The sequence below is a fragment of the Vicugna pacos genome, unplaced genomic scaffold (genome assembly GCF_048564905.1).
Source record: "Vicugna pacos unplaced genomic scaffold, VicPac4 scaffold_19, whole genome shotgun sequence".
NCBI classification, from domain to species: Eukaryota; Metazoa; Chordata; class Mammalia; order Artiodactyla; family Camelidae; genus Vicugna; species Vicugna pacos.
Window position 1 is genome coordinate 71112029 of NW_027328740.1, and position 72089 is coordinate 71184117.

The 72089-nt window shown below is 45.2% G+C and overlaps 2 protein-coding genes across 2 annotated transcripts in view; both read right to left on the reverse strand.

Annotated features, from left to right (window-relative positions):
• Positions 1–11071: 11071 nt before the first annotated feature.
• Positions 11072–25084, reverse strand: LOC140693526 (trafficking protein particle complex subunit 9-like). Its single transcript, XM_072957346.1, has 2 exons — positions 24763–25084; positions 11072–11593 (listed from the first exon to the last, which is right to left on the reverse strand). Exons 1-2 carry the CDS (start codon positions 24808–24810, stop codon positions 11345–11347), a joined length of 297 nt encoding a protein of 98 aa, XP_072813447.1. The 5' UTR covers positions 24811–25084; the 3' UTR covers positions 11072–11344.
• Positions 25085–71489: 46405 nt separating this feature from the next.
• The window catches only part of LOC140693519 (trafficking protein particle complex subunit 9-like), a 335939-nt gene continuing 335339 nt past the window's right edge, over positions 71490–72089 (reverse strand). Inside the window, exons 22-23 of the mRNA XM_072957339.1 lie at positions 71933–72019; positions 71490–71598 (exon numbers count right to left, since the gene is read on the reverse strand). The gene's annotated coding sequence lies outside the window, so the exon portion shown is untranslated. The remainder of the gene's footprint in view (positions 71599–71932; positions 72020–72089) is intronic.

Here is a 72089-nt window from a genome sequence, read left to right on the forward strand (position 1 = left end):
GTTGGAGCTTGTACCTCCCCATATATATGTATGGAGTGGAGTTGGCAACTGAAAAGAAACTTTGTGTTCCCTTCAAGCTAGGTGAAGGACGGCTTTCACACACACTTATCTCTCAGAACTGAGCATGTGGAGAGACGTTCGTTCATCCAGCACAAAGGGAACGGGTTGCAGGAGAAACCCTTACTCTGGTTTCTCAGTCTGTTTCCTAGTGCCGGTTTGAAGTGCCTGCCGTTTTCACTGTAAAACCGAGTTGGAGCTTGTACCTCCCCATATATATGTATGGAGTGGAGTTGGCAACTGAAAAGAAACTTTGTGTTCCCTTCAAGCTAGGTGAAGGACGGCTTTCACACACACTTATCTCTCAGAACTGAGCATGTGGAGAGACGTTCGTTCATCCAGCACAAAGGGAACGGGTTGCAGGAGAAACCCTTACTCTGGTTTCTCAGTCTGTTTCCTAGTGCCGGTTTGAAGTGCCTGCCGTTTTCACTGTAAAACCGAGTTGGAGCTTGTACCTCCCCATATATATGTATGGAGTGGAGTTTGCAACTGAAAAGAAAATTTGTGTTCCTTTCAAGCTAGGTGAAGGACGGCTTTCACACACACTTATCTCTCAGAACTGAGCATGTGGAGAGACGTTCGTTCATCCAGCACAAAGGGAACAGGTTGCAGGAGAAACCCTTACTCTGGTTTCTCAGTCTGTTTCCTAGTGCCGGTTTGAAGTGCCTGCCGTTTTCACTGTAAAACCGAGTTGGAGCTTGTACCTCCCCATATATATGTATGGAGTGGAGTTGGCAACTGAAAAGAAACTTTGTGTTCCCTTCAAGCTAGGTGAAGGACGGCTTTCACACACACTTATCTCTCAGAACTGAGCATGTGGAGAGACGTTCGTTCATCCAGCACAAAGGGAACGGGTTGCAGGAGAAACCCTTACTCTGGTTTCTCAGTCTGTTTCCTAGGGCCGGTTTGAAGTGCCTGCCGTTTTCACTGTAAAACCGAGTTGGAGCTTGTACCTCCCCATATATATGTATGGAGTGGGGTTGGCAACTGAAAAGAAACTTTGTGTTCCCTTCAAGCTAGGTGAAGGACGGCTTTCACACACAATTATCTCTCAGAACTGAGCATGTGGAGAGACGTTCGTTCATCCAGCACAAAGGGAACGGGTTGCAGGAGAAACCCTTACTCTGGTTTCTCAGTCTGTTTCCTAGTGCCGGTTTGAAGTGCCTGCCGTTTTCACTGTAAAACCGAGTTGGAGCTTGTACCTCCCCATATATATGTATGGAGTGGAGTTGGCAACTGAAAAGAAACTTTGTGTTCCCTTCAAGCTAGGTGAAGGACGGCTTTCACACACACTTATCTCTCAGAACTGAGCATGTGGAGAGACGTTCGTTCATCCAGCACAAAGGGAACGGGTTGCAGGAGAAACCCTTACTCTGGTTTCTCAGTCTGTTTCCTAGCGCCGGTTTGAAGTGCCTGCCTTTTTCACTGTAAAACCGAGTGGGAGCTTGTACCTCCCCATATATATGTATGGAGTGGAGTTTGCAACTGAAAAGAAACTTTGTGTTCCCTTCAAGCTAGGTGAACGACTTCTTTCACACACACTTATCTCTCAGAACTGAGCATGTGGAGAGACGTTCGTTCATCCAGCACAAAGGGAACGGGTTGCAGGAGAAACCCTTACTCTGGTTTCTCAGTCTGTTTCCTAGTGCCGGTTTGAAGTGCCTGCCGTTTTCACTGTAAAACCGAGTTGGAGCTTGTACCTCCCCATATATATGTATGGAGTGGAGTTGGCAACTGAAAAGAAACTTTGTGTTCCCTTCAAGCTAGGTGAAGGACGGCTTTCACACACACTTATCTCTCAGAACTGAGCATGTGGAGAGACGTTCGTTCATCCAGCACAAAGGGAACGGGTTGCAGGAGAAACCCTTACTCTGGTTTCTCAGTCTGTTTCCTAGTGCCGGTTTGAAGTGCCTGCCGTTTTCACTGTAAAACCGAGTTGGAGCTTGTACCTCCCCATATATATGTATGGAGTGGAGTTGGCAACTGAAAAGAAACTTTGTGTTCCCTTCAAGCTAGGTGAAGGACGGCTTTCACACACACTTATCTCTCAGAACTGAGCATGTGGAGAGACGTTCGTTCATCCAGCACAAAGGGAACGGGTTGCAGGAGAAACCCTTACTCTGGTTTCTCAGTCTGTTTCCTAGTGCCGGTTTGAAGTGCCTGCCGTTTTCACTGTAAACAGAGTTGGAGCTTGTACCTCACCATATATATATATGGAGTGGGGTTTGCAACTGAAAAGAAAATTTGTGTTCCCTTCAAGCTAGGTGAAGGTCGGCTTCACACTCATTTATCTCTCAGACCTGAGTATGTGGAGAAACCTTCGTTCATCCAGCACAAAGGCAACGGGATGCAGGAGAAACCCTTACTCTGGTTTCTCAGTCTGTTTCCTAGTGCCGGTTTGAAGTGCCTACCTTTTTCACTGTAAAACCGAGTTGGAGCTTTTACCTCCCCATATATATGTATGGAGTGAAGTTTGCAACTGAAAAGAAACTTTGTGTTCCCTTCAAGCTAGGTGAAGGACGGCTTTCACACACACTTATCTCTCAGAACTGAGCATGCGGAGAGACGTTCGTTCATCCAGCACAATGGGAACGGGTTGCAGGGGAAACCCTTACTCTGGTTTCTCAGTCTGTTTCCTAGTGCCGGTTTGAAGTGCCTGCCGTTTTCACTGTAAAACCGAGTTGGAGCTTGTACCTCCCCATATATATGTATGGAGTGGAGTTTGCAACTGAAAAGAAACTTTGTGTTACTTTCAAGCTAGGTGAAGGACGGATTTCACACACACTTATCTCTCAGAACTGAGCATGTGGAGAGACGTTCGTTCATCCAGCACAAAGGGAACGGTTTGCAGGAGAAACCCTTACTCTGGTTTCTCAGTCTGTTTCCTAGTGCCGGTTTGAAGTGCCTGCCGTTTTCACTGTAAAACCGAGTTGGAGCTTGTACCTCCCCATATATATGTATGGAGTGGAGTTGGCAACTGAAAAGAAACTTTGTGTTCCCTTCAAGCTAGGTGAAGGACGGCTTTCACACACACTTATCTCTCAGAACTGAGCATGTGGAGAGACGTTCGTTCATCCAGCACAAAGGGAACGGGTTGCAGGAGAAACCCTTACTCTGGTTTCTCAGTCTGTTTCCTAGTGCCGGTTTGAAGTGCCTGCCGTTTTCACTGTAAAACCGAGTTGGAGCTTGTACCTCCCCATATATATGTATGGAGTGGAGTTGGCAACTGAAAAGAAACTTTGTGTTCCCTTCAAGCTAGGTGAAGGACGGCTTTCACACACACTTATCTCTCAGAACTGAGCATGTGGAGAGACGTTCGTTCATCTAGCACAAAGGGAACGGGTTGCAGGAGAAACCCTTACTCTGGATTCTCAGTCGGTTTCTTAGTGCCGGTTTGAAGTGCCTGCCGTTTTCACTGTAAAACCGAGTTGGAGCTTGTACCTCCCCATATATATGTATGGAGTGGAGTTGGCAACTGAAAAGAAACTTTGTGTTCCCTTCAAGCTAGGTGAAGGACGGCTTTCAAACACACTTATCTCTCAGAACTGAGCATGTGGAGAGACGTTCGTTCATCCAGCACAAAGGGAACGGGTTGCAGGAGAAACCCTTACTCTGGATTCTCAGTCGGTTTCCTAGTGCCGGTTTGAAGTGCCTGCCGTTTTCACTGTAAAACCGAGTTGGAGCTTGTACCTCCCCATGTATATGTATGGAGTGGAGTTGGCAACTGAAAAGAAACTTTGTGTTCCCTTCAAGCTAGGTGAAGGACGGCTTTCACACACACTTATCTCTCAGAACTGAGCATGTGGAGAGACGTTCGTTCATCCAGCACAAAGGGAACGGGTTGCAGGAGAAACCCTTACTCTGGTTTCTCAGTCTGTTTCCTAGTGCCGGTTTGAAGTGCCTGCCGTTTTCACTGTAAAACCGAGTTGGAGCTTGTACCTCCCCATATATATGTATGGAGTGGAGTTGGCAACTGAAAAGAAACTTTGTGTTCCTTTCAAGCTATGTGAAGGACGGCTTTCACACACACTTATCTCTCAGAACTGAGCATGTGGAGAGACGTTTGTTCATCCAGCACAAAGGGAACGGGTTGCAGGAGAAACCCTTACTCTGGTTTCTCAGTCTGTTTCCTAGTGCCGGTTTGAAGTGCCTGCCGTTTTCACTGTAAAACCGAGTTGGAGCTTGTACCTCCCCATATATATGTATGGAGTGGAGTTGGCAACTGAAAAGAAACTTTGTGTTCCCTTCAAGCTAGGTGAAGGACGGCTTTCACACACACTTATCTCTCAGAACTGAGCATGTGGAGAGACGTTCGTTCATCCAGCACAAAGGGAACGGGTTGCAGGAGAAACCCTTACTCTGGTTTCTCAGTCTGTTTCCTAGTGCCGGTTTGAAGTGCCTGCCGTTTTCACTGTAAAACCGAGTTGGAGCTTGTACCTCCCCATATATATGTATGGAGTGGAGTTGGCAACTGAAAAGAAACTTTGTGTTCCCTTCAAGCTAGGTGAAGGACGGCTTTCACACACACTTATCTCTCAGAACTGAGCATGTGGAGAGACGTTCGTTCATCCAGCACAAAGGGAACGGGTTGCAGGAGAAACCCTTACTCTGGTTTCTCAGTCTGTTTCCTAGTGCCGGTTTGAAGTGCCTGCCGTTTTCACTGTAAAACCGAGTTGGAGCTTGTACCTCCCCATATATATGTATGGAGTGGAGTTTGCAACTGAAAAGAAAATTTGTGTTCCTTTCAAGCTAGGTGAAGGACGGCTTTCACACACACTTATCTCTCAGAACTGAGCATGTGGAGAGACGTTCGTTCATCCAGCACAAAGGGAACGGGTTGCAGGAGAAACCCTTACTCTGGTTTCTCAGTCTGTTTCCTAGGGCCGGTTTGAAGTGCCTGCCGTTTTCACTGTAAAACCGAGTTGGAGCTTGTACCTCCCCATATATATGTATGGAGTGGGGTTGGCAACTGAAAAGAAACTTTGTGTTCCCTTCAAGCTAGGTGAAGGACGGCTTTCACACACACTTATCTCTCAGAACTGAGCATGTGGAGAGACGTTCGTTCATCCAGCACAAAGGGAACGGGTTGCAGGAGAAACCCTTACTCTGGTTTCTCAGTCTGTTTCCTAGTGCCGGTTTGAAGTGCCTGCCGTTTTCACTGTAAAACCGAGTTGGAGCTTGTACCTCCCCATATATATGTATGGAGTGGAGTTGGCAACTGAAAAGAAACTTTGTGTTCCCTTCAAGCTAGGTGAAGGACGGCTTTCACACACACTTATCTCTCAGAACTGAGCATGTGGAGAGACGTTCGTTCATCCAGCACAAAGGGAACGGGTTGCAGGAGAAACCCTTACTCTGGTTTCTCAGTCTGTTTCCTAGCGCCGGTTTGAAGTGCCTGCCTTTTTCACTGTAAAACCGAGTGGGAGCTTGTACCTCCCCATATATATGTATGGAGTGGAGTTTGCAACTGAAAAGAAACTTTGTGTTCCCTTCAAGCTAGGTGAAGGACTTCTTTCACACACACTTATCTCTCAGAACTGAGCATGTGGAGAGACGTTCGTTCATCCAGCACAAAGGGAACGGGTTGCAGGAGAAACCCTTACTCTGGTTTCTCAGTCTGTTTCCTAGTGCCGGTTTGAAGTGCCTGCCGTTTTCACTGTAAAACAGAGTTGGAGCTTGTACCTCCCCATATATATATATGGAGTGGGGTTTGCAACTGAAAAGAAAATTTGTGTTCCCTTCAAGCTAGGTGAAGGTCGGCTTTCACACTCATTTATCTCTCAGACCTGAGTATGTGGAGAGACCTTCGTTCATCCAGCACAAAGGCAACGGGTTGCAGGAGAAACCCTTACTCTGGTTTCTCAGCCTGTTTCCTAGCGCCGGTTTGAAGTGCCTGCCTTTTTCACTGTAAAACCGAGTTGGAGCTTGTACCTCCCCATATATATGTATGGTGTGGAGTTGGCAACTGAAAAGAAACTTTGTGTTCCCTTCAAGCTAGGTGAAGGACGGCTTTCACACACACTTATCTCTCAGAACTGAGCATGTGGAGAGACGTTCGTTCATCCAGCACAAAGGGAACGGGTTGCAGGAGAAACCCTTACTCTGGTTTCTCAGTCTGTTTCCTAGTGCCGGTTTGAAGTGCCTGCCGTTTTCACTGTAAAACCGAGTTGGAGCTTGTACCTCCCCATATATATGTATGGAGTGGAGTTGGCAACTGAAAAGAAACTTTGTGTTCCCTTCAAGCTAGGTGAAGGACGGCTTTCACACACACTTATCTCTCAGAACTGAGCATGTGGAGAGACTTTCGTTCATCCAGCACAAAGGGAACGGGTTGCAGGAGAAACCCTTTCTCTGGTTTCTCAGTCTGTTTCCTAGTGCCGGTTTGAAGTGCCTGCCGTTTTCACTGTAAACAGAGTTGGAGCTTGTACCTCACCATATATATATATGGAGTGGGGTTTGCAACTGAAAAGAAAATTTGTGTTCCCTTCAAGCTAGGTGAAGGTCGGCTTCACACTCATTTATCTCTCAGACCTGAGTATGTGGAGAAACCTTCGTTCATCCAGCACAAAGGCAACGGGATGCAGGAGAAACCCTTACTCTGGTTTCTCAGTCTGTTTCCTAGTGCCGGTTTGAAGTGCCTACCTTTTTCACTGTAAAACCGAGTTGGAGCTTTTACCTCCCCATATATATGTATGGAGTGAAGTTTGCAACTGAAAAGAAACTTTGTGTTCCCTTCAAGCTAGGTGAAGGACGGCTTTCACACACACTTATCTCTCAGAACTGAGCATGCGGAGAGACGTTCGTTCATCCAGCACAATGGGAACGGGTTGCAGGGGAAACCCTTACTCTGGTTTCTCAGTCTGTTTCCTAGTGCCGTTTTGAAGTGCCTGCCGTTTTCACTGTAAAACCGAGTTGGAGCTTGTACCTCCCCATATATATGTATGGAGTGGAGTTTGCAACTGAAAAGAAACTTTGTGTTACTTTCAAGCTAGGTGAAGGACGGATTTCACACACACTTATCTCTCATAACTGAGCATGTGGAGAGACGTTCGTTCATCCAGCACAAAGGGAACGGTTTGCAGGAGAAACCCTTACTCTGGTTTCTCAGTCTGTTTCCTAGTGCCGGTTTGAAGTGCCTGCCGTTTTCACTGTAAAACCGAGTTGGAGCTTGTACCTCCCCATATATATGTATGGAGTGGAGTTGGCAACTGAAAAGAAACTTTGTGTTCCCTTCAAGCTAGGTGAAGGACGGCTTTCACACACACTTATCTCTCAGAACTGAGCATGTGGAGAGACGTTCGTTCATCCAGCACAAAGGGAACGGTTTGCAGGAGCAACCCTTACTCTGGTTTCTCAGTCTGTTTCCTAGTGCCGGTTTGAAGTGCCTGCCGTTTTCACTGTAAAACCGAGTTGGAGCTTGTACCTCCCCATATATATGTATGGAGTGGAGTTGGCAACTGAAAAGAAACTTTGTGTTCCCTTCAAGCTAGGTGAAGGACGGCTTTCACACACACTTATCTCTCAGAACTGAGCATGTGGAGAGACGTTCGTTCATCTAGCACAAAGGGAACGGGTTGCAGGAGAAACCCTTACTCTGGATTCTCAGTCGGTTTCTTAGTGCCGGTTTGAAGTGCCTGCCGTTTTCACTGTAAAACCGAGTTGGAGCTTGTACCTCCCCATATATATGTATGGAGTGGAGTTGGCAACTGAAAAGAAACTTTGTGTTCCCTTCAAGCTAGGTGAAGGACGGCTTTCACACACACTTATCTCTCAGAACTGAGCATGTGGAGAGACGTTCGTTCATCCAGCACAAAGGGAACGGGTTGCAGGAGAAACCCTTACTCTGGTTTCTCAGTCTGTTTCCTAGGGCCGGTTTGAAGTGCCTGCCGTTTTCACTGTAAAACCGAGTTGGAGCTTGTACCTCCCCATATATATGTATGGAGTGGAGTTGGCAACTGAAAAGAAACTTTGTGTTCCCTTCAAGCTAGGTGAAGGACGGCTTTCACACACACTTATCTCTCAGAACTGAGCATGTGGAGAGACGTTCGTTCATCCAGCACAAAGGGAACGGGTTGCAGGAGAAACCCTTACTCTGGATTCTCAGTCGGTTTCCTAGTGCCGGTTTGAAGTGCCTGCCGTTTTCACTGTAAAACCGAGTTGGAGCTTGTACCTCCCCATATATATGTATGGAGTGGAGTTGGCAACTGAAAAGAAACTTTGTGTTCCCTTCAAGCTAGGTGAAGGACGGCTTTCACACACACTTATCTCTCAGAACTGAGCATGTGGAGAGACGTTCGTTCATCCAGCACAAAGGGAACGGGTTGCAGGAGAAACCCTTACTGTGGTTTCTCAGTCTGTTTCCTAGTGCCGGTTTGAAGTGCCTGCCGTTTTCACTGTAAAACCGAGTTGGAGCTTGTACATCCCCATATATATGTATGGAGTGGAATTTGCAACTGAAAAGACACTTTGTGTTTCCTTCAAGCTAGGTGAAGGACGGCTTTCACACACACTTATCTCTCAGACCTGAGCATGTGGAGAGACGTTCGTTCATCCAGCACAAAGGGAACGGGTTGCAGGAGAAACCCTTACTGTGGTTTCTCAGTTTGTTTCCTAGTGCAGGTTTGAATTTCCTGCGGTTTGCACTCTAAAACCGAGTTGGAGGTTGTTCCTCCCCATATTTATGTATGGACCATATGCCGACACAAAAGAAGAGATTGTAGTTAATATAAAGTGCCTGAAATCAATGTCCGGAAAACCTAGCTAAGTTTCCTAAATGTCCCAACTTAACTAACCACAGGACTGCCGCATCAAGAATGGGGCAAATAGCACCTTGTGAATTTTTTTTAATATATAAATAATGATCCACTTCCTACCACCGGCAATTATGATAAGACTGAGTATAAGTTCTTACAACAAATAGTGTAGTAATCATAATTTCTACTTGATTCAAACCACTTCTTCTATAAAATTTGAATCTTTTTTCTTCAGACGGATTTGTGCCATTTGACCTAGTGATAAAATTTTCAACTTGCTTTTATTAAAAATATTCACCATAGTGAGAGTTTATTATATCAACTATTCCTTTATGGGAAACCCTTGTGCCTTGTCACTCTGTTTCATAATATTTCCTGTGGAAAATTCAATCCTTCATTCAGGAAAAGTCTGAGCAATATTTCTCATGGAAATCCGTCCTAAACTGCAACCCAAGAAAATGAAATTGACACTGAGCAGCCCGTGAAGCCGGCAGACACATGCAGTGCACTGTTGTGTTCCCGCCTCGTATTTCTGTAACCAGCAGGGAAATTTGTATCTCAAGAAATAGACATAAACAATTTTCAGGACCTGAGCACACAGTTTCCCTTTCAGGGTTTAGTGGGCTTCCATTTAATTCTATGAGAAATGTTTAAAACAACAGGACAACAGCTGAGATAGGGTTTAAAATATCTTTTATTTCAGTGAAAATAAAGCCAACTGACTGTTATCATTTTTACTTTATTTGATCTCACTCTCTTACTTTACCTTCCCAACCTCCTCCACAAAATGATGGTGAACATCCCCTCCTGGGTCAGAAATCTAAGTAGAAATTACCAATCACATTGAGGTGTGCTTTGTTGTTTTATTTTTCAAAACAACCAAGTTTCATTCATATGATTTAATAATTAAGATCAGAAACAAAGTCTACTCAATAAATGGTAGACAACACATGTCGTCATAGCTGCTCATCAGGTTTGGCCCCACGTTACACACTTTTACATGGACATGTGCCATGTGCTGTCATGGGAAACGGTGAGTGGGGACAGGGCCTCTGCTCTCACAGGGCACACAGCCTGGTGGGGCAGGCGGTGTTCAATCATTGCCCTTTTGTCTTTAATATACTTACAAATTATGGGAAATTCTATTTAAAAAGAACAAAATGAGTCACTGATAGTGAAAAATACAAGGACAGTATTTAGGCTGAGGGAAGACAGGGAATCTCTTTGAAGATCTGACACTCCACTGAGACCCAAAGGACAACTCTGGCACTGAAGGTGAAGGGCAGGGACACACTGATAAAGGGCTGAAATCCAGAATATACCAAAATTTCTTTACACTCAACAAGAAGGATGAATAACCTGATTAAAAAATGAGCAAAATGCCTGAACACACACCTCATCAAAGAAGAAATCTGGATGCCAAAGAAGCCTTTGGAAAGATGCTCCACAGCACCTGTCATCAAGGGGATGCAGACTGAAACAGCGAGATACCACTGCACACCTGTCAGAACTGCCAAAATGCAGAACACTGACAGCACCGAATGCTGGTGAGGATGTGGAGCACCAGAAATTATAATGCATTGTTGGTGGGAATGAAAAATGGCCCAGGTACTTTGGAAGACGGTCTGGCAATTTTTTACAGAGCTAGACGTAATTCTAACATATGATCCGGCAACTGTGCTCCTTGGTGTTTACTCGATGAAATGGAAACTTATGTTCACACACAAATCTGCATACAGATGTTAATAGCAGCTTTATTCATACTCAACAGGATTCAGAAGCAACTAAGCTCTTCTTCAGTAGGTGAATGGATAAATAAACTGTGGTCCCGCCAGAAAATGGACTATTATTTGGTGCTAAAATGAAATGAGTTATCAAGGAATGAAAAGACATGGAGGAACCTTAAATGCATATTACCAAGTGAAAGAAGCCAATCTGGGAAGTTTCAGCAACTGTCTGATTCCAACTGTATGGTGTTCTGGGAAAGGGAAAAACACAGAGACTGAAAGATCAGTGGCTGCCAGAGGCTAGAGGGGAAAGAGCAATGAATGAGGTGCAGCACGGAGCATTTTAAGGTCACTAAGACACACGACTCTGTATGATGCTGTGATGGTGGATACATGTCATTGTACATCTGTCCAAACCCACAGAGTGCACAACACAATGTGTAAATCCTAGTGTCAACTATGGGCTATGGGTGATGATGACATGTCAGTGTAGGTTCACCCATTGTCACAAATGTACACTCTGGTGCAGGTGTCAATATTGAGGAGGCTGTGGGGGCAAACTGCAGTTCATACACCCAATCCAGCCCCAGCCACTGCTGTTAATAAAGCTCTATGGGTGTGTGGACTATCTGGCTGTTCTGGCATCTAAACAGTAGAGCTGAGCAGCTGCACCAGAGATCAGGAGGTTTTCAGACCCTGAAATATTTACCCCCAAGCCCTTGAAAGGAAAAGTCTGCTGAGCCCTGTTCTAAATGAATCAAGATTCACCCTGATGAGGCAGGACAGCAGGGCCCAAACCAGGCATGGTTAATGGGGCTGAAGCAATGTTTTAGTTCCAACACATTTGCTGAAGTCCTGCAAGTCCAGTGACAGACTGTAGCCAGGAAGCGTCTGCAGGAGGAGTCGGGAGCAGGCCTTCCCGCCAGGCTCCGGGATGCCGGGGGCCGCGTGCCGCACGGGGGCCACCCGCTTGAAGAAGGTGGACTTGCAGTGGAAGCCGATCAACTCGTAGAGCTCGGAGAGGATGCTGCACGGCTGAATTTTCTCCTCGGAACGCTGAAGCACAGGGAGAAAAGCAACAAGCATCTGAATGAAACACGTAAGTGAAAAAAGACCCATAAAAATGGTTTTCCCTTAAAACAGAGACCCGATGACACAGGAAGGAAGAGGAAGGCTGACTTAGTGCACTGATGGGACCGGATGCAGAAACGCAGGGAAGCAGCACTGTGCAGACACTCCAGACCCCCTCTGGGCCCCACCTCTCCGCATTCCACCTGTCCCTTTACTAGAAAAGCCCGTATTCCCTGAAATAGAGGAATCTGCTACCTAAACATGGGACACAGAGAAGGGAAACAGGAAAAGGAAGGGAAAGTAAAGGAACAACAGTTCATCTAGACCCTAGGGTCTGGGCGGGACTTTCACCAAACACACAACTTCTCAAAGCACAGAGCGCACAGGGAGAGGCTGACAGAGTGATTGCGACTTCTGCTCCTAAAGCACCCAGCTACCTGTCAGCACACGCTGCGCCCATTACTGAATCATTACAATCATCTCAGAAACAACTACTACCCCGGCTCACAGGCAAGGAAATCTGAAACTCGGGGAGGAATTATTATCATCCTGGACAAAGTCCCACAGCCCAGTAGTCTCAGAGCCTCCGGCAGACCCTGGGCTAAAATGCTCCTCATCACCACGGGCCCTGAGACTCAGGCTGAGGCCACGTCAGGTCTGCACGGGCCCAGAGCACAGTCTGTGGGACAGGGAATGCTCCCACTCGAAGTGCCAGGTCAAGGCCCTCAGGAACTTGTGTAATGAAACCAAATCCCCAAACTCATTTCCAACCCACTGCCCTGTCCGGGAGGACTGCTCGGCACAACTGCGCTGTCACCTGTGCACAGGCTGAGCAAGGGGCCCAGACAGTGATGTGACATCCCAGTGGAAGTGGCTCGGAGACCACTTCATCACAGGACAGATTCTCCCGGCTTCCAACGTTAACTCTCCATTCCATTTCCAACTGGAAAGTAAGTTTAGACTTGTTTTCCTCTCTTAGAAACAAAGAGAGCGGTAACATCAGAGGGAAACTCAAGACAGAGGAAGAGTCTCCTGGTCATTTGCAAGGATAGGCCGGGGAGGGAACAGAGACAGGGATCAGAAAGACCCGTGTTCCAGTCCAAAGTCTGCACGTCACTCGCTTTGACAGTTTCCTTTTTAATACAGGTGATAAAATCTAATTATGATTTTTGGGAAAACTAAATGAAATAACGTATTCCACTAGCATAGGTGTAAAATCCTCCATGAGTGTTCCAGAAATGGACGTGATCGTGGTTAGTTACTGTCTGCCAATTCTTGTGTTCTCAGCTCACATCACCCAACCAGAGATGTGCGAGAGATTGCCTCACCAGCCAGCAGCCTTCTCCAACTTGGAAACTTACAGTGTCCGAAGAGCAGGCAGTGTTGGATGCTTTGCGGCACTCTGGAGGTAGCACTCCAGTGATGACTTTAAAAAGCTGGGGAGAATTTAGGGGACCATACAGTTCAAATACAGAGTACTCATTCCATGTCTACAAATATTCATCTCTAGCCATGATGAGTAAGAGAGGAAATACATATTCAAACATACATCATTTTCCCACATAAGTGCATCAAAACAATTTGGAAAGAGTGTAACTTTCTTCTCTAGATCACACAGCGGGGATTACAAGGTTTGTACTGACAGCCCTACTTGTAAATCATCTGCAAACGTAACTGGGTCCACTATCAGTCATCATAATTTGAAGGGAATGTTAGAAAAGAAAAAAGCCAAGCTAATACTCTCCAATCTTTTGTTTGGTTACGATGTCACAGAGGAGATGGACAGCTCAATAAGGAACCACTCTGCCGTGTTCACGGAGCCGGGGAGCGGGATGTGCGGCAAGATGTATGACGCAGCCGCAACTGTGCCCATGATTCTAGGCAGGTACCCAAAGTCACCTTGACAAGGTGTGAAACGTTTATGCCCACGTCCTCATAACCTGACATGTATTAAGGAGAAATGGAAACTTATAAACGGCCAATACCCTTGGTGGATACACCGTCCAAAGAGCAAAGTCACAGTTTGACAACTGGCCATCCCGGTACCTTGGGATTCATTCTTGAAGAACCTTAAAAACCACTCCTCTGTCCTCAAGAAGTGCTGCCTACTAGTCCTATCTTTGGCTCATGGATACCACATGTTGAAGTGAACTTCAATGTCTGCACAGATTTGACTGTCTTTCTCCAGGTTCACTTGTCCATTCTGAAGAGGCCTGAGCTAAGTCCAAATTCCTTAAGATTAATTCCCTCCAGTGACAACTCAACGAGCCTGTAATTACAAGCCAACTGAACAGGACTGTCCTCAGCGAAAAATGTCACCAACCCTTCACTGCTTTCTTAAACTCCTCTCCTGGTTAATTGCAACATACTAACACCACCCTCCACCAAGTTCCCCAACTATGTCAAATAGAAAGTAAGGTCCATAAAAGAGGAGACAACTCCATAGTCACCTTTGAATTCCTAGCATAAAGTAATGTCAATAAATAGAACTATGATTATGGCTTCTTTCCTTTAAAACCTTTCTGGTTATTTAAATGAGACCATGGAAGGGAGGTGTTTGAGTCCAGTATCTTGATCCAGAAGACTCTGGAGGCCTTTTTCAGAATGGCTGTCCACTGATTCATTCAAAACACACCTTCTCTTTCCGGGAGGAGCTGTGATTTTCTGCCATGGGTTTGTGGTCACTCTCATGCCAGAACAGCTTTAAACTAAATCCTTACTTTGGATATGTTATTTTTCCCGCTTCCAAAAAATTTTACTTTCCTTACTTCCTTGCCTTGAGGAATGCTTTTATTCTTTTCTTTCTAATTCAACCTTTTATAAAGCAGGATTCTCAGGATGTGTTTGGCCTTATATAAGAACAGCCATCCAACTCCCAGTGTGAGAGGCCACAGGCTCACCTCCTGCCCTCCTGCCAGGGCAACTGAAACTCAGTTCAGGAGCCAACCGGCACCCCAGGGCTTCTAAGGCTCACGTATCTCCCAGAATCCCTGCTTTCTGGTTTGTCTTGGCTTCTGAGAATTTCCCCTCACTTTCTTGACAATTAGCTGTGCAGCTTGAAAGATGAGGAAGGAAGGTTTTATTTCTTAATCAGAATTTAAAGGAACTTATGTAATGAAGCTTTTCACGAGTTTCTAGAACCCTCCATTGCTGAGACAGAAAACACACAAGATATTTTCTAAATTTAGCTATCATGTGCATTTTTTCTTTGCTTTTGTTTTGTTAACTGCTAATAGACATTTTTTAATTAAAAAATAAAATAAGGTCCCAAATAAGATAGAAAATTGAAGGGGCAAACAAAATTAAAGAGCAAAGACAGAAAAATGATAAGTACTCTACAAAGTTAATAGAATAAATACACTATGGATCAGACCAGCAATTCTCAGTAACAGCTAATTGAAACCTGACCATGAGGTAAAACGTCTCTCCTGTCAGGAGATGACCAACAGAAAATAGAATTAAATCAACAACCTAAAATTCTAAGTCTGGCGAGGTATAGAAGTCTACCAGCTAAGTGTGTCTTCTTCTGGAAAAGAGGGAGACTCACCAGCTCTTTTCTGTGGAGCCTGAGCCCAGGGGAGGACAGTGAAGTGTGTTCTGTAAGTACCCAATTAGCAAAGTGAGTGATGAATAAAGAGATGTGAGCTTTGATGAGAGATGATACTACTATTCACTTGTCCTGTAAAGTATGTCTTCGTGTTCAGAGATCAATATCTCAGCAGGAAAATGCACAGCCCGGGATCAGACCACTTCTGTGATTGTGACACTGCACTTAGATGTCTCAAGGGCACCTCCAACTCCACCTGCAAAGAGCTAACTTCACGGTGTTCCTCCCATAGCCATCCTGCCCAGGGCCCTTGGTCGGGGGCAAGGTCTCCCTGCCTCTCCCAGCTCAGGCCAATCACTCACAGATGTGACAAGACCCCTCCTTCAGGGGCAAATTTCCTCAGTCAACGAGATCCACCACCCACACCTGTCCTACCAGGTACTCACTGGCACTCCCTCAGCACTGACTCTGTGCTGGGGACCATGCTGCACACTGTGCACACGTTATCTCACTGGATCTACACAGCAGTCCTGGGAGTTCGGTACATCACTGCTTCTATTGATTAGATAAATTGTTTCACTTCCTTGGGTGTGTCATCCAAAGTGACACGGCTACTGAGCCACAAACCTGGGACTGAAAATCACTTGAAAATTGAACACTGCTACACCTCGCAGCCACCCTACTCTGACTCATCACATCACCTCCTGCCGAGCCTTCTAAATGTTTCTAAGCATTCTACAAGACAAAAGTGATCTACGAGAGCATCGCACTAGCCTACTTAAAATCTGTCAATGACGGTCCACTGCTCTTAGGAGAAAGCCCCACCGGGCCTGAGCACAGCCCAACGGCCCGGCATCCGCTTTCCCTGCGCGGCCGCGCCGCCTCACCCACCACGCAGCTCTACACGTGCAGCGTCCAGGACAGGGATGCTGACTCCGTACAACCCGGGGCTCGTCTCACTCAAACAATGATCACCCTCTTCAGTGGTTACCTTCTTCAATACTGAATCTCAGAAAAATATTTTCTCTGGATGAATCAATATCTTTTTCCTTACAACTTCCCATCATTGATAATGAGCTCCCCCCAAAAGAGAGAAGACCTAATCCCTCAGTCTCCTTATCTGTAAAGTGCAAATAACAGGGAAATATGAGAGGTTTTATTAGAAGTAATATTCATGTGAGGCTGAGGGGACAATTCCCAACATACAGTAAGTACTCAATATGTGCTTACTTAATATTAATAAGAATAGATTACATTCCAGCAACCTTAAATCAATGCTTATGGCTTTGTCTAAAAGACTACCGACAAACTGTTGGACGAACTGTTTTGAGCAGATCAGCACAAGTGTACTGGGCGAGGTAAGCGCTGACTCCAGTTACAGCTGCAACCAACCAGCACTACGGGGCGGGAGCAGTTTGCTCAAAACTCTTACATGTTGCTTGAGCATTTAGTTGTAAGTTATTGAATAAAGACAGGTATTATTTACTCAAAGCTCCTGAAACATAAATCTTCAAAGATTGATGCAAATTATGTTTCAAGTACAACACTCTCACTAGAAATTACTTGAAAATTATAGTCTTAGCTCCCCTGCACATCAAAACACGCATTTTCCTAATGTATCTGACTATGTACTCTGAAAGGATTGTTTAAAAGAAATTAAGATGAAGCCATCCTGAATAAGATCTCAGTATCATCTACACAAACCCCACCCAAAGTCTCATTTCTCACTTCCACATAGGTGTTCAGATGGCTTAAGCTGGGTCTTGGTTTCTTATGACATGGGGGTGGGAAGAATTGTGGATAGATCAATGTAGCAAATATAAACCTAGTGTATTTGCTATGTAGGAATCCTAGAAATAAATAAATTGATATATATAGTCCCACCCTTATGAAGCTAAGCCGTTCCATTTACAACTGCATAAAAAATAAAATGAGAGATACATTTAACAAAAGTTTACAAGATTTGTACATTGAATATTTTGAAGTATCACCAAAAAAATTTTAAAATAACTTCATATATGGAAGGCATCCCATGATCATGCAATGGTAGAAAATATTGTTAAAAATGTTAAGACTTCCCAAAGTAATCTACATATTTAATGGAATCCCTATCAAAATTCCAGCTGACTTCTTTGCAAAAATTGAAAAACTGATCCCAAAATTCATATTGAAAGCAAGGGACCCAGGTCAGCCAAAACAATCTTGAAAAAGAAGAGCAAATTTGGAGGACTCACTCAAAGGTTACAGCAAATCTATAGCACTCAAGTCATTATGCTTCTGTCATAAGTTTGGATGCAGAAATCTATGAGACACAATAAAAAATCCTGGGGGGAAACTTACATTTACAGTCAGTTTTCCAGAAATGTGCCAACAACACTCCATTGAAAGTATAGTCTATCCAACAAATGGAGCAGAGACACCTGGGTATCTGAAGGCAAAAGAATGAATCTGGAATCTGGACCCCGTATTTTATATAACAAATATTAATTCAAAATGGATCACAGACAGAAACGTAAAAACTAAATATATGAACTTTCTTAAAGAAGACATAGTATGAATCTTTGTGGTCATAGGATAGGCTATGGCTTCCTAGATACAATACCAAGAGCACAAGTGATAAAACAAAATAGATAAAATGGACTTCATCAAATTAAAATCATTTGTTACAAAGGACAACATCAAGAGTGTGAAATGAAAGGGGAAAGGGGTAGCTCAAATGATAGAGTGCGTGCTAAGGAAGAAAAACAAAATGAATAAATCTAATTACCTCCCCTATAAAGAAATTGTTTTAATGTTTAAAAAAATTAAAGTGAAATGACAATCTGCAGAATAGGAGAAAAATCTTGCAAAGCATATATCTAATAAGAGACTAGTATCCAGGATATAAAACAAATGCTTACAACTGAACAATACAAAGAAAATCGACCCAATTTTTTAATTTGCCAAGGATTTAAATAGATACACAATTGGCCAATAAGCATCTGAAAAGATGGTCAGCATCACTAGCGAAATCAAAATCAAAATGAGATCTCATTTTAAACTCACTAGGATGGTTATAATCAAAACATGGACAATAACAAGTGTCAATCAGGAGGCAGAGAAATGGATACCCTCAATATGCAGCCGTTGGAAAGGGGCAATGGTGCAGCTTCTTTGGAAGAGCCCGATGTTTCCTCAAAAGGTTAGAGTTATGTGGCTGAGCAATTCCACTCCTACATGTAGAGTCATCCTTCAGTGTCCTCGGGGGGTTGGTTTCAGGAACCCCCACCCTGGATACCATAATCCAAGGATGATCAAGTCCCTTTGCAATCAGCCATCTGGATCCATGAAGTGGAAACTACAGATATGGTGGGCCAACTGTACAGCCAACAGAATGGAAATGTATTCTCACAAAAACTTGCACATCAATATTCATAGCAGTATCATTCAGAGTAGCTAAAAGTCACTAAAAATATACATCCATCAATGAATGGATAAACAAAATTACCAAGAATAGTCCCACAAACTTTTGGTAATTGAATCTTTGACAAAGGAGGTGAGAACATACAATTGAGCAAAGACAGCCTCTTCAGCAAATGGTGCAGGGAAAACTGCACAGCTGCATGTAAATCAATGAAGTTAGACTACCCCCTCACAACATACAAAAAAATGAATTCAAAATGGCTTAAAGACTAAAAATTGTAGACAAGACACTATAAACCTCTTAGAAGAAGACATAGGCAAAACATCTGACATATATCTCAACAATATTTTCCAAGAGCAGTCTACTATAGCAATAGAAATACAAGCAAAAATATACAAGTGGGTTCTAATTAAACTTACAAGCTTTTGCACAGAAAAGAAAACAAAAATTAAAGCAAAAAGACAACCTATGGAGTGGGAGAAAATAGTTGCATTAAATGAAAGTGACAAGGGCTTAATTCCCAGAATATGTAAACAGCTTTTACACTTGATAAAAAAGAAAAACAAACAATTCAATCCAAAAATGGGCAGAAGACCTAAAGAAACATTTCTCCAATGAAGACATACAAATGGCCAATAGGCACATGAAAAAATGCTCAATATCATTATCAGAGAAATGCAAATCAAAACTGCAAACAAGTATCACCTTTCACCAGTCAGAATAGCCATCATTCAGAAGTTCATAGACACTAAATGCTGGAGAGGCTGTGGAGAATTGGGAACACTCCTACACTGTGGTGGGAATGCAGTTTGGTGGAGCCATTGTGGAAAACTGTATAGAGGTTCCTCAAAAGACAAAACCTTGGGGGCCCAGATGACACAGCAATCCCACTCCAGGGCATATATCCGAAAGGAAACGTAATTCAAAAAGACACTTTCACCCCAATGTTCACAGCAGCATTATTTACAATATCAAGACATGGAAACAACCTAAATGTCCACTGACAGACGACTGGATAAAGAGGTTGTAGTATATATGTCCAATAGACTACTATTCAGCAATAAAATAATAATAAAATAATGCCATTTGCAGCAATATGAATGGACCAGGAGAATGACATTCTAAGTGAAATAAGCCAGAAAGAGAAAGAAAAATACCATATGAGATCGCTCACATGTGGAATCTAAAACAAAAAAACAAACAAAAACAAAGGAACAAAAAGATAAACTTATCTACAGAACAGAAACAGACACAGAGACATAGAAACCAAACTATGGTTACCAGAGGGGAGAGGGTGTGGAATGAATAAATTGGGAGTTCAAGATTTGCAGATGCTGAGTATGTATACAATAAACAGCAAGTATATACTGTATAGCACAGGAGAATATATTTAATAACTTATAGTAACTTATGTTTAAAAAGAATATGAAAATGAATGCAGGTATGTTCCTATTTAACTGAAGTTTTGTGCTGTACACAAGAAACTGATGCAACACTATAAACTGACTAGACTTCAATGAAAATATTTTTAAATAGACCAAAAACGAAAAAAAAGGAAAAGGATATTATCAAACAAAAAGAATAATGTACTGATTCAGGCTACAATATGAATGAACTTTGAAAATTTATGCTAAAATAAGCCCGTCACAAAAGGGCAAATAGTGCCCTTTAAGGTGAACTGTATCTAAGCATTTATTGTACTACTCCTGTAAATTTTCCGGAGTTTTGAAGTCTATCAATATCAAAATAAAATGTATTATTCATTAAAAACTTAAAACCCTTCCTCACAGGAGGGCTTTAATTATTAAATGCAGAAAAGCATGTAAAACTCTTGGAACAACAATTTTCACGTCCACACACAGTCACTGCTGTCACTGCCACTCAGAGTGTGGTGCCAGCGCTGATGAGAGCTGCCTCCACTCGCTCCCCTGCAGAAAGGAGTGAAGGCCTGAGCTCTGACAGGCAGGGTGAGCGTGAACCTGAGTCATACACAGCCACGTTCCAGACTCTGCGTTACCCAACTTTCTTATACAAACTGCAACATGTAATGTAAACACTCTAGAGGGATGTATCTTACAACACAGGGAATACAGACAATGTTTTACAGTAACTATAAATGGAGCATCTATTGTACACCTGAAACATATATTTTAAATCAGCTATGTCTTTATAAAAAATTAAAAAATAATTTAAAAATGTTATCCCTTTAATATTCAATTTGGTTTTTAATTAACTACTAAACAGCTTAGAATATATAAAAGCATTTAAGTGTGATGTTTGTTTACATATTTATTTACTTCAGCCTCCTGCTAAAAGAGAAATTAAACAATTTTTTAAACACAGCTTAACAACCATAACAACAAAAAGGCAAAACTGAGAGTGAAGAGAAAATGGAGATTCAATACTTAAATGAAACCAGGGGGAGGTAAACTCATAAAAATGGATTCCATGAAGTCAGGGCAAGTGTTAAAGGCCGACTAGAAATTCAGCTGTAAGATTCTTGGCAGCTAAAGCAAAAAGAAAAAGATGATGGGGCAGGTGGTAGAGCGTGTGCTTAGTGTGAACAGGGTCCTGGGTTCAAGCCCCAGGGCCTCCACTAACAGATAAATATACCTAATTACCTACCCCCAAAAGAGCCCCAAAGAAAAGAAAAAGAGAAATTTCTTTCCAAAAAAATCCTGATATTAAATTTGGATTAAATACTTTAAAAATAAAAGGAAAATAGAAAAGATGAGTGACACTGTGAACAAAAACCCCAGCTGGGCTAACAAGCTAAGTCACAAATCTAAGTGTGATAAGTGTCGGTTTACTGATCTAAGTTTTGCTGGGCTAACTCGTAAATCTGAAGTTCAGTGTCAGTTTACTGGGCTAACAAGCTAACTCGTAAATCCAAGGTCAACAATTGTCAGTAACGTGATCTGTTCCAAATTGATAAGCTTCAGTGTACTGATTCCTTGCTTTTTGTTGTTCGAGCCTTATTGGCTAAAAGCCCCATACTTGTAATTAACCCTATAAAACCTCATGTGCACGTCTTGGATGTGCTCAGGGCTTGGGAACAGAAGCCCCTCTGAGCCCGCTGGCATAATAAATCTCAGTACTCCCACCCTCTGAGTGCTGCTTATTTCTTGGCTGGCCTGTTGTTTCCGTAACAACACAAGCGATAATGCCCGTGAGATAAATCTGCAATGGCTGCTGGCAGGTCCCCATGTCTCATGTGGGAAAATCTGAAACATATTTCTCACCACTCAGAGTCATCCTCAGCCCACCCCACATCTCCCGCTGTTAAATACAGGAACACACGCAGGGCCCGGCCTTTGCTCTCTCTGTGTCATCACAGTGAGACAGGATGGAAGGGGGCAGAGCAAGCCATTCAAGAAAGACCACAGCAATTAACATCAAAATGGTGGAGAATTCAACCCCCAATAGGTCTTGAGGCTCAGGATGAAGAGATTTAACTTCTAGTAGATCCTGAGCTTCATTATACACCCATTGTAATAGTAACATGGTGAATAACACGGCCCCAGGCACCATGGCCGTCACAAGGCTAGCCACAAAAGGTCAAAGGGTGGAAAATGGCCAACTCCCTGGAATCCCAGCCCCTTGCCCTAAGGCTGGTCCTTCTACTTATTAGCATATGAAACCACGAAGCCCAAGAAAAGGAGCAACACAGAGCCACATCCCAGGAACCCCTCTCTCTACCTCTTCGGAGAAGGCCCACACTATTTCTGTGGAGTGTGTGCCTACTTTTAATCTGAGCATCAAACCCCCATACTTCGTGACGTTTCTCATGCCTGTCAATGTATCTCTCTGAATAAATCTACCTTTACTCAACACTGGCTTGTTCTTGAATTCTTTACTGCATGAAGCCAAGGAACAAAATCTGGTGGGGCACATCCCAGGGGCTCAACGGAAGCCTGGGACACAGCCCTTCTCATGCCCCACATATTTTTTCTTGTATCAACAGGACTGGGATGTGAAGTGAGGTCTGAGGCCCCAGCTAAGGGACAGAAGCAGCCTCCAGGTCTCCAATTGGTGGGCAGCCTCTCCCCCATCAGGGGCCATGGGGTCTGCCTGGTTCTGTGTGTTTTTTTGTTGTGCTGACTCCCCAGTCAGAGAGATTTCTCCTTAGGCCTGGCTCCACAAAACCCTTCTCTCCAAAATACAAGCACATCATGTCACAATCCTCTTGTTCAACCATGAATTGTTCAGCCAACTTTTTCCTTCCCCAGTTAAGTACCTAAATGTCCTCCCTGCCATCCCACCACTTCTTTCTTTTTGAGAACTCTGCACTCCCCACACACCATCCTGAACGCAGGTGCCTTGCTGGCTGGGACCGAGATGTTTCAGTCTCAAACATCCTGAGTCCTTTCTCTTTCCACTTGCTAACTTAAAAAGGCCTTCCTGTGTCTCCCACCGCTCTGATTCTGAACGTCAAAAAATGCTCAGGTTACATTCACTCTGTGAATACCTCCCAGGTTTTGGCTAGGTTTCCTTCCCAAGATCTTCATTAAGGAGCTGCATCAAGAAGTTTAAAGGGGCTATTCTTACATTTGAGTGGAGGAGCCTGCAAGAAATTTAAATGGCTTTGAAGAGAGAGTAAACCAGGGACAGAGAGGTCGCAGGTCCTAGTCAACAGTGTCATGAGGCAAAATGTTCTTCAAAGGCTCAGAGTGGCTTCTGAACACGGAGTCGGCAGGGAGGAGGTGACAGGCAGTGAGTGGGGTGAGAGACACAGGGTACGGTCCCCCAGCAGGGGAAGAATTGGTTATTTTCTAGTTTTCCAATTTCTTACTACCTTTTTCTCTTATTGCCACATACCATTTCCTACGAATTAAGCATATCCATGTCAGTCATTTGGGCCACTTGGGAGAAGCTGCACGATGCCATTCACAGGGCTGGGACATGACAGCCACACCAGTCTAGGTTGAAAGACCAGTGGGGGTATTTCCATGGTAATCACGGGCATGCAGCAAACTCCCCAGCTTCAATGACCTCCTCTCAAAGTTGGCGCCAATAAAACTACCAAGCAAAATGCGTGATGATTCTGGCCAACATCTGTTTATTAGTTAAGTGCCTGTGACACCTGCCACTTAATAGGGAATGAGTACGATCAACGAGGCCCTGTCTACCTGGCCACACGCGCCCTGCCTTCCTGCCTTGGTGCAGCAGCACAGCTTGTTTAGCTGAGATGAGCGCCCCCAGAGCAGCCCCGATGGGAAAGCTCCCAGCTCTGCACGGCCAGACGTGTTCCTTTCCTTCTCAGAGCTGATCACAATTTGCTGTCGTCTGTTTTTATGTTTATCCCTTTTGTAACTGCCTCTCCTCCGGAGATTTTGCTCAAGCAGCACAGGACCAGGTGTGTCTTGTGGCCTGCCGGATATTCTGGGCTGGGAAACAGCCGAGCCCACATCTGGCTCTGGTGCTGAACGGAGAGAGCAGAAGGCCCAGGAGCCCATGCTGAACCGAGGCCCCTGCACACAAAATTATGGTCTGACTTTGGGCAAATTACACAGTCTTTTTTACCCTGAGATTCCTCATCTGTCCATAAAAATAACTGCCCATGGCACACAGAGTTACAAGTATTAAAGGAAATCACCAAATTCACAAAGTAGCCAAGGGGCTACCAGTGCATCCTAAACAGACACATGCTGCCTTTAAGGCTCTGACACACACCAAGCGTGGTGGTCGAACAAAGTGTACACTGCTAAGTGTCAGTGTGTTAAGTGCTTCATGTGTGCTATAATAATCTTCAGAACTTACAACAAGCCCAGGAAGTAACGAATATTATCATGCCCATTTCACAGACTCACCATCAGTTTAAGAGAGGTTACATTCAAGTCCAAGGCGCTATGGTGAGTAAATGGCGATTTCAACCTGAATATGGGCCCAGGCCTGGGCTCCATCTCTGTCCCATCCACCTGACCACTGCCTATGAATTCCACCTGTCCAATACCCAAGTTGAAGCCAGCCAGCTCTTAAATGCAATGTGTGTCACCGTTTGTCAATGTTGGTTCATTACCATAAACAGTTCTCAGAAAGCACTTCAGAAAGGAAAGTTGGACTCACATACCTGCCCACAAAGAAGAAGAATTCTGCCTTGCCTTCTCCTGTAACGTGCAGAAACCCTTCCCATTCACCACCGAATCCTTTTGTATGCTTCCTCCGTGTTCATGTTTACACATGGCTTATTAAAGTAGAAGTTACCTGCAGTAATTCCATCTCGGTTCCATTCCAAGCTTCCAGATTATCCATAATCAGGGTAATACCATAATTTTCTGTGAATGAAAACACTACAAATTGAATGAAAATATTGCAACCATGTCACTAAACAAAGAATGCTGAAAACAAGTCATCAGCGGCTGCCGCCACCCCCCAGTGAAGACAGGCCTGCAGCCATTCACAACGGTGCCCTCTGAGCAGACTCAGAATAAGAAAGGACAGATTACTGGCCCTAGATAGCTAGGTGCTTGTCTAAAGTATATATTCAGTCAGCCCAAATGTTGGCTTCCTCCCATATATTGAAAAGCATTAAATTCATGAACTTGAGATACCTGGCTTTCTTTAGATAACAAGCAATGTTTTATTGTTCTGACTACCTGGTCTTTGTTGTAAAGCTCCTATATAATCCTAGCTTCTCCCCTACTCTTGCGAGAAGTCCCTCAGAGTGTTCTGAGAGGCGGTCATCCTGGCTCGAGTCCTTCTGACAAATAAAACATAACTCTTAATATTCAGGCTGCACGTTTATTTCAATCAAGTCCCAGAATAGACACAACTCATCAATTGTGTAATGGGACACACTGGATCAGGAACCAAAAGAGTGTAGTAGTCCCTAAGAACTACGGCTCCCTCTTTCTTCCTGTCATTATACAATCCCACCAGAACTCATTACTTTGCTGTCTGCTCCTCTGGCAACCAAACTCAGAGAAGAGTCAACTCAGCAGAGCGTCCTGCTGGGGAGAACCCCTGCAGCAGCACTGCAGGCTGCCTGCCCTCCCGCACGCTCTGACGACTGCTAGTGTCCTCCGTGGAAACCAGGCCAACAGAGCTGTTCCCTACAGCTACAAAGTCCCAAATATTAAATAAAACCTTTCATTTTATACTATATGTTACATATATGCCCATCTCTGAAAACAGCTTTGCCAGAAGCCCATATCTTCAACATTAATCTGCAAAGGCAAATCAGGTCCCCAAGGGAAAACAAGTCTTAAGACGATGCTAAGACCTCCAAAGTCCTCTCCACGACCATAAACCAAACTGCCTGTAGGTCTGCAGCTGCAGGAGGCTACATGTCTGCTTTTAAAGCAACCCCTTCCTGCCCTCGGGTGCTACAATGCCCTTCTACGCCCTCCCATCTCAGGGTAAGAGCACCCACTGCAGAACCTTGCAGGGCAGCACTGACAGGACTGGACAATGAGGATCAGAGCTAAACTAAGCCTTCTGATGACACGAGTTGTCACTCTGTCACTTTACAGATGAAGATATATAGAGAGAGAGGTGGGGTGTTATTGTTCAAAGTCACACAGATAAAAAGTGACAAAGTCTATAACTCTGCTCCTCCCTCTGGTGTGACGCCCCAACTGGGACAACCACAGGGTTCTTTTGTGCCTGCCTGACCAGTTCTTTCCTATCACTCATGACCCACCACAGGGTCTGAAATTAGCCTGCATTTGCAGCATCTTTTCCCTCCAGTTTCTCAGGAACAAGGCTGTTCGGGCCACTTTATGACTTCCAGGTCCCCGAAATCTCCGTGCTCAGGCTGCTCTTGCCTGTGCATCCGGCCCGCTGCTCAGAGGCTCTTCCTCCCCTTCAGGAGGACGTTTCTACTCTTCACAGGGACACCCCCTTAGGGGATCCCTCCTCTCGCCCTCAGCATGGCAGGTGTCCCAGGCCACATCGCGAGATGCCCCAATAGGACTGCATCTGCCCAGGTCAGCTAGTCAGACCAGCAGCCTCAGAGCCAGGGATTATGCCCAGGTCACACTGCAAACCTACTGCCCGCCTCACAGACCCCAGCCAGCAGGTCACCTGGAAGTCACAGCAAGTGCCCCACCCAATCCAGAAGCCTCTTCATTTCCCAGCACCACTGATGACTGGTTTCCAAACTTTGGTCAGTTTCGCACAAAACAACACCTTCTACTGTGTAGCGGGTGGTTTTTGCTTCTGCACCCCATTCTTACTGAAAACGTTAAGGGAAACCAAAAAGCCTCTTCTCAACCCTTTTCTGATGATACCCTCCCACCCACAATATACATATGCTCAAGAGATTTGGATCCACGTGATTTTGTTTCCCTTACGATAAGTGGCTCAAAACACTGCGGGATTATTTTTCCTTTGAGGGTATTAGGACTCAGTTTCTCGGCTTTAATCTGTTTTTGTCTTTGTCTTCTTTGTTCCTAGCAGTTGCCACCTCTTACTCCCTTCAGCAGCCTCCCTCCCAACTTCTAGTCTAGGAAATCAGCTGTGATGAGGGGCACGGGGGCATTCACAGAAGATGCAACAAAGGCAAAAAGAGGCTATATAATTTGCCAAAGATATCACCTTCAACCCCCAACAGAGTGTGTCATGTCCCTGTGTTTAACTCTTATTCTAAGCAAGTTAACTTTTTGTAGATTATGTTTATAAAGATGAGAAATCAAAATACATACAAGGACACACATCAACTCTAAGATATTCATTAACTCCACTATTTTGTTTCTATTTATTTTATTTGTATTAAAAAATTAAGAACCCCTGCAACCAATATAACAAAATGTTACTGGGTTTTAAATACAGAATATAGAGGGGTTAAGTGTGTCATTACTCATCCTTATATGTATGTTCACAAGATAAAATTATTTGAAAGTCTCTCTCCCCTCTCCCTACTCACTACTGGCTCTCACCTGAGATCCCAGACCACACATCTAACAACCTTTCACTTTACCCACAGCTGAACTCATCAGTTTTCCCCCAGAAATCCCTCTGCAGCTTTCCCTCCTCAGAACACAGCAGGACCATCATTTAACTCATTAATCCACCCAGAAACCTGGGCCTTACTCCATCCTACCTTCACAGACAGCTTTAAATCTTTCTTTTTACCATCTAAACATGCCTTCAATCTGTTCGCTTTTACCCACTATCCTACCGCTCAAGTGGAAGCCACCAACACTGCCCACCTGGACTCACGAGTCTCCCAAGTGGCCCCACAGCCACTCTCCCCTACTTGAGACAAATGGGATTGTGTCACTCCCATGCTTTTTGGGCTCTTTTCAGACCCACTGTTCATAGAAGAAACCCCAATTTCTTCACCTTGTGAAGGTGTTTGCCATGAAACTGTCAGCTCATGGAGGGCAGGGCATGCCCTCTCCCCTCAACCCCACTCTCTGGCAGAGCATCAGCTTGGGAGGACCCGCTGAGCTACATCAGCCTGTATCCTAAACCTGGTCTTGGGTTCTTAGCAAACTGCTTCACTTATCCATACATATCCAAGGTAGATAAGAAAGATTTTAGATGTTGAGCTAGACTATTCATTTGGGGATTTTGCACTGGCAACCTGCAAGTATATGTTCTAATGTTTGTGTCTTGTTAAAACCACACCCAGATTAAAGGAGTATTTGTGGAATGTCTTCGGAGTAAAAGGGTTCTGTACTTTTACAGATTTTATGTTTTATAACATGAATAACCCGGACAGGGTCACAAATGGAACCGCCTCACAAGTGACAGAAGACAGGTGAGATGCATATAGCAACAGGTCACAAAGATGGTAAGAGCAAAGTTGTTTCTCCAAACCCCAAAAAAATTCCTCCAAGAACAGAAAACTCAGAATTTTGAAAGTAAAATACTATCATATAAGGAAAGAAAATAAATAATCCTCTTCATCAGGGGTTCAAGATCTGACTGCAGAGTTATTAGCAGGACAACAAGCACCAGAGCCAACAAGGAAATGGTGGTGAGGAAAGCAGGCAGCCAAAAATCTGGAACAGTTTGCTACAAATAATTTCTCCACTGAAAATTCAAAAATAAAATGAAAGTGATGCAATGCTGAGCTGGCCTCACGTTAAAGGGCTTCCTCTGCTGCTCGACAGTTCTGTAACCCCGAATGAGAGACTCAGGAGAATCAGCATGGCTCCTGGCAGTCCCCAAGTGACTGCCCTCCAGCACGTTTACCACCATCACATCTGCCAGGGTTGTATTGCAGAGAAGAGACCAACTTCTAAAAGGCACAGGAAATGTTTACCAGGGAAGAAAAGGCTGCTGTCAGTCCTGGGACAGAGGCAGTGTGAGCAGAGGCCAGAAGGCTGCAGGTGAACTGGAGCAGACCTGGGGCAGGAAGGGACCACGGAAGAGCAGATCTCAATTTTCTACTCTCTCTCCCTAGAGGTAGGAGAGATAAAGCCTGCATCCTTCTCACCTGGAACTGTGGGTTCTGGCTGGCAGAAGTCTTACGTACAGGGAATGAATACTCAAGACTCTGTGGAAAAAGTCACGAAAGAGAGAGGGCGTAGGGACCCAACTCCACGAGCCTCTCAAATGATCCCATATTTATTGTGTATAATCAAAGGAAAACGTCATTAACAGTTGTGTGATAGTAAGCAGGAACTTGGGGAAAGAAGGATGAGACAGAGATTGTAGAATCCACCATGAGTACAAAGGCTTAGTGTATCTTTAGGTAAGTCATGGGGTGAGGGGAATAAGATACATTCTTTAGACATGTGAATTACAAAGCAGACCACCAGACCAGCTAGGTCCTTGCTTGGGGGATAATAGAGTATCTAACTGCACACAAGCCCAGCCTTTATAGCTGTGGGCCTGGGTCATTGCTTTGCGATGAGCAGAGTGCTATCTAAAACATCATCTACGCAAGCAAAGCATTATCTCTGCTTTTTAAGGCAAGGAGACAGGAGTGAGGATGCACAGGCACTTGCTTGCAAAGCAGTTACTAAGCATACGTTTTCTTCTTAAATTTGACAGGCGGCTGGGGTCTGTTACAATTTGTTAACCCAATCATGGGCTCCCACATGGAACCATTATGGAGGACACCCTAAGGTGACAAATCCTGGCTCTGGGTCTTTTCCTGCCAGCTTCAGCCACTCTAGCAGAGTCTAGGCACATTCCTGAATAATGATCATACAGAACCACCCACACTGTTAACTCCTGGTGCTTGAAACTTAATTTTAGCTCTACACAACTTAACGTAGAAAAGTTTCAGAAATAAAAGATATTATATTTACTTTATATCTCATCATAGGACTGATTTTTCTGATTGCTCTAAGCTGCTTCTTCTTGGTAAAGCACCTAATTCTGCAGGTGAATTCAGTACTTTCTTTGGGCATAACTAGCCAGTTTGGGCTCGCTAACTTCTATTGGTCAAATACCGATACACTTAATTGATTTCATTGTTCATCAATTTCAGCTGGGAGCAGAGGGAGTGTCACTCTGTTCCTCAGCCCACCCTCAACCCTTATCATCAGCAACTCAGGCCTCCGGAAACCAAAAAAAGCTTTTGTTTCCCTTCTACAGTTTCAACAAACCCAACAGGATACATAAGCCTGGAGAAAGAATTCAACACAAATGTTAAAACAAAAATCAATAAACCTGAAGCAACTCCATCTCCGAATCATGATACACAATGACATGAGATTAAGTGTGTCAGGCCCAAAGCATGGGTGAGCCTGACCACCTGATTTCTATTCTTCAAAGGAAGGAAAGTTTTCCTATTTTTTATTATCACTCTGTCATTGTTTCTGATTAAGCCAAAAACTAGTTTATGAAATAATTAAGCATTGAAATAACAGATTTTTGTTGTATCAATTACAGAAGGCATTCAGAGGTGTTAGGAAAAACCACCTCTGTAAAAAATGCAAAATTTCTTCCACTGTGAAGAACACGTATACAAAATGCAACAGAGAATTCAAGCTCTTGTGGAGAGGAGCAAAAGCCACAGAATCAAAGCAAAGTCATTACTATGAGTCAACTCAAAATTCACTGGACAATCATGTTCAATGCATTCAATGAAATTTAAAGGCATACTGCAAACCATACACTTAATGATCTGCAGGCTAGAGGAAGAATTTCTCTCTTTAACAGACAAGAGTAATCAATAGGGTGCCCCACCAAACAAGGACCAAAGAACAATCAGGTTTTTAACAGTTCTGATATATCAGCATTTTCTAAAGATCAAAATCCAGAAATTTTAAACATTGATTCACACCACAATGAAACAAGCACTTAAAAAAAAAGAAAAGAAAATAAGCACATAGAACATGTACATAGATCAATGAGAATTTCTTGAGACGCTGGAAGAAACAGGCTATAGTCTTTTACTTGAGAAATAAAACTACTTTTAAAGATAAATGCTAAAACACATTTCATCATTCATGTTGCCTTGAAAAATCTGAGGCACTTGTATCTGATTAGAAAAGCAATTCTGAGTAATAGTGTGTTACAATTCAGAGCCAGTTTGCTTTAGAAGAAAAGAGAAAAGAAAAGCTACCGTTTCTCATATACTGCACAAAGTGTGAAGTGTCTCCCTGCCTCTTTCTCCTCCCGTTTTCTAAGCTCATGCTTCCCAACCCTTCTGAAACAAGTATGAGAACCTCTTATTCCCGCCAATATGCCAAATGACAAAAGAAAATCAATTTATTTGTGTAAGTATATGCTTAAACCTTGAACTGGAAGAGAAAGATATCAGAAGTCTATATGGAACTTATTTCTACATTCCTGAAATCACACACACAAACGTTCACACAGACACAGACACAGACACATACCCCCTGGATTACTGGGAAATTCACAAGCTTAGGATTTCCATCTTCTAGAAGATAACTTTGTAGTTAGTTTAAAATACAAAACTGTCAGCTTTGGAAAGCCTTGATCACCTGCTAAACCATCCAAATATCAAAGAGACCCAATTAGCCTTCTCGGTAGAATGTAATTTCCCATGATGGCAAAACATACCCTAAAAAGTCCTTGATCTAAGTCTCGTGTTTATCACTAGCTATGATCGTTTTTAAGCACATTAACAGATTCAGAAACTTATGTCTCAACAGCATTTATTCTTATTGAAATAGTATACGTGTTCATTTGCCTATACAGAGACCAGGTCCCATGATGGAGTTTAAGAGCTATTTTGTGTATTGCAATATTTATTTTTAAGTGCAGAAAAGGAGGGTGGGTATTACTCAGTTGTAGAGCACCTGCATAGCATGCACAATGTCCTGGCTTCAGTCCCCAGTACCTCAAAAAATAAATAAATAAAATAAGGGCATATTTAAAAATGAGTAAAGTTATAAAAAAATGCAGACTAAAAACCACTGCAATCTAAGAGACACAATTACAATAAAAAAAACAAGAGTTTCTATCAATTATTGGCTATTTGCCAATCGCAGAGACAACCAGAAATCACACCTGATAACCATCACGTGTGATTCTCAGCAACCCTACTAAGTAGACACGGATGGGAAACCAGGCTCTGCAGATGAGGAGACGGAGCTCAGAGGAGCCGGGGACGCTGACCGTCCTGCTTCCCGTGACACCACATCAGCCCAGGGCAAGCGCTGACGGAGCTGCAATGAGGGGACACCCAGCTGCATGGAACCTTGGGGCACTGGGGAGTCCCAGAAAACACTAAAAACTGTTCAGTGAAAAACCAGCTCAAATATAATACACTGTGCCACATTCTTTAAACAGGGAACATGAGTGAGACCTTTTTGATGCCTCCGTGTCCTTTCTGCCATCGTCAGTTACTTGCCCTCACAGCGTGACCAGTGATGAACTGGACCCCATATGAAGCGCACTCAGATGGCAGAGCATTTGAAGCTGTTTTATGAAGTTTGTAAGACTCTGTCTGTGCCTCACACAGGCGGTCATCCATCACTTCTCACCGGTGTGGATGTACCACCTGAAATCACTCCTTTCTGCTTTTTAAAATCCCTTCATCTACTCCAGACTTTTCAATAGCAAAGAAGCAGCTAAACCACAGACAGTGGACAGCTTTTCACCAAATTTCTTGAACAGCCCATCGGACTACCTGGAAGCCCTTTACTTTTATTAAACCCACTTCCAGGTACTTCATCATTTTCGGATTGGTGGACTTGGCCTCTGACTGAGCTACTCAGAGAGCTCCCAGCCTCACATCCGTGAGAGGACCCTGCTGTTGGGAGAAATCAGTGAGAAAGGCGTACATCCCCCAGTCATGTCTGCATGGCTAGAAGTGCCACAACGTGCTAAAAATTTATACCATCATAACCCCTGGGCTCCCATGGACTGGTTTCACATTAACCAAACTCATGAGACACTGATGCAAGAAAACCAGAAATTTAACTTATTAATGTAACAGAAGATGTGAAACTATGAACCAGACTGCAATATCAGAGTTCAACCATGAGTATATGTTCTCCTCCACGGCCCAAACACGGGCAGGCAGTCACATGGCAAGTGTGGACAGAAGCAGAGCAGGAAGGATTTCTAGATGAATTCAATGGACTAAATTTCTGTTATACCAACAGATCTGCTGCCTGGAAAACAATTAATTCTAATCACGGTGCACTCTTCGTGGACAGTTGCCGAGACACGACTGTGAGCACCTGTGTAACTCTCCTTTCCCTGTCCTTTCTGGGCTAATTGATGCACAGACGTACAGAAATCGAGGGATGCAGATACATCTAAACACCCAAAGCCCATTCTGGGCGCCACAATACCATACAGCCAGGGTTAAAATACTTGCTCTGCCACTTACTAGTTCTGTGACCTTGGTCAACTTACCCTCTGTGTGCCTCAATTTCCACACTGTGAAACTGGGATAACAATCAAACCTTCCTTACTCGCTTGTTGAGAAGATTGAAGGATTCATTTCTGTAAAACGCTCAGAAAAGAATGTAGCACATTTTGGGTGCTCAACAAATGTCAAATTAATATTACAGTGGTTTACAAGTCTCCTTCCTAATCATCTTCTGTGTTTCCTGGCTAGACTAATACCCAAAGGAAATTCTTATTTCTCCTTTTATAAACTCATGGGATGAACCCTTCTGTTCCATCCCACCACCTGTTTAAACTGATGGAAGGGATACCTCCTCCCCACTCCTCTGGGCCATGCAGAGTGCTACTCCCTTCACAGCCCTGACCCCTGGCCCACAGCTAGCCCTCCTCACATTAACAGATTGAGTTGTGATTCCGGGGAGACAAGCAGGGCATGTGAAACCCTTCCTTTCCCTCCAGTGTTGACTACCCTAGGGAAGCACCCTGGATGCTCAGCTCCATTGCAGAACAGCCCTGTGCATGATGGGGCTCATTCTCTCAAGGGAAGGCTTGCTGTGGCCCAGAGATACCTGGGACAGGGTGAGTCTCTACTTCTGGGACACAGTATCATGACACTCATTTATCCACAGCCCTGAAGTTCATGGAGAACGTGGCTTCATCAGTAACAAAGAAGACATTTATCGCCTGCCTACTCTTTTGTGTCATCTCTCAGTTGGCTGCTGGAGACAACATGTGTATAAGTATTGGTTCCCCTTAGGCCCCAACATATATGAAGTAACAAAAATTTCTGTGGCTTAACGTTGGTCCAGGGCGACTGTGTAACAGTTCTGACTCTGCTGATGCTAAATTATGGGTGTAGGAATTATGGAACGTCCTCAAATATCTTTCATCATAAAATCAGCTTTTCTTATTTTCTTGTTTCTTTGTAATTACCAAAGACTATAAAATGATGGCTGCACACAAAACAGCAGCTAAAGTTTATGAGCTCTCTTGACATACCCACTGTGGTAAACATGTTACATAATTACTAATTCTCACAATTCTACAAAGCAGATATGAGTGTCCCCTTCTCACAGACGAGGGGAAAACTCAGAACGAGCTGACTCAGGATCACATGGTTCAGTGTCAGCACGTGCAGGCAAACCCAAGTCAAGAAACTACACCCCATCATATATGTACCAAATCAACTCCCACCAATTAACACACAGCGGCGGGGTCAATACTCAGGGAACTCAACACACCTTTCAGCTTTATGGTGCTCCAGAGGCAGCTTCTAGCTGTTTTATAATATCCCGGCTCACTGGTTTCTAACACTAGAAGAAAAGCCCGATTTTGCCATTGTTTGCACAGCAAGTCTGAAATGTTCACAGCGAGATAAAAGAATAAAACTATGATATAAGCAGAAAACATTTTCCAGGTAGAAAGACATAATGGACGTTGTGCTATTCTGAAGCATTAAGCAAAGGAATCAAAATAAAATCACATTGTTTAAGCCTTATTTTACAAACAGAAAAATTAAGACTGTAAAAAGTTGCAACAGCGCCACCTATGGCTAAAAAGACCTTCCAGGTTGCCGGGAAACATGCAACACAAAAATTGACTGTAAGATGAGAAACGAGAATCAGATAACTAGAAGCTTATGTAGCATATACTGCACTTTGCTTCGGGGGGATGGAGGGGTATTCAGTATTTAATCTGATATTGCTAATACTCCTAAATATAAACAAAAGACATAGGCTCATGGAAGCTCATCTTAGAAGAGGAAAGAATCCAGTCCAGCCACTTCATTTTACACGAGGGGAGACTGAGACCTGAGATCTGTCCTCCTGGCAATCAGCAGCAAAGCTCTCCTAGGTCTCATGTCTTGCACTGTAGTAAAAACCAACAGAACTGTACTACGCCTATATTCATAAAAGTCACGTCTGTATTTTTCCAACAGTAGGTAATCTAAGTATCTTGCAAAATACTTCTCAAAGAGCCAGGAAATCATAGAAGGGTATTGAAATACAAAAACATTTATTTACATATTAAAACAGCATGAGCTTTATTCTCTCTATTAAAAAAGTGACATGTCAAATCAAAATTTTGAAATTTTAAAACCTGAAAAGAGTGCAGAAAAAAATCAAAATTTTCTTTAGTCACAAAAGAGAGAAGCTTATTCCCTGATAATAATCAATGTGGATTCTTCTAAACTTAATGGTTCTGGTCAGGATCCCGAGAAATTAAATGTCTGATGGATGGTTACACGGCAACATGAATTCTGAGCTTACATTCTGTGTAAATAATCTTCAAGGTCGTCTGCTTAAGGCAATTTAAGTAGTCCCTGTCTCACTAGAATGACACAGATTTCATTAAAGCTTCATACTGCACTTAAAAAAAACAATCCTAGTTACTTTAAGCCATATTAATGTATATCATATATACACATATTGAATATGCATCAGAAATAAGCTACCCTTTTTAGTATTCAGAGTTGATACTTCTAAACTATCAGTCACTGTGAAAGCACATTTTTATTAAGCACCTCTACGGTGCTTTGTATACAAGGCGTCCAGCTCTCACAGTCAGACAAGGTAAACCATATTACTCAAATTTCACAAATGACGAAATATACTTAAGCCATGTAAACAACTAAGATATTCATCATCAGGAAAGAAAAGAGTAAGGATTTTACTTACAATACTCACTGACAAAGTTTTCTTTCATACTAAGACTACATAAAACAAATTCAGTGTTTGGAAATTTTTCAGTAAATAAGCACCACTAGAAAAAACAAGTAACATCATTAGCAACAGTTGGACTTTCAAAGACCACTTCTCTCTTGCACAATAGTTATTTTAAATGTTTTGTTTTTAGTTCTCACAAAGCACTAAATTAAAAAACTATTTCCTTTACAGTCATTACCTGAGAATAAAACATTTGTGAAAATGTACAATTTTAATTTATGCCACTCTGCCTCTCATTCTCACTGGTGTCTCTCCTTTGAAGACCTCATCAGGCTGAGATAGCTAAAATCGGTCATTTATGGGCTCACAGGAGTTCGGGAAAACACTCAACGGGAAGCTGATTAGAGGAGCAATTGAGAATTCATCCTGTGCAGCCTGGATTCCAGCATCGAGCTAGCCACCGCCAGCTGCGTGTCATTTGGGGCAAGCTGACCCATCTCTCAATCCCTCAGCTACAAAAAAGGAGACACTGATACCTACAATCAAACACTTGCTATGAAGTAAAATATGAGCAAAGCATTTTAGCCTCAGTTAGGCGTCCACTCACAGCGAGTTTGGTCATTATGATGATGAGGATGGCTGTTAACAAATTAAGCTCGACCAAACAGGAGAAATCACCTTAAAGGAGAAACATTTTAAGTCCATGAGTATTTCCTTTTGGGTGGACTGTAGAATATTCTATAGATTTTTTTTAATAAACCAAATTTTGTCCATTAATTGTAGATTGACAGGTCCATGGACAAGTTTCCAGAAAAATAATTAGAGGCCTCTAACCTCTGAAAATTAAGATGTAAATTTAAAAAAAATATCAGGGAAGAGATTATACCTCATTTGGGAGAGTATGTGCTTAGCATGCATGAGGCCCTCAATTCAGTCCCCAGTAACTCCATCTAAAACTTTGTTTTTTAAGAAATAGAGAATTAAAGCAAAAGGATGGAGGAATACGGAAATTTTTAGAGACTCATCTCAGATTTAAGATAGGGAAGAAACCATCCAATTCTCAGAAGAAATCTTGAGGACTATGTAAACTGGATCTGAGATGTCTAGTCTTTTAACATTATTCATGAAATCATATTACCAAGTCTTAAAACTACCTGATAACCCACAGTGGTGATACTGATCATAACAGCTACCATCACGTATCGAGCTCCGGCTAGGACTGCTCTGTTCTGACATCTCTACCCCTAAGGCCTCACCAGGCGGAGAGCACTAAATTCGGTCATTTATGAGCATCTCGTGTAAGTCCTCCATTTGTGCTTCTCACTCTCCCCTCACCAGCTCCTCTGAGGGAAGCACTGTTATCATCTTCCCCACCCGCAGATAAGGCCACTGAGGCACAGACACTAAACCCGTTCCAGGCCACATTGGAATTAAAGGACGTCTGTATTTCTGCTGTTTTGCTTTTGACAAAGGAATCTGAGATATCAATTCAAAGCAGACTGTTAAATAATCAAGTCTGTCAGGTCTTCACCTCAAAGAGCAGATACTATAAATTCCTGCTGTAGGATGAGGCTGCCGTCACAAACTGACTCAGCTTGAAATTAATATCCAAGATGAAGCAGCGGATACACGTAAATATTCACGATTGTCAAGTCTGCCCACGGGTCTGGGCCCTTCACTGCCTGAAAGGGGGTGAAATCCCCACCCGTGTCTGGGAGGGAAGCGCGGCTCTTCCCGGGCTCACCCAGGCTTCATAGGCTATTTACCCCCACAGACTAGCCTCAACGGTTAAAAGCTCTCAAGATTTTTACACCAGGCAAAACTGAAAGACATTTCTGTAGATGGAGCACTTTCTCAGGCTTAAATTTTTTTGCCTACACTCAGCCAGAGGGAGAAAAGAAACAGGACTCTACAAAGTCCTGACCCTCACCACTCACAGGAGTAGAATGACCACAGCAGAAGATGGCCCTTCACATTGCAGGATGTGAACAAAATAAAGATGCCCCAACAACAGGCACTCCCAGACACAGCGCTCAGCAGTCTTCTGCACAATCACAGTTGTGCAGCCCTCAACACCTTCTATTTCCAGAACACTTCATCAGCCCAAAAGAATCCCCCTATCACTAGCATTCACTCCGTAATCCCCCTCCACCCAGCCCCTTCCAACCATCACCTGCTCTCTGCCTCTGCATGTGCCTTTTCTGGGCTTTTCAGATCACTGAAATCAACAATATCTGGCCGTTTGTGTCTGCTTCCTTTCAATTAACATGCTGTTAGCAAGGCTTGTATATTTTGAAGTGGCATCAGCATCTCTTTATTTTTTATTTTTTTTGGAAACGTTAAAGATTATTAGAAGGTGGTAAGTACTATCAAAAAGAGTAGAGTGGAGCATAAGTGATTGTGTTTCAAAGGGAAAAGTGTGGGTTGAACAGTCAGGGTGGACTTCCCAAAACAGGTGGCATTTTTCATTTTCCTCTTTTTTTTTTCTTTTTTATTCACTCTTACGTGTGAATAATGTTCCACTACATGGAGATACTACATTCTGTTCATCCATTCAGCAGCTATGTATGGACGAGGTCCAGAAGAATGAGTGTAAGGGGTGACTAGCATGGATGGCATTTAAGCAAAGGGCAAAATGTGTTTTCAAAAAAAAGCCAACAAACAGAGGCGCAAGGAAATTCAGTGCGTTTCTGAGCAAAGTGCTTGCTTGCTTCGGCAGGACTACCGTGCAGGGCTGGGGCGGATATTGGCAGGAATCACGGTGAGGGAGTCACCTGAGAAGACATCCCACTGCAAGCAGCTCAGCCAATCCTCCTCCCTCATCCTGTATTGTTAGAGCAATGTTTCTAGGTTACTCTTATTTCAATTAATAGCATTTAACTGCACGTCTGATCATCACCATCAGACCACATTACCTCCAAGTCACAGAAAATCATTCACTGACCGGAGCAGCACCAGGACATAATGGTGATGGATTAGGGAGTCCTGCAGCATTCCAGCCTGCAGGCACAAACCCCACATGTGCCCTGGTGATGTCCAGAAAATAAAATGCATGGAAATATCTCACTGCTGGAACACGACAGCTGCCCTCAAATTGCCCGAAAATCATGCTGGCAAAGCACTACTCAACCTTCTCAGTACAAAAAAAAAAAAAAGCTAAGAAGGCAAATTTAGGCTCTTCCATTGAAAACCAGCAGCCACCACTGCCAGTATTTGAGCTGGAATGCTCCTGACTTTGAAAACCACTGCGCAGTTACATTTCAAACGTGAAACTCATATATATATACCACGTAGATGATATTGCAGTAGGATTTTTCTTTTCAAAATTTCCAGTTGCAAAATTAGCACAAGAAAGTTTATGTTTAGGCTTTAAAAAAAATCAATTATCCTCCATTTTCTTAATTTTGAACTTATTATTATTTTATAAATGGAGCTATGGTGCGTATTTAAAACCTTTTGATTTCTGAAAACAAGACGTTTATGACCTCACTATTTCAGAGCAAACTTTAACGATTCTTTGAGAGGTGGGGCCTGGGGTGCTCACTAACAGCTCTTTAAATACTGACAAGGATGTGCTATTAAGTAATACAAAGGCTCTAAGTCCACATTAGCTCAGAAAGCAAAGAAACCACACCAAAGACTTCCTTAAATATTTTATATATTCCTATTCTTTTGAATATTAAAGCTCTTAAAACATATGATTTTTTTTGAAAAAGACAACAGCTGTAATAATTTTCCTCTCACCAAGAAAGCAATCTTTATCAGGAATAAAAACCCCTATGGAAATCGAAATGACAGGACGTTTCTAGCTAAGTGAACATCCAGATCTGAACACAAACCTAAATCCTATCAGATCTCACTCGAAGGAGCTCTACAAAAGCCTGGGCAACCCTGGAGATTAGCTCTTTTGTTCCAAATGTTGGCTGAGCTAAGATAATCACACTAGGCATGGAAAGAGAGAAGAGGAATGTCCACCTGGCAGCCTCCATCAGTTTTCTTCCAGCCACAAGGTGCCTCTAGGGCAGCCCCGCTAACAAGTCCCCCATAAGAAAAGCCGGCATCCACACTGCCCCTGCCGTCCCCAAGTAGCCCTGAATCCCATATCCCAGCCTGTGAATGGTCTTCAAATGATCCCCCAGTTGGTGGCACCCTCCACCTCTTCCCCGCTACACACACACACAAAGCCACGACAGCCTTCCCAAAGCACAAATTTGATTACATCAACCACACTTCAAACAGTTCAGAGGCTCCCTGGTAGAGTTCTAGCCCCACCCCAGACCCTGCTCGCCCAGCCTCATCTCAGTACATAGGTCCCCAGTGACCTCAGGAGCCCCCTGACCTGCTCCTACTTCCCACTTGCCTCCAGGTTCATTTTGACTGTTTCCCAAGGAAGCCTTCCCTCCCTCCAACCTCCACAATTTGTTCCTCTCTTCCTAGAACATTCTAGGCTAACTGACAACGCTAAGCTCTCAAGAAGCAAATACATTTTGCTTATTTATGTGGCTACACTCTCTCTCCCCTAGACTCACTGAAGTGCACGTGTTATGAATAAATGAATGACGGGTTGGATCTCAAAGGGACAGACATACCTGCTCTCACCCGTCCCGACCCTTTTGTCTGTAGTATATCAGAAGCAAAACCAGAAGTACCTTCCCTGAGGGTCACTTCTGTTGACACCCTTCACTGCCTACTGTGTCAGTTCTAGTAAAACTCAACTTCTTCCAAAGCCCTACACCCCGGACTCTCTCCAGTGTCCTCCCCAGCAGGGGCTCCCTCCACCCTGGACCGCACAGGGCACTCTCCCCGGGTCCCCACGCCAAAAGCCTCCAGGCCTCTGCCCGGGCTGCACCTGCGACCTGAGCCACATTCTTGACTCCTTCTCTTGGCTGACTCTTACTCTGTCCTCACAACTGAATGTACAGCCCATTTCTTCCAGGAAGTCCTCTCTGATAATGTCCTTTAGGTCTTGTCTGGGCTCTATCTATAGCAGCAGTACATGGTGACCAACTGGGTGTTTGCCCGCTCCTTTGAGACCACGAACACTTGGGAACCACGTGGGAAGGAGTGAGAGATTACAAGGCAGGTGGGGGAATCAAAAAGCAGAAATCACAGCCCAAGTCCCAAATTCAAGGATACTTTCTCAGAAAAAAGTATAAACTATTTCACACGTGTGCCATTTGGCTACTATTTTTGTGGCTTGTGGACAGCAAGAACTTGGTGTTCTAGCCCAAAACCCAGGTTACATGCAAAGAAATGTATATATTCTTATCCAAAGGAAACCAGAGCTGCTCAACAACAGTTTTCATTTAGAACTGAAAGGAAATTTATAAAGGCAATCTCTCTCTCTTCTTTCTTTTCTGGAATCATATAATTTTAGAAGTATTTGCGTGACTAACAGACGGCTACAGCCCGTGATTCTGCACTGAAGTGTTTGAGGCTGAGGAAGCCTAGATTACATTCACTCTGTAAATGCAATCACATCAACACACTGATAGGTGCCGTGAGTGGTGGAGCTGATGTTCCAAAGCAGGCAACATTATTCTGTAAGAGAACTCTAAATAGAAAGTAAGAAATGCAATGTCCTGTACTCAATTTCATTTGCTATATGGGCCATTAACTGATAGTATATCTTGACTAATGAAACCCAAAAATAAATTGTCAACTTCGATTTTCTTCATCTGACCGTTTTATGCTAACATCGGATATTAAACTCTCACTCCATATGGAAAGCTCAGGCCTACGCTGCAGCACAGTTACATCCCGTGGAAGAAAGCCGACCAAGGGAGAACTGGAGAGTTTCCCTTCAGAAGCTGCAAAGTCTGGTTTTGCACCTGTACACCATTTGCAACCACGTCATCATCAAAGGAGTTAGACGTTACCTCTCTGGGACGAAAATCACTGCGTGCTTCAGAACCATCAAAGAAGGCTGAGCTTTGTGAAACAGTCCAGAGGCGCTTAAATCATACTTTTTCTGAAAGGCTCCAAAACTGACCCACTTCACCATTCCAGGTATAACAGGGAAGTACTGGAAACAGTAGAGAGAACATGCCCTTGAATTCTGACAAGGCCCTGCTTGAATCCTGCTACAGCATTTACTAGTCGCTAAATGGACCAATTCTTTAACCCCTCTGAGAAGGCTTCCCAATCCCCAAAAGGGGGCTGCCACCGCCCACCTGGGGGGCATGGATGTGAATGAAACACGCAAGTAGGGCGGCCGACTGGTACCTGACACGGGGCCTGGCTAGTTTCCCTCCGCTGCCCTTCTCCCCCTTTAAACTTGCACTGTTCCCCCGGTAACGATCAAGCCCCCGGAACAGACTGCCCGTATCTTCTGTGTATCCCTGGATACATGCCTTACCCTTAGGAGGCCAGAAAAACAACTGCCTCCTCCCAAGTCACTAACAATGTTCTTAAGAGTCTGGGTATTTTTAACTCTATTTTTCAGGGAGACTATTCCAGAATTTTGCAAGCACCATTCTCCAGGTTGGCTCCCCTCCCAGTGCCCATCCCTTCTCACCTCAGATCCTCTGTCTGACTGCCTTCTGTTCATGGGAAAGCGAGTCCGGTAAGGTGGGGCTCCCTAGGCCTCCCTCCCTCCCTCACAGGTGATTGTGACTAACTTCTTCCCACTCCTCACTGCAACTCTAGCTTCTGAGGAGTCTACCCTCCCGTACCCTGCAGCCTCTGCACCTTCCCAAGACGCACACGTGGCCACGACCCTCCCTTCAGATTTCTTCCTGGCTGGCCCTGCCCAGCCCCTGGCCCCTTAAGGATAACTGGCATTGCTTTGAAAATGGCAAACGCCACTGACTGACACACCAGAGCTGTATGGTCTGGGCTTTCCTCCAACCAAGACACAGCCCTGCCCCCCTCAGTCTCAGTCTGCAGCTCTCGAGATGATCTAATTCACATGCAAGGCTGTGAACACCAGCTAAGAATGACGACTCCCAACGTGTATCTCTAGTCCGGCTCCTTCACCTGAGCCCCAGGCTCATCGACCCGAGTGCCTCTTTGAAGTCCTAATTTGGATGACAAATGGCATCTTAAAAATGCCTCATGTCCACCATTTACTCTGGAATTCCATTCCTGTCAGGTATCTCCCAGACTCCCCATTTTAGTAACAGCCCCAGCACCCACCGAGGTGTCTGAGGTCACATTCAATTTCCACTGTTCCCTCCCCAAGGCCCTGCCCTGGAATCAGTCCTGTTATCTCCATCAATAAGCCCATCTCAAGTGTAGTTCTGTAGGGACCATGGCCGGAAACACACAAGCTCACAGCATGGTGCACTAACAGTCCTCCGTAGGGTGCTCCCTGGATGGGGAGGCATCTCCTGCCGCTGGTCACCTCAGAAGGCAGTGGATTCTCACACAGGAGGCCCAGGAGAAGGGACTCAAGGTTCTCCCATGGTCTGAGCTTTGAAGGGCCCGAGGTCTGGGGGAGCTCCTAATTAGCAGACACACTTGCCAATGAGCAGATGAGGATGGGGGAACCCACGCAAGGCTGTTATCACTTCAACTCATGGGCTCTCAGGAGCCATGGGAAAGGCCTGTGTCCAGTGTACAGCCCAGCCATCACAGATCCCAGCCTGCATTTGCCAACCCGGACAGCCTAGACTCCATCTACTTGCGACACTTACTTCTGTTCTGTTCCCCACCCAGAATGTGATGGACTCATTCAGATATTCTGGCCTGTCTCAAGCGAGACAAATTCAGTGAAAAATGAAGTGTCCACATTTGGACCAGAGCATGAAAGGAGAAACAAGGCCTCATGGTCAGCATGATGGTGGTGGCCAAACAATTCCACCAGGTGAGATGAACCAGGGTAAGGTTGAGAATCCAAGGTCCTGGGTTGGACAAATCATCTTCCTTCATTGTTGACTGGGGTGTTGGGGACTGACTACCACAAACTAACGACACGTTAGGGGGCCCACGTGGTGGGCGTCAGCTGCAACAGAAACGGATTCAGCTCTTTACTGCCAACATGGGTTAAAAGTAAAGGCCGAGGCAGGAAGGTCTGCACGGCTGCTGAGGCAAACCACAGACCCAGCTCTGAATGCCCACTGGCTGGAGCAGAGAGGAAGCTACTGCCCTTTTAGCAGTCCCTTTGCCCAACAGATCCAGGTAAGCCAGCTACTTAGGAGAAGGCCATGTTGTCCTGATACTCAGAAAAACCAGCCTCGTAAAGGGAAAAAATAGTGCCATGGATTTTAGACCCAATTCTGCCCCTTTATGAAGGCAAAGTAAAGTAAATGGCACGGGGAAGTTGAATGCAAAAAAAAAAAATTAAAGAACCAAACGGTGACCGCTTCCTCCAACAGCGTCCCCTGCAGCTGTCACCTCCGTGGCGGCCACATCCTCACCAGTGACCGCCGGCCAGGAAGCGACGTCACGCACGTCACACAGCGACAGCCAGTAACCGCGTGCTGAGCACGTTTGTGTAAAAGCAGGAATCGAGCAAAATGCTGCAGAGTTTGACCTTACAAGTTTAAATACTCCATGAAAAGAATCCCTGAGCAGCCGACTAAATCAATTCACATCTTACTTCTTCAAAACAATGAAACAAATTTAATAAGGGCGCATTTGTCACCAAATAAAAGGAGGACCAAACATGTTCCTCAAAAGCAAGGATTTCAACAGGTATCAAACACCAGTGGGTGATGAGCTAACAAAGCAAATATTCCAAATAATTAGAAAATAAAAAATGACTAAGATAATAGATGGATCAAAACAGCTGTTAAGTTGTTGCTTTTTAAAGCGATGGAGACTGTACGGAGGGCAATCTGGCTATTTCCAATGCAGGGTGTGCACAGCCCACATTTTCAGAAGCAACAACATGCTCACTGGGCAGTACAAGTGAAAAAGGAGTAAAGAAAAAGGAAAAGAGGAACAAGAGGAAATTAGAATCACACAAGAACAAAAATAATTTTGACTGCATGTACAAGAATTTATGTGAGTGTGTGAGGCCAGGGACGCGGGGATGGTGAGGCCCAACCTCACCTCCTGCTCAAGGGAAAGCAGGGGCCTGAGGGGAGCGGCGCTGCCGGGGGACCACAACGTGTTCAGCTCCCCTAACCAAAATTCGACCTACAAGCGACTAGGCAGCTTTTGAGCTACAAATTATTGTCGCATTTCAGTCTGGACCGTTTTACTCACTTCCACCAAGAGTAGCAGGAGAGAATGAGGCTCTGCTCCTGCACCAAAGCATTGTTTAAAAAATTAATGACTGTGGAATAGTAAAAGAAACAATGGAGTAAAAGTGACTGGAGGAGAATGTGCTTGACCCGAGCTCACTGGCCGCGTTATCTCAATGACGTTCAGATGCTGGCTGAGCCCTTATGGTACCAGAATAGACAGACCCACAAGGAGGCAGGTTTAATGCGCTGAACACTGTGGGCTAAGTACACATCCGGCTACTCCGCCAAGTCCCAAGGGCAGACTTCAAAAGGCAAAAACAAGCTGGCATCCTCTGGTGGGTCTGCAGACTCAGAGACAAGCATTTGTTGAGCAAAAATGTCACCAGTGCCTCCTATGACAAAAGAAGTGGCACTGGCGTGGGGGCTGGGGCAGGGCTCCAGGCTTCCACTGCTCACTCACCAGTCTGTCCAGGGGGAGAAGGTGGTCCCTGCTTAGGTTTCGCTGATGCACCTACTTGACTAATGTCTGGGGCCTCAGCAGGAGTTGACAGATGAGGTGAACGGAGCGAGACTCTGTGTAGCACGGTGCTGGGAGCTATGCCCTCAGCAGTGCCCAGGCTCCTAAACATGCCAGCTCATCTCCAAGAAGCAGATGGGGAGTGCGGGCATGTAGATCACAGGGCCCTGTGAGGACAAGTACAGATCATGGCCACGACATGCCTCTCCTCTTCCTTAAGCCATAGAGGTATTTCTGGGGAGGAACAGAAAATTCATCCAGAGCCTGCTAGGTGGGCTCTCGCAGGTGGGACTAGTGTCCCCTGTGCTTCTCACTCACAGGGCTGGTCTAGACATTCTTTTTATTAATTCCCTAGCATCTTCTCCTCCAACTTACCAACAACCAGATAGTAGGATCTGATCTTAGGTAAGTTCAAGAATCACAGAGCACCACCTCCAAAGCGGGCCCGGTAGCACATGCCAGGTCTTCTGACCGCCACCTGTGGGACCACCATGAGCCCTCTCCAGACTCAAGGACCGAGGCCGTAGGCCGGGGGGACACAGCTTCCCTCACTCACCCCAGCAAAGGGGAACCACGTCTCGGCAAAGGCATCTCACCCTCTTCAGCCCGAGGGAAAACATGATAGATATACGGGGAAACAGAGCAGAAGGTGGGGGGTAGGCAGCCCAGAAGAGCTCATCTGTACTTCCGAGGCAAAGTGGGGCCATTGACTTAATCACAGGGACAAAGTGGGAATGAACATTTCCCTGCTCTGTCCCATACACCGTGATACGCCTTTCCCTGCATAAGGAGTTCATTAGGAAGTCCCTGGCGGTGTTTCTGATGTCCTAACTTGGCATGGTGGCTGTCGGGCAGGAAGAGACGGCCTGAGCTGAAAAGGTGCTGGGCCTGGGAGGCAGGTGACAGCGGCTCCAGCCGCAGCTCAACCAGCGCCTCGTTCTGCCTCTCGGGGCTCAGCATCTCATCTATAAGCAAAGGGATGAGCATGTACCAGGACAGGCTGCGCAACAGAAATGAAATGAGAGCCATGTAAAGAAAGTTTCCCAGTTGCCACGTTTAAAATGGTAAACAAAGAAACAAACCAACAAACAAAAAACAAATACTAGAATGTGATTTTAAGAACAGATCTTACTTAATCTACTGTATGTAAAATACTATTATTTTGACATGTAATCAATATAGGAAGTAGAGAGATAGTTTATGTACTTTTACTAGACAAGCCTCAGCGTCTGATGTGCATTTGACCTACAGTACATCTCAGCTGAGTCCAGCCTCCTCCCCAGTGCTCCTAGCATGTGGCTTTGGCTACTTTATTGGACAGCAACTCCAGGGGTCCCACCATGTTCCTGGCTGTAAAGCGGGAGTAAGTGTCCACACTAACCCTAAAAGGATCTCTCTGAAATAAAGGCGGATTCACTTTGAAATGTCTGGAAACCGGCGGGCTGCACCTCCCTCCCCCCTTGGCTACAAGATTGACTTCTTCCTTGCTGATCCCTTTCTGGATGTAGGGAAGCAATCCAGCACACAGCCAAGGTGGACTGGCTTCCAGGTAAACTTACCTGCTGTCTGTGTCCAGTCCCATGAAGTCCTCCTTCTCAAACGGGATGCAGGGGAGGGGGATCTTGTCCCCAGAATTCTTGGGGCCACCATCCAGCCACTTGGACTTGAGCAAGATGAAGAGTGACTCAGTGAAGTCCTCGATCCTCTTCTCCACCACCCTGCAGTACTCTTAGATTGAAGGCAACGTCGGTGCGTGTCTGCTCGGCTACCTCCCCATGCTGCACAAAGACAAAAAGCTGAGAGTCATTAAGCGATGCACCATACAGCTCCTCTGCATGTGGAGCTTCTCGAAGGCCTTGGCAGAGAGACATTCGGTAATGGTGACAAGGCCCACGACCTTGGGGTGTTTCTGGAAGACGCTCCACCGATTCTCGGGCACATAGCGGTGCCTGTAGTGGATACAGAGTGTCCACTGGGAGCCACAAGGGCTGATATGGCTAACCGAGGTGAGTAGCTGATAGATGCAAAAGAAATTCTCCTCTGAGATGATCTCTATGGATTGGACCACAACGGGACGAGTCTGGTGGTCCTCAGCACACTGCACGTAGTCAGGGATGCTCATGTTGCTGGCCCTGCCGAGAGGGGAGAGGAGATCGAGGTACATTCTCTGCTGTGTGCTACGGGCCCATCTGGGTTGCGGTGACCTGGTGTGTACCAGCCAGAAGACAAGGGAAGCCAAAGCAAATCCAAGGGTACAGTTTGTCCTCAGAGTCTGCATATGGCTACTGTAGCTCGGATCACATTACCCAGCTTTTGGTCTAGGCTTCCTGCCTCTGCAGAGAAAGGTCATTTCTTATTTTCTATTTCCAAGCACCTAGCAAGGCCCTGATGCAAAGTCACTGCTCAAAAATGCTGAATAAAGAAATGAACAAAGGAAATGCTTCCCCAACCCCCTTCAGCAGAATATAAAGAGAAGGACCACAGTAGGATCAAAAGATCTGGATTCCTATTCAATTTATTTGAACTCCTAAGCTTCATAATAATGGATAAGAAAACTTGCCTTGGGGTAGAGGGTACTGTTCATTGGTGGAGCACATGCTTAGCATGTACGAGGTCCTGGGTTCAAACCCCAGTACCTCATTTTAAAAAATCAAACAAATAAATACACCTAATTTCCCTCCTGAAAAAGTATTTTTTAATTCAAAAGTCAAAAAACACCTTGCAATTGACACAACATTGTAAACTTGACTATACTTCAATTAAAAAAAAAGCCTTGCCTTACAAGAACATATCTGGATTACGGATGTTTGAAAATGTAAAATGCATAGGGTACCACCTGCATAAAAGGAGGTGACTGTACACATGTTCTATCCCTCCTTTATGAGTTATACTTCCTTTGGGGAGGTTATAACCTCTCAGAGCTAATTTTCTCAGATTAAAAAATATAAACATTACCTGATTCTCAGTACTGCTGAAGAATCAGATAACTCTATGAAAGCATCTGACCCACAGAGTTTACTCAATAAATGTTTGTTGAATGAATGAATAAACAAGCAAAGTGAATGCTGCTCCCTGCCACAAACCATCATAATGGTACTGCCTGGAAATCCCAAGCCCACGTTCACCCGACTCTGCATTAACAATGTGGGTGACCTGGACAGGCCTGCGTGCTTCACGAAGCCCCAGTTTAATCGTGAATAGAAATAAGGGCAATAACACAAACCTCAAATTGTTAGTGAGTCAGTAATGAATTGTACCCCAACACTGCAAGATGGAACCATTAAGAAAACTGGGCAAAGGGCCCATAGGCCCTCTCCATATAATCTCTTACTACCACATGGGAATCTACATTACATCTCAAAATTAAAAGTCTAATATTTTAAAGAGGTTATCGAGGTTAGGTGAGCTCACTGTCTCAAATAAGGAACACACAGTACAAATAGGACAATGCCCAGCCCATGAGATACACTCAGTTAACATTCCCACTGAGCCCACTAGTCCCTCCAACTTCAGAGCAAGAGGATGGGTCCTCGTGGCAACAGGCCACAGCACCTGAAGCTAACAAAGCTAATGGTGTCCACTTAAAAGAGCCCCTGTCACCACCCTTGTTCTAATTTTCTATTTGTAATTTTTTTCTTTTCATTAAATTGGAACTCCAAATTGCATAGAATTCTTACCAGATATCATGATGGCAGCCCTTCAAAACCTGACCACAGAGATCATGATGGCAGCCCTTCTTGGTGAAACAATAAAATGAAAAGCCATTTCCACAAGACCTCTGTGTAAATCTACTAGGGAACTTCATCCTGGACTGAGGAAGAGGACTGGGGAGTAGGGGGTAAACTGGGACACGGAGAAATATGGGCCACCTGTCCCACAATGGACTTTAGACTCACCCTCACCCTCCCGGAACGTCTAAATACACACAGACAGAGTGCTATGGACAAGAATTTTTTTTAAACAAATCCCTGAATCCCTAGCAGATCTTGTTTCTACCGAGACACAAATGTCTTATTTGTATAATGTTTCACAGAAGCCTTAAAATATTATCACCCCAACTTGACACATCAAGAAACTGAGGTAGAGAAGATTAGAGAGAGGCCACGTCAGACACCGTATTTAAATCCAAGTCCCTGCTCCGTTGCTCACACTAGAAAGTGTCACATACTGCCTCTTTCCTGCCCTCTCCCTGCAATAAATCTCTGAAGAGTCTTTTCTGTGTCACCTGCAATCAAAATCACATCAATTTTTCACAAAGAGCTATGTCACTCCTTGGAGGACATACCAAAATCTAAAGGGTTGGGTTGAGAGGAGATATTTGCATTTTCTGTTTCTCAAAGGAAACATGGCTTTAAAAGAAACTGAAAAGTATTTATCTAGTCTAAGCGCTCATTGTGCACAGAAAGAAACGGAGGCTCAGAGGAGAAGAGGAAAGGGCGTTATTAACAAATATTGCCTCAGTGCAGCACTAAGCCAGCCCTGGGCACTTCTGGGGGAGGATCTGGAAGGCCCAGGAAAATGAGTGTTAGAAAATAGAAAGAGAAGAAGAATATAAGGTCCCGTCTCTACACCACCATACCATGAATTTCCACCAAATTACCCAGTATGGGTGCAGCCAATAGTAAGGTTGTCTAAACAGGTTATTGAAACCTGGAATTCTCAACCATAGTGGAAATTCCAGCATTTACTGTGCTTTTTTCCCAGTTCAATCATCAATTCAGTGGGCATTCTGTACCAGGGACTACACGAGACCTGGAGTTCTCCCAAATAAAGATCTCTATTACCACGTGTGCAAACCACATAAAGGCAACCAGAAGAAAAGCGCCCACAGATAAGATGGAATTACTGAAACTGAAAGCAGCCAAAGAGCATATATTACTAGGAAAAATGGTGCTCCTATAAATGGACTCATGGACATAGAAAGCAAACTGTATTTAGCAGGCAGGAAAGGAGGGATTAACAGATACAAATTAGTAAATATAAAATAAATGACAAGGACCTGCTATATAACACAGGGAACTATATTCAATTTCTTGTAATGAGTTATACTAAAAACAATCTAAAACATATGTATATACATATGCATATGTTTATAACTGAATCTCTGCTGTACACCTGAAACTAACATTGTAAATTGAATACACTTAAATAAAAAATAATTTAAAAAATAAGTAAAAATAAAAGCAACGCCATTAAGAAAAAATAGAAGAACACTCTAATCCCCTTAGCTGTAGGTGGTGGAGAATTCTGGTTGTAAACACCAAGTCCACTGGATCACTCCAGCAATGGCTGTCACTCTTTCTGACCATCAGAGAGTCACTTGCTTCACTGAGGTTTCTTTTCTCTTCTGTGAAAGGCTACAGCTGCAACTAACGATGTATAGAATCTCATCATTCACAAGCCCAACAAGTAGTGAGGACTTCCCATGGGCCAGGCTCTGGACAGAGGAAAATATAGGGTCCGAAATATATTCATGGGTAGAAGAAGTTTGTGCCATAAAGACGTTAATTCTTCCTGTTTTGATAGACAGATTCATTGCAATTCTGATTAGAATTCCTACCAGATTTTTCTTGGAATGTAACAAGTGAATTTATGGTCAAGATTAGCCAAGAAATTTCTTTAGAACCACCACTGGGGAGGGGTGGATAGGTCATTAATTTCCACTGCTCTTTCTGAAGTGATAAAAACGTTCTGGAATAATAATGGTTGCACAACTGTGAATATGCTAAAAGCTGCTGAATTTTACCATTTAAATGGATGTACTTCATGGTGTGTGAACTATATCACAATAACGCTGTTATATGAAAAAATATTTCTTGACAAATATTTTTCTTTTTATACCACTAGTCTGTCCCACAATTTAAGAAAAACAAAAAACCAATACAAACCAAACTGTGCCAGGAGTTCTTTAGGACTGCAATATCCCTGGGTCTCCAAGGCCTCTGGTGATGCTGTTCCTGTTAACACACACTAGCTGGGCTGGGCTAGCTAGGGACTGTAACTATCTTTTTAAAATTGACTGTCACACGTTTCACCCTTGGAGAGGGAAGGAAGGAGGATATCACAGCTTCATGCCTTCAGCTCATTTTTAACAGAACCAAGCCCTGCTTTCACCACTGTTAATCCCTCTCACTATAAAAACACGTGACATCAACAAGCACCGCCATCATAACACCTGAAAGTGTTCAAGATACTTACCTGCGGCAGAAACACTGAGGGAGGAGACAGAAGCTTGCTCAGCACTGATGCTCCCTTTTCCCGACTCCACCAGGTGAAGCTGGGCGCTACAGCCAGAGGCTCTCAGTCCGGGGAGCAGCACACACGCCACTGAGCTGGTCCTGAGGGAGGGTGAAAGGGAAAGGAGGGCAGCCCTAGGGGGGAGGGAAAGGGGGGGTGCGGGCTGCAGCCCCGCTCGGAGGCCAGCCCCAGCCCCAGCCCAAGCCGCCCGCCCCGTCCGGGTGTGCAGACCCCGCCCGCCCGGGACACAGCCCGCCCAGTGGTGGGGACGGGTCGGCGGCCTAGGAGAGGAAGCCCGGGAGGGGAGGACTCGCGGGCGGAAGAGGGGAAGCGGACGCCAGCCGCGGACTGAGGGGAGCCCGGCTGGGCCAAGAGGCGCAGGGGCACACCTGGCCCTGGACAGCTGTGGCCGGGGCGCCGGGGCAGGTGGCGCGGGCAGAGGGGTCTGGCCCGAGCAATCCAGCTGAACACACGCTGACTGGCGCCCTGGGGGGCTGTGACACGCCGACCGCCCTCCCGCAGCCGCCTCACCCCTTTCCCGATATCCCCTCACCTTGCACTTCCACAGCCAGAGGCCCCGGCCCCAGGCAGTAGCCAAAGGCCTACAGGGCGACAGAGCTGAGAAGCCATTGGGGCCGATCCCCGGCTCGGAGCTGGAGCTTCCAACCCGCGGTCCAGCTGGCAGCAACTGCGCATGCGCAGGAGGGCCAGCGATCCGCTCTGGGTCCTGAGAGAGAAGGGGAACCGAGGGAGGGAGAATAGGGGAGGAGGAGGGGAGGCGGGGAAAAGTGGAGGGAGACACATGGACAGGAGGAGCAGAGGGAAGGCAGTTATCTGGAATTGGGAGGGGAGTAACAGAGATGGGGAGAAAGCGTTTTACCTCTTGTGGCACCCCGAAGGAGGCAGCAGTCCTGCCTATACACCCTTCTCTTACCCGTCATTGCCCACAGCTCATATTTTACGTCCCTGGCCCAGCCCTCCAGCTAAGGTCTCTGCAGAAACCCTACGGGTATCATACCCGTTGCCCCCACAAGGAGCTAGGTTTACTGTTGCTCAGGGAACCAAGCACCCGCAGGTGTTGTTTCTCAGAACTACCTTGGGAAGAGTACATATTCCCCTTTTACACGCTGGGAAACAGGCAGGCACGATCTCTGCCTTAGCTCCACTGTCCCAAATGTTGGGCTGGCAGGGAGCGGGAGGTAAAATGTCAGAGCCCCAGAAGGAGCAGACTGCCTGAGTGTTGGTGTAGAGTCCCCATCCCTCCTGGGTAAACCACACCCCAACCTCGGGGAATAATCAAGGGCTCACCGTAGGCCCCTGTGTGTGGGAGAGCTGCCCTCAGTCCCAGTGTCCAACTTGCTAGGTAGGTAGAAGTGTTATTGAGTCCAAATTCATTCTCCTCAGTGCAGGACAGGCCAGTAAGTTGGGAGACCAAGTGTTGGGGCATGGAATAGCAAGTTTCTGTAGACCTAGATGGCAAACTAATGTCCTGGAAAACCATCTCCCCAAGTCAGAATTCAGGCTGCTTTCCTATGTGCTTGGTTTTTGCAAACTTCTTGGTGTAGGAATTCCTTCTTGTTAGAATCCTTTGTTCTTGCAGCTATCTCCCTGGGTCAGATCCCTGTAAACCTCCAACAAAACAAACGTTATTTTCTATTCTGCAACGTGTTATCTTTATATGATTGGAAAAGTGTTAAATACCCTTAAAGGTCAGAGCCTTCAGAATAGGCTCTCCTGTATATTTTAGGCTCTAGGCAACATTGTTTTACAAGCAAGAAGAAGCCTAGGAGACAGAGCACAGGGTTAAAGTCAAAGGAACAGATCTAATATGGAGTCAGATTTCTTCTTTTCTATTACTGTGGCAGAAGCCACTTGAGGATTTAAATCCCTTAAAGTTAAAAATAAGTAAAACTTTAAAGGAATTTACATACATTGGTGGGAACTTGCATAGCATATCTGGAAAAGCACACAAAGGATTGTAAACATTGGCATCTCCAGGGAGGCATGTAAGAACAGAGGATGAGGGAAAACTTCTTTCACTTGAGTATTTTTTGCTCTGTTTGAATTTTTTTAACCATATGCATATATTTCTTTTTCAGTTAAAATAAATGTGTAATGGAGCAAAGGAGTAACTAGCTCAGCAAATACAGCAGCCATAGACTCACTGAGTCATCATTTTCGATTTAAGCCAGGAAGCATTGATTGTCTCTCTCCTATGTGCCCAGTGCTGTTTTAAAACTCTTTTATATATTTTTTTAATAAAATAATAACATGCTATCCCTCACCCCTGCTCAGGGCTGGTGGGAAACCAACTGAGTTTTTATTGAGTTGTTTTCCAAGGAGTAGAGATGAGTTATAAACAGAACACAACTTCAGGGCAAAACAGGCGGACTGGTTTTCCAGCAGGCCAGATAGCGATGACGGGTTTTCAATAGAGGCGCACAGAGGCTGAGAGAGAAAGCCTCCAGGACCCTACAGAAAGCTGCCCACAGTGCCTTCTCCATGGCACTACTGAAATAGGAAAGAACAAATCTGACTCCATATTAGATCTGTTCCTTTGACTTTAAACCTGTGCCCTGTTTCCTAGGCTTAGTCTTGCTGTTTCTGCACCTTTTGTGAAACAATGTTGCCTAGATCCTGAAATATACAGGAGACCCTATTCTCAAGGCTCTGACTTTGAAGGATATTATCACTTTTCCATTCGTATAAAGATAACAAGATACAGAATAGAAAATAACATTTGCTTGTTGGAGGTTTACACGGATCTGACCCAGGTGAAGAGCTGCAAGAACAAAGGATTCTAACAACAAAGAATTCATACACCAAGTTTGCAACAACCAAGCATTCCCGCTTCCCCTTTTTAATATAAGAAGAGCCTGAATTCTGACTTGGGATGATGGTTCTCCAGGACATTGGTCTACCATCTTCTCCGCTGGCTTTACAAATTAAAGCCGCTATTTCTTGCCCCAAATCCTTGTCTCCTGATGTGTTGGCCTATAATGCACGAGTAGAACAAGCGTGGACTCGGAAACACAAACATACATTGAAAGTACGCATTTGGTATATTAAATGACCTGCTTCCACTCGTATTCCTGAGGTTTTCTTCTCTTGACCACTCCTACTATATTTATGAAAAACCTGTCATGTGGACACATTTCCTTCTCTAGCCACTACCCTTCCATGTAAAAACTGATGCCAAGAAGGCAATGGAAGTTGCTAGAAGGTATTACCTGGCCAAAAAAGAGCAGAAGTGGGTTCTGGCTGATGTTCAGGAGCAGGCCGTGGCACCTGACAAGATGTCATAAGTACGGATAGACAGCTGGGCACCAAAGGAGAAGCTTCTAAACTTCCATGAGGGAATTGTTGGATAGGAAGGAACAGTCCCAGACTATAGCTCTGATCCCACCACGAGCTTCCTGGGCAAGGCTGGGCAAGTCATTTAAATTCTCTAGACCCTTGCTGTCCAACACGGGAGCCACCAGCCACATGCAGGATTATGATGTTATTCTGTAGCCAGACAGAATTATAAATAAACACTTTATTGCAAAGGGTCAGCAGGTATAATATTTAAAAACATTATTGGTTATCTTGCCCTAACAAGTTATTTTTGTATGTCTAGCTTTCTGTGGGTTGTAATGCCTGCAACTAATGTTTCCCTTACAGTGAGGTATTTTGAAATTATAAGTTACTGGACACTGTACACTCATATCACAATTGAAAAAAAACTGATCTAAATAAGCAAGGTGATCTGACTTAGTAGTTATGAGCAGGGGCTCTGGGGCCAGCCTGCATAAGTATTAATTCTCACTCTCCCTCCAGGGAGTTCTGTGTGAATCTTGGACAAATTATTGTTGCTGTTGTTGTTGTTGTTGTCATTGTCATTGTTTTTATTTGTGCCTCTTTTTCCTTACCTTTTAAATAGCGAGGAAAATGTAGACTCTATCCCCTACAGTGTTGGCAGGATTAAATGAGTAAACGTCTGTGCTGCCCACTTCCCTGGGTTTCAGCATTCTCCAGGCAATCAGTGCCAAACGCAGTGGCATTCTCCACTGTCTTCGTCAGTCTGGGATTCTGTAACAAATTACCGTGTGTCGGGTGGCTTAAACAACCAGCATATTCCTTATGGTTTGGAGGCTGAGGCTTTCAAGGTCAATGTATCTGGGAGAGGATTGCCAGCTCGAAGATGGCTGTCTTCCCACTATCTTCATGGCCCAGAGAGGAGAGAGAAGCAAGCACTTTGGGGCCCTGTATAAGAACACTAATACCATTCATGAGGGCAATACTCTCATGACCTCATTTTATCCTACTAATCACCTCCCAAAGGCCCCGCATCCTTATATCATCAACCTGGGAGATGAGGTTTCGACATATGGATTTTGAGGGGATGCATTCAGTCCACACATCGGCTAACTCTCCCAAACATGCAGTCATCAAACCTGTAGCTAATTTCAAAATAATGTTTATATCTCTCTGCCCATTTCCATTCCTACATCTACTAACACTGAAGCCCTGCTACATTTTATTTCTTATTTTCCTTGTAGAGGTTTAATTGATTCCTCTAACTCCAAGGATTCGCTCACTCCAGTCTGCTTGACAGCCCTGCCAGGTAGGACTTCCTTAAAACACCTTCCCACTTCACCTGGTTGTTTTTTAGGTGTAAATGTCAGAATTCTCTCCACACCCCATCCTAGACCTTTAATCCCTTACACTACCGCTCACTATGTTATTTTCCTATTACCACTGTAACAAATTCCATTAAGCTTAATAGCTTAAACCAGCACAGACTTATCAGCTTATGGCTGTGGATGTCAGAGATCCAACACAGTTCTCATTGGGATAAATTCAAGATACCAGCAGGGTTCCTTCCTTCTAGAGGGTCTAGAAGAGAATGTTTCCTTTTTTTTTTTCCAGTTTACAGAGGTCACCCACCTTCCTTAGCTTGTGCCCCTCAACTTCCTCCATTTTCATGGTCAGCAGCCTTTCTGAACATTGCTCCATCGCTACACCTCCCTCTGATTTTAAACTCAGCTGGGAAATATCCTCCATTTTAAGGACCCCTGTGATTACATTCAGCCCACCTGGACAATCCAGACTACTCACCCTATTGTCTCATCTCAGGATCCCCTTGTCCCATCCCACTCAGGCAGTATGTATGTGGCTGTGACATTCACCTTGTGTAACATTTCCTCATGAGCAATTTATGGTTCAAGGCACTTATAAGTGACTTTTTGTTTTTCTTCCTTATCCTTTCTACATTCAGTTTGTCTGGTGAGATTATATGAATCCTTTTTATTTGTGCCCCTGCACTAATCTATAATAATGTATCATGGGTTTAAAGGCTAACTAATAGACAATTTAGGAGACAGAAATCCTCTAAGATTTTTAATCCTAAAATATCTGTCATCCCTTTTGCCATGTACAGTAACATGTCACAGGTGGCTACCCTGTGGCCGGGGAGGGACATGATTCTGCCATCACACTCCCCTCATTCTTACCAATGTGCTGATCAACTAACCAAGGATCTATGCTCTCCAACTCACTCACTTCCTCCTCCTTTGCATTGACTATCCTGTTCCCACCGCTTCCTTCATTCACCACATCAGGATTTCATGACCACATTCTCCCCTAAATGAAATGGGTATCTTGCATCTAATGCCTGACAGCTGTTCTTATTGTACATGCACACACTGACCTACACATAATCCCGTCCATCTCTTTATTTTCCTAGAATCTTCCAGAAGAATCAGTTCCATGATGATAATGATGATACTGACAATGATGACAGGGGCCTCTCAAGGATTCTGATAAAGAGGGAATCGATAAAGGGAGGGAATCATTGCAAAATTGCCCCAGAAACAGGCTTAAAGGTAAATAACTCTTATAGTGTTTAATGAAATTGACTAATATTTAACTATTTTTAAGACTTTATATCACTGAATTTAAAATTTTAACGGGAATTTTCATTCACCACTAACCAAGATTCAACTCTGGGACCAAAATCTAAGGATTTCTGTCTTCTAAAAAATTGTCCACTAGCCTTTTAAACACGTGATCCTTTTAAAAAGTTTAGTGCTGGGCTGAAAATAAGCAGGATTCATATAATCTCACGAGACACAGTGAATGTGGAAAGACTAAGAAATAAAAATAAAAAGCCATTCATAACGTCTTGAACTTTACGTTGCTCACAGGGGAAAATGTTTGCCAATGTGTGTGTCACATCAACATGACGACTGAGTGGGATGGGGAAGCTGATCTTCCTCATCAGTCATTTATGCTGATTTGTTAGATGCCAAAACAGTTTCCTCATTGAAATTGCTTCTAACAAGTATGGAAGAATTTAGGTTCTACCAAAAGCAGGCTGAACATTTTCCCCTGCTTTCAGGTCTCTGGACTGAATGTCCCCACAAGAAGGACATGATTATGTTTCATAGGGAAGTCTTCCTGAGAAGCAACAGGCTTTTCTAGGGCAGAACTGCAGGGCCCCCCATGGAGGGCTGGAGGAGGTCTAGAGGGGACACTGGAAAAATAGCAGGAGTGAATTCAGATACTGCTGCTCAGGTCGCCAAAGACAGCATTGCTATCTCTAAGGATATGACATTCTCCCAAATTTTCCATGAGTGAAGGAGCCTGTGAACACTAAGCAGGTTGTTAAGACACAGCAGCACATAATTTGCGTGACAACACAATTAGAGTATGATTTGATATTTGGAAAATAACTAGCCCATTGTTCTTTGAAACTGCAGCAGTAGCAATAGAAATAAAAAAGACTGAGCCGTCTTGGAGACAACAATCAATAAACAATTCTAAATCTGCAGAATTCCTTGACAATATTCAAGCAATGAGCTAGATGTGTGCTGCAGATACCTCTTACTGCAGGGCTCACTCCTGCAAAGCATAGAACTAGTTTCTCAGCACACAGAGGGAACCAAGTCAAGATTCCTAATCTTTTGAGATTTACTAAATGGCTGGAAAGATCAGACAAGTACATACAGGCAAATATGATTAAATGGAATCAAATAATATCAAATGTGATTTGAGCACAGACGAAAGAGAAATTCCTTTCACCTGGGATCTAGAGAGACTTCTTCAGAAAATGTGGCTCTGGAGACGGCCAAAGACATGGGTGGAATTTTGGCAGAACAGGATGTAAGGAATTTAAAAACTTATTCTATAATTCATATAAAAATTCAAAGGATCCCAAAAATCCAAAACAACTTTGAACAAGAAAAACAATGTTGGAAGACTTGCACTATCTGATTTTCAAACTTTTTTTTTATAAAGCTACAGTAATCAGAAATTAGGGTGTTGGTGTAAAACAGGAAAATAGAATAATGGAACACAATAGAATGTTCAGAACTAAACCAAGACTTATACAGACAATTGATTCTCAAAAAGGATGCTGTGGAGAAAGGATCTTTTCAGCATGTAGTGCTGGAACAATTAGATAGTGATACGCAAAAAAAAAAAATGAACTTTGATTCACACCTCACAAAATATACAAAATTTACCTCAAAATGGATCATAGATCTTAATAGGAAATCTAAAACTATAAAACAGCTAGGAGAACAAGCATAGGCTTAAGCTTTATGGCCTTGGGTTTGGCAAATTTTTCTTTGCTATGACACCAAAAGTATCATCTATTTTAAAAAGAAACTGATAGAGTGAACTTTATGAACATGAAGACTCTTCAATGCTCTTCTAAACACTGCTAAGCAAATGAAAAGACAAGCCATAGACAGAAGCTATTTGCAGATCATATATCTGATAATGGTCTCTCTTTGTATCTGATCCAGAATAAAGAGGTCTCAAAATTCAATAATAATTCAAACACCTGAATGAATGAGGCCAGAAAACACACTTCAGTAAAGATATCCAGATGGATAATAAGCATATGAAAAGATGCTGATTAAAGGTGTCATTAGTCATTAGAGAAATGCTTTTAAAAACCACAGTGAGATACTAGTTCACATACATACTAGAATGAATACAGTTAGAAAGACTGACCTTACAAGGTGCTGGCAAGGAAGTAGAGCAACCAGAACTGATACACACCACGAGGAATTTACAATAGTACAACCATTTTGGAAAAGTCTTTAACAGATTCTTTTAAAAAGGTAAACACCTGTGTACCATATAATCCAGACATTCCTCATCTGGTGCTTTAGAAAGGAAAAGCATATGTCCATACAAAGACTTGTAACCAAACATTCACTGCTATTTTATTTATAATAGCACAAGTTGTAAATAACCCATGCATCCATCAAGAAGTAAATGCAGAAAGAAATGATGGTCTATACAAACACTGCTCACAATAAACTCTTCAGTAAAAACTCAGCACTAAACAATACTCTACTATAAGACAAATAAGCTATTAATACAGCAACACAGATGATTCTCAAAATAATTACACTGAATGAAAGAAGTCAGACAACATAGAGTAGATACTGCATGAATCCATTCATATAAGGATCTTGAAAATGCAAACCAATATGTTGTGATAGAAAGCAGATCAATGGTTCCCAGGGGAAGAGACGGGGAGGGAGGGAGGGACAAAAAAAGTCAGGAGAGAAGCTTTGTGGGTGATGGGTATGTTCACTGTCTTGAGTGTGGTCATGGTTCCTTGGGGATATTCTTACGTCAAAACATATTAAGCTGTACACTTTAAACGTGTGAAAATTATTTTGCCAAGTATACCTCAAAGCTGTTTTAAGAAAAAAGGCACTTTAGTCCTGATCCACCTCAGCGCCTGATTGGAGTGACATGATCAGTCCCTCACACTGTCTGCCTAACGGGAAGGTAGAAAAGCTCTCACAGAAGATAACATGGATTTTTCATTTGCAATGTCTGCCATGTAATAAAGAATTTCTAGACATGCAACATGTCCAGACTATATGACAGATAACATGAGAATAAGGAGCATTAGACAAAGGATGCAAACCCCAGGTGATGTAGGCATCAGAGTTACCAATAAAGGCTATAAAATACTTTTAATATATTCAAGAAAATAAGGAAATGATGGGAGAATAGATAACAGGGTAGAGACTTTCACCAGAGAAATATACTGGAATGTATTTTTAGGAAAAATCAAACTGATACTCTAGAACTGAAGCTTTCAGCTCTGGAAACAGGTAAACAGAGCTAATTAGGATCCCTTTTAAGTAAAACTTTCAGTAATTCTGGGTAAAATATAACAACAAAGTAACACAGAGCTAACTATGGAAAGAGAAGTTCCCTGATGACAATACAAAGAGGACACTTAAAGCCCAGAGTGGTCATCTTGTGAGCTGATGCCACCGCACCCTGGAGGGAAGGGGTTTTCATCTGCACATAAATAAGGATACAATGTCCATGTAGGAAAAAGGGTCCATACCAGATGTAGAAGACTCTTCCTCTATATCTATATAGTCAGAGACAGAGATGTAAAGTGGCAGCAGAGGTCACAGTGACACAGGGCCCTGGGCCAAGGAGTGTGAGCACCTCTGCAAGCTGGGAAAGGTAGGATGATGAATCCCTCCCAAGAGCCTAGGTGTGGAACTTAGCCTTGGCCACTCCTTGGTTTTAGCCCACTGACATTGACTTTGCACTACTGCACCCTAGAACAGTGAGAAGATGAATGTGTATTGCTTTAAGCCACTGAGTCTGTGGTCCTTTGTTACAACAGCAATAGGAAAGGAACTCAGGAACCAATATGAACTTGAACCACAGGCTGCCTTCTGTGCTGGCAGGGAGTCCTTTGTCTCTGATCCTGGGGGAGTGTCCTGTCCTCTGGCAGCATCCACAAACTACCTCATGCTAACTTGGCAGTTTGCAGAGGGTTAAATCTTATCCCTGCACAGTTCTTGATATTTAGTTAATAAAAATGATGGTGTCATCATGGGTATTTTTCCATCTTTTAAATACCCTTCAGTCTTCTAATAAAGCTACTTCTAATTAAGAGACCATGTAAATAGTTTTCAATCTTCATAATAAATAACTGTGGTTTTATCTGGTTACTTAAATTATGAATAATAATGTTCACATTTGTAAAAGTTATTAAAATCAACATTGTTTAATGAAAATATCATTTCTTTTCGCATGAACATGTATTAACTACAAGAAATGTTCCATGCTTTCTTCTACGATTTACTGTTAGAGCCTTAAAGAATAATATTTTCCTCAAAAGATATTACGGCAAAGGGATTTCTTTTGGTGGAACTGTTCCGGCATCAAATCTGGTGCATGTCTCAGGCCACTGGCAACATAGAGATGATAGAAATTAGGAGGCATTATAAACACAGAATCATTTTTAAAGGAATTAAAAAAACTGGATGTGTGTAAACAAAGAATCAGAGAATATTCTGGTGAAATAAATGTATTTTTCAGCTTAAGCAAGACATGGGGTGAATAAATCTGAAATGAAAAAACCACCCAGAGATTAGCAGCGAGTCATGCACGCAGTGTGAATGATCAAAACCAAGTTGTTTCCAAACCAGTGTGCAGGCTTGATGCCTTCATGAATCAAATCTGTGTGGCACCAGGCCACCTCGAATACATGTTGATGAGGTATTTATAAGCCCTTCACCATCCCAAATCAAAGCCCACGCACGAGCCACAAGACCATCACCTACACATTTGGAAAACACACAACATGGTGAATAGCACTTTTCTTGTTCAGTAGCCGGTGGCAGCGAACTGTCAGCAGACAGAGATACAGGGACACAGAGGCACCTCCCCTCACTCAGCTGATAAACTTCCGTGCATCCCTGGGGACAGGATTGTCATAAAATGCACCATGGATTGATCCTCCTCCTAGGAAAGGAACCGTAGTGCTGTCATTAGGTTTGAGCAGGGGTGGGTGGAGGATCTCAGAAGAGTTGTTTCAGCACACCAATAGAATTCTTGGCCACCGTGACCACGAAAGACAAGTCCCCTGCCATCCCGGTAGGCACTTGGGCTCCTGACAAAAGCTGGGCTCAGTAAAGGGTTGAGTAGAAGGCACAGACCTGAGGGATGCCCCAGCAATAGGCAGGAGGTAGGGCCTGGTTTATACTGCTCTGGGTGTATCCCAGACTCATCCGAATACGAAATCAGAAATTTGCAAAACAGCAGAGCTGGGGTGGATCATCTACTCCAGACTCCTCACCTTACAGTTAAAAGGGTGGCAACCCTGACAGGCAAAGCAACGTGCTAAAGGCAGAGCGTGGAAGTGGCAGTGCCAGATGAAACGCAGCGTGCAACCCCCGTTCAAGGCCGCTGACTCTGACGACGGGGCCAAGGTTTCCAATGAGGAGAATAAGACAGTGTAAATACTTTGTTCCCCCTAAAACCCCAAATGTTTTTTAAAGGCACAAAAACTCACCTTAACTAGATCTCTTCTGAGGGGGCTCTCTTCTGCTTCTTCGTCTTTCTGTCTCCATTTCCCTCTCTCAGACACAAACACATTCAGTTTTGTGAAAGGGGACTTCCTTCCATACAAAGACAGACTTCACATCTTCAGAAAGATACCTGAGAAAGCACGTTTCTCAATTCAAGTCTTTGTGTGAGTTCTGGGCAACTGGCTTATTTTCTAGAACAATCGGTAGTTACAAAATCAGGAAATCATCTTCCACAAAGGCAGAGTTCTGGTCCGTGTTGATAAAGTTGGGGATGTCACATTTCATGAGTCTGTTCGGCTCCTCCTCTGGCCACCTGCTGCATCTGATGGCTTCCTGGAGCCGAATAACACTGTAAAGGGCTATGGTAGGGATACCAGCTTTGGCCTTGTCCAAGTGGTCCACTTCATTGATGTAGCAGTGAAAGAGGGACCTAGATTCGTCATTGCACTGCCAGAGAACACCTTGGGCAGCAGCGGTCTTCCAAAGTCTGACACAAAGCTGTTGAGTCTAAATCTCTTCTCGGGAGACTCTGCATTGCTACAAAGAAAACCAAAATAAAATATCGTTCACAGTGTAGCTCGGTGACCTGAAGAATCATAGTTTTTGCCATCTACTGAGAGTAAATCCCTGCACAGAGCATGCTGACATGCACTGGAATTGAAAGACATCACTTCTGAACACATAAAATTAAACTCAAGGCAAAAGTCTAAAGTGAGGGCCCATGGACCATCCTAAAAAGACATCGTTCCCTGAGAATCCTCAATATTGGTGCCTCGCACACCAGTGTTTCTCCGTGGGACACTCAGATCTCTTCATCAGGATTCGTTAAAGTGCTTCTTAAAATGCAGAATCCTGGGGTGCACACCCTCAGAGTCTCCAGAGGTAGCGACTGGTAGTCTGTATTTTCATAGCCACCAGGATAACTAAACATGCTCAGGTTTAGCACCGCAGTCTACATCGGGTCACCTGAGCATCGACAATTCTGTCTCACGGGATGGGGGGTGCCATGTGTGTCAGGGTGCTGTCCTACCCATGTGTCTCCCCTGATTCTCAGAACTGACAGTGCTGCCCCATTGGGCACGAAATACCACCGTTTCACAATGCATACGCAGGGCGCCCGACTGAAAAACAATCAGTGATAGGAGAGGGGACAAAACTCAGCTTCCTGTTACCTTGTTTCACTTACTGTGGGACGAGTGATCAATTCAAGGGTAATAAATCAGTGAATGAGTGAATAACATGACTCGCGTTAGTCCCACGAGTGCCTGGAAGAGCAAGCCTGGGCACATTGAGAACCATAACAGCCCATCTACTTAAATGTCATCCTCCACAGATCTATGTAAAGGTTACTTCCACCCAGGCAGTGACTCCAGAAGGGCAAGAATCATGTATGAACACACTCTCAAATCCAGAACAGAACCTGACAACAATTAGGCTCTGGAGTCTGTGTTTAGCGAGTGTGGAATCTCAGTGATTCCAGCTCTTACACCTTGCCTTCCCATCCCACCACACACGATATGGCCCTTATGTCCAGTTCTCCCGGGGCTGGGGCCACGGAACCCATTTATAGGACTGGAAGAATCTGATCATTTAAACCATCCCCCAGATTATCATCAAGAGTCACCTGCATTTCAGGGATCAGTAATCCCAGAAGCTTTGCAGTTCAGGCAGCTGAGGGATTTTTATATCAGCTCTGTCTTCTACTGTGACTGCCTGGGTGACATCAGACAAGGAATTCTGAAAAGCCTGAACTTTTCCTTTCAGGAATAATCTAATTAACAAATCTCGTTGACCACTCAACAAATGTGATGTGAAGATCAATGATTTTACACAGGAGTACAACATTCACTAGGTCGTGGATTTAGAATCAGAGGAAAATCATTTTAGAAAGATTGACAGAATGTAGCTTTAATGCGAATTTAAGTATTCTTAGCTTTCAGTAAATCATCTTCCCCTACTTATCACTTCACCCAAGTTTAAAAGATGTCTGAGAACAGGGATGAGTGTGCCAGCAATCTGAGACCCAATAACCTAAAATGTCACCTAGGAAAAAGAGGGGAGTAACACATTTTTAAAAAGCATGGCAAGGATGGCGGGGCCATCCCCAACCCCAGACTAAGAAGCTCTGAGTAATAGCTTTCCTGCCTGCCTGGGGCATCAGCTGATGTGAAAATCCACCCAGAAACCTCACTGTCCAGCAGCTCTTCCATAACACAGGCTACACTTTCTCAGAATTAAGAATTGCGTCCAGTAACCACTTCGCTGAAGAATAAAGACAAAGGAGAACAAGAGAGTTCTGCCCCTCCCAAGGGAGAGCCCAGACCTCGGGCTGCATGCACTGCGCCCACCTCCCTGGAGAAGAATAAACTGGAGAAGGGCGTTCTGCGAAACTGGGGCAGCAAAGGTTGAGATGGGAACAAATTGACCAGCTGGCCAGGGACAGCCCCCTCCGTCGCTGCCTTGGCGGCTGCCTCAGCCCTCTCAGCCCATCCTGCCCACCTCTGGTGGCTAAGCTGTCAGGGAAATTGCTTTGCGATCTGGAGCAACAGAGGCTGCCCACAGGCCAATCTGCGGAAAAGATGGGCGCTAAACCCCCAGCTCCCGAGTGACAGGCTCCATACCCCCGCCAACACCCCGACGCCCCCGCACCCTACCGCAACCCCGGGGAAATATGACCCGAAGAAGTGTGACCTGGGAACGAGGGGCAGCAGAGGCCGCCCCCACGTCAGGCCTGCAGAGAGATTGGAGCTTATCCTCCAGCTCTCCAGGGGCAGCCACTGTCCTCTCCACCTCCTGATCTCACCGCGCCCACCTTCCAGGAGCAATCAGACCAGGTGTGGGGTGTCAGGCGAATCTTGCGCCAGAGAGGACGTCCCCAGGCCAGGTCAGGGGAGAGGAGAAGAAGTGGCCCCATTAGGCGGGGCAGCCGGCCGTCGCAACTGCCTCTGCCCCTTGACCGCATCGGGCCCGTCTCCCAGGAGCAAGCTGACCTGGAGACGGGCATCCGGCTTCTTGGGCAGCAGAGGACGCCCCCAGGATTGGTCACGGGGAAGAGGAGAGCAAATTGACAGGCTCCGCGCTGCAGGTCTTCTACCCCCGCCATCGCCACCCCCGCACCTTAAAGGCACCGCCCAGGGCGCCCCTCCCCCAGCAGGCTGAGTGGGACAGGTGCGTCTGGTGACCTGGGGCAGGAGAGGCCACTCCCACACCAGGCCATCGGGGAGACGGGAGCCAATCCACCAGCTCCCCAAGGCAGCCCCTACCCCCGCAGCAGCCACCACTCTTGCCCATGACCTCACAGTGGCCTCCTCTAGGGAGCAGGCTGACCTGGAGATGGACGTCCGACGAACTTGGGACAACAGGGACCGCCCCCAGGGCAAACCATGGGGGGAAGTGGGAGCAAATGGACAAGTTCCATGGGAAAACCTGCCGCTGCTGCCACCACCCCCAAAGTACCAAGTCCAACTCCCGGGGTCAGGCCGACTAGGATACACGCGTCTCATAACACAGGGCAACAGCGACCGCCCCCAGGACAAGACGCGGGGAAGATGGGAGCAAATGGTCCGCTCCCCCGCTGCAGGCCCCCGACCACCGCCACCCCTGCACCCTGACTACCCTGCCTCCCGCCCCCAGCAGGCAAAGTGGGACAGGGGTGTCCCGGGACCTGGAGCAGCAGAGGCCGCCTTCAGGCCACGCGGTGCAGACATGGAGCTAATCCACAGTCTCCTCCGGGGCAGCCTCCCTATGCCTGCAGCCACCACCTTACCAGCCCCCTGACCGCACCGCACCCATCTCCCAGGAGCAAGCTCACCTGGAGTCGGACCTGAGGCAAATCTCCGGCGGCAGACGTCGCCCCCAAGCCAGGCCGTGGGGGAGAGAAGAAATGGAGCAACTCCCTGGAACACATCCCCTGCCCCTGCCGCCTCCGCCGCCGCCTCCCAGGAGCAAGTTCATCTGGAGACCCGCGTCCCGCCTCTAGGGCAGCAGAAGCCGCCCCTGGCTCCGCCTCTGGGGAGAGCGGAGCGAATTGATCGGCTCCCCCGCGGCAGCCTCCCTCCCCCCGTGGGTCCCGCACCTTAACGGCCCCGCCCCCACTCCGCACTCAGCAAGCTGAGTGGGACAGGAGTGTCCGGCGACCTGGGGAAGAAGAGGCCGCTCCCAGGCCCAGCAGCCGGGACAAGGCAGCTATTCCACCCGTTCACCAGGGGTAGACCCGCTCCGCCCCTCTGCCGCTGCCACTGCCTTCTGACCTAACCGCCCCACCTACCAGGAGCAAGCTTACCTGGAGTGCAACATCTGGCGAATCTCCGGCGGCCAAGCCCCACCCCAGGCCAGGCTGCAGGGAAGAGAAGAAATCGATCGGCTTGCCCGGGCAGCCTCCCAACCGCCACCGCCGCCGCCGCAGCCCAAAAGCATTGCAATAGCCTACCGGGGTCAGGCTGACTGCAAGGATGTGCACTTGCCTTCTTATCCTGGCCAGGTCCCTGAGCACCTCCCTGCATCCCTACACTCCCTGCACCTCTGCACCCCTGCTACTCTCTGCAATTCTGCATCCCTCCACCCCCACATCCCCTGAAATGCCTGCGCCCTCCACAGCCCCTGCACCCCTGTCACCAGTTACACTTTTGCACTGCTTACACTCCTGCACCCCTGCATGTCCCACACACCACCTCTTGGGCCTTTGGCAGAGTCTCTGCTGTTAGACCAATGCACAGTGACTCACTCTTTGCCAGTATATGATGCATCAGTGGACGTCAGGGGTTGCCTGCAGGAAGGTACATGTTCCCGGTCACTAGCCTGGGCCACTAGGGTGATCTCTGTGAGGTCACCCAGGACGGGTTCAGAGATGCTGTTCTCTGGGAAGAGAGGAGTTGAAACCGGTCTTGAGGGCAGAGCTGTGCTCACCAGGCCGTCCACGCTTCATGTTTTACACAGGGCTTCGGAGAAGTGAAATGGATCCGGCCAAGTAATACCGGCCTGCTGTGAGCCCACCTCAGTCCTGGGCTCTGAGTCAGACCGACTGGCTCCCTCAATCAGGGCCCAGTTTGGGCACCTGAATGGTCCCTTTGAGGCATCCCAACAGTTCTCAGGATGAAGTCTGGCTGCTTCCACCCCATGGCCCTCCCTCCTACTGTGCTGGCCTCAGGAAGGTTCCTTATATGGGGAAGAAGGCAGCCCACACCCTACCCCACCCCTCACCTTTCTCTAACCCAGGCTGGTGCTCTCTCTGCCCCTCAGAGTCTGGGAAGCCATCCCTCTTCAGTTATGTCCCTTCTGAGATGGACTTGCTTCCACTCAATTCTAGGCGAGGATGCACCATGGAATGCACTGGGTAAGAGAACCAAAATAAATAATTTCTTCTGTGAGGTTGTCTGTTTATCTACTGGGGCTGGGCTGTGTGTAGTTTGCTACAGCTATTGGTGTGAGAGGCTAAAACAGCCTGTGTGTCCTTGTTTTCATCTCCCCGCTGTCTTTGGGTTTTCCCTAGACACTCCTGAGACATTTACTTCTGTTAGTATTATTCCTGTTATTACACACGGGCCCTACTGACATGGAGGTAAGGTGTTGGGGGAGCGGGACAGAGCAGGGCATCTGCAGTCCTGTGATTAGTTCTCATTGAGCCTGTGCCCTGAGCTGTGACCTCCACAAGTGTGTCTCTTTCCCCCCACCCCAATTTGGGTGACACAGAAGGGATTTCCCTTCTCCCAGGTTGGTTAGGCTCTGGTAAAATAATTTCTCATTAAAAAAACAAACAAAAAACAACTTCCCCCAATGAAACAGAATGTTCTGGGTGTATTTCAATACAGTTATTTTCTCCTCTCCAGGCAGGAAGCATGAGGAGTTATCCTCTGACCTTCATTCTGAGAACAGGACACGGTCCTGGATGTAAAATACATGAAAAAGAGCATGGGGCCCCTCTGACTGGCCCCCTGGAGTTGTCACACTCTGATTTCCCCACACTGAGCCTCCTGCTGGTCTCAGGGACCTGTTAAATCTGCCTGCCCCCGGGGTTCTTACAAAAGCAGGTTCTGCCTTGGGAGCTGTGACTCTCCAAGCCTGCCCGCTGTTCCCTTTGCAACCTCTCTGGGTTGGAAGCAGCTTTCCCCCTCAGTCTTCTGGGATCTAAGAAGAGCAGTGGGTTTGCAGCTCCCTCAGATTTGGTGTTATTTTCAGGACAGGAGGAAGAACTTCTGAGCTCCACACGAGCTGGACCAGAGGCTGGAATCCTCCCTTCCTCTGCCACCGTGCAATCAGTGGCTGTGGTTCTAGCCGAGTTTCTGAAGATGTGGACTTAAACACACATATCCCAGCCCTCACAGGAGCACACAGTCCCATAAATCCCCCTAGTTTCCACTGGTAACTATGGAGCCGATGGGGACACGGGTTTCGGGACCACAGAGGCCTGACTGCACGACTTGCTCCGTGGCCTATTTACGTGGTTGCTCCGGGCCTTGTCTGAAGTGGCTTGTTTACCACACCTGGTACGTGGGAAACACAAAATAAGTACTAGAACCTTCACTTTTTCTCCCTCCAGGGCCTTCAAACGTAGAAAGTAATAAGTGAACTCAGACAGCCTAGTCACCACAATGAGGTCCGTCCAGCCTGGCTCTCCTGAGTGATGGGCACTGACTTGCACCTTAACTCGGAACAGTAGGGGAACTGCCTTCCTCTAACTGGGCCTCTCCCCACACCAGGCACGCCCGCAGCTCAGACGGGGCCAGCTCCCCAACTGAGGTGTGTGCTGGTGGCTTCAGTGTGACCTGGCCCTGCCGGGACATGAACCTGCAGTGAGTGAGGTGGAGGGTCGGGTGGAGGGGGGTCCCTTCTGGGGTGGCAGGGGGCCCGGTAGCACCCCTCCCAGCCTGGTGCCTGGGGCTCCCTAACACCTCCTACAGCTCCTGGGTTGGCTCCGGTCCTGGCCACTCCACACACCCTCCCAGTATCTTTTCATTATGTCCCTTTTCTGCTTTTATCAGCGAGAAGTGGCTTCTGTTGCTTGTTCAGTGAAACAGTACATCGGGAAACCAGACTACTTCTAACATCAGTAAAATACCAACCTCGGTCAGCTCGCCGGGCAGACCGTGCAGCACAAAGGCCTGAACAGGGCTGTGCGAACGGCTTACGTGAAGGGTCCTCAGCATCTGTCTTCAGAGATACAGAAGCTGATGGTTCAGGTAAAACCTCAGGGTGGGATTGAGGAATCCAAAGCTGGTTGGTTTCAAAGGCTAATTGGTCAGAACAGACCCCTGAGCTGTGGTCAGAAGCCTGGCTCACCGTCACGCAGACTCAGCGCCCTAAGTGCCGGGTGGGGCCGGTGCTGTTCCCTTTGTAGGCTCTCGTTGGGGATTCAGTGTAGCCCCTTAAATACAGCAGAAATTCCAGCCCCATTAGCCCCCAACCTGAGTGTTCCATGACAGAAATCCCGGGAGTGTTTAATTTTCATCTTTGTTTAGGAGGATGAAGGTGGTTCAAGAGAAGACATAAATTCACACTTAGTGACACAAGGTCACAGCCAGTACTTCCTCCACGGAGAGCTATGTGCTCCCACAGTGGTGGCTGGGGGCTCGGCAGAGACCCTCTGCTGGTCCCAGAAGGACTCGCTCCTCTGGCCACAACTCATGGGTTGGACAGCAGATCCAGAGGTGACAGAGCATCTTTCCTGGGAATTTGGAACTGACACATAGAAATCAAGTTCACTCATCTGGAGTTTGGCGGAGGGGAGGGGCGGTGGTTGGAAATCAAATGAAACCAGAGCATGAGAGACACTTAGAAGTGAAAGAGCGAGAGACAGAGAGACTGAGCTTGTGAGAGCAAATAGTCAGAAAGAAGGCAAACAATCAGGGGACAGAGGAATTCCAGCTCCTGACTGTCTAGTCTGTCCCAGCCCATCAATGACCCCGTGAGATGTTTAATAACATTCCAGTTTTGCAGATTAGGAAACAGGCTGAAAGAGGTGGGGGCTGGGTTTGGGTGCACAGTTAATTCAATTGCCACTGGACCCCACACTTCCCATTGCCTGAAGGCACCCTAATCCTCACTGGGACCCCTGTGGTCCCCTGACAGCCCAGCACCCTGATCAAAGGGACCCTGCGGGAGTGGGAACCCCTCTTGAGTGTGGAGAGTTCCCTGCCCCGAGATGCCATGCATCAGCAAGCTCCCGCTCACCCCAGGTTAACATCAGCCCAGCTGTACAGTCTCCCAACCCGCTTCCCTCCCTGCCAGGCACCCCCAACCTTACCACCGAGTGTACTGCAGGAATTCAGGCACAGGGATGTCCAAATCAACACGAGCCCACCGGCTATAGAAACAGCAGACTCCCAGCCCCACCTGGGTTGTGAGGGGACAGAAGGTGTCCTCAACTTTCATGTGTCTAAAACAATCTTCTTCAGCTGGAGGTTCTAGAGAAAAATAAAAGGTCCAAAACATAGTTCGGTGAGGAATTCCTCCAAGGACCTGACTCCAGTGTCTACAACCATGTGTACCTACCCCCGGAATTGGGGTGAAGGTGGATTATTGATCAGCACAACCCCTGGTGGCCCAGCTCCTTGGCTTGGCTGCCCAGAGGGGGCTGGGGGAATGGGTAAGGCCAGGGCACTCAGGAAAAGCACAGAGGACCTGACCTCTCCCTTCTGCACTCGTAAACCCTTCCCCAAATCTCAAGGCATTGGACAGAGATCCGCCACAATAATGAGATGCTCCCATCTCTTCACTCACTCCTGTCGGTTCACTTACATGCTGAGCATCCACTGGGTCCCAGGACAAGACACATAGAATGGCTGATGGGACAGGCTTGGTCCTTCCCCCTGGAACCTGTTCAATCTGATCAAAGAATGATCACTCATAAAGAGTTTCTCAAAATTATACAGAGACCAAAGACCAACTGCAGAGT

What these genes read in the sequence shown, in the direction of transcription:
- LOC140693526 (XM_072957346.1), bottom strand. Translation starts at nt 24,810, where the DNA reads ATGGATAATCTGGAAGCTTGGAATGGAACCGAGATGGAATTACTGCAG. An exon ending in CCGAGATGGAATTACTGCAG is followed by an intron (nt 11,594 to 24,762) that starts GTAACTTCTACT and finishes CCTGTGCTTCAG; the next exon opens with CGTTCCGAGGAGAAAATTCA.